Below are 64,382 nucleotides of genomic sequence, written 5' to 3'. Positions count from 1 at the left end.
AGTACAATCACCCAAAGTCATAAAGATACTTCAAAAATAGGTAATTTCTTTATTTAGGAAAGGAGACTGCAACACAGATTAATACTCACTTATCATTCATGCACACATCACATCCCACAAGAATCATCCCCACCAGACTCACATCACTCATCTGACATTAAACTGCCCACCTTACTGACTGGATGATGTCACAAGATGGTGGGCTGGCTCAAAATAATAGAAGGTTGAATATTAAATGAACAGTATATTAACTGATATAAACTTACAAACACCTGTATCAGAACTCAAATAGAATTATCCGAACTTAGGGGCCTTTTATACAGGTAAGCAGGTGTGTCTTTGGATAATGGCAAGTATTATGTATGACATCAGAATCAGAATCAGAAAGGGTTTTATTGCCAAATGTTGAGCAGGTTTACAACATTAGGAAATTGCTGCGGTGCTTCAGTGCAAACATACTGTCATAAATTGCGCTTAAATAGACATGAAAAAATAAAAGTAAGAATAAGAATTAAAAGTGCTACATAGAAAGATATATACATGATATATACATGAGTGCAGGTGGTGATCAGTGCCAAACATGGAATGATGCAGTGAACACAGCGTAGGGTCATGTGTTAGTGGTGGGAACAGTCGTACGTTTATTGTTCATGTGTCCAACAGCAGAGGGGAAGAAACTGTTCTTATGGCGAGAGGTTCTGGTGCGAATGGACCGGAGCCTCCTGCCTGAGGGGAGCAGGTCAAACAGACTGTGTCCAGGGTGAGAAGGGTCAGCTGAGATCCGAGCTGCACGCCGCAATGTCCTGGACGTGTACAGGTCCTGCAGAGATGGGAGTCTGCAGCCAATCACCTTCTCAGCAGAGCGCACAACACGCTGCAGTCTCTGTTTGTCCCTGATAGTGGCTCCAGCGTACCACACAGTGATGGAGGAGGTGAGGATGGACTCGATGATTGCAGTGTAGAATTGCATCATCGTCCGTGTTGGCAGGTTGAATTTCTTCAGCTGCCTCAGGAAGTACATCCTCTGCTGGGCTTTCGTGATGACGGAGGTGATGGTGGGCTCCCACTTCAGGTCCTGAGTGATGGTGGTACCCAGGAAGCGGAATGAGTCCACAGAGGTGATGGGGGTGTCAGACAGGATGATGGGGGGGGAGTGGGGCTGTGTGCTTCCTGAAGTCCACAATAATCTCCACTGTCTTCTGGGCATTCAGCACCAGGTTGTTGTGGCTGCACCAGGACACCAGACGTTCAACCTCCCTCCTGTAGGCAGACTCATCCCCGTCCGAGATGAGCCCAATAACGGTGGTGTCATCTGCAAACTTGATTAGCTTGACAGACTGGTGGGTGGAGGTGCAGCAGTTGGTGTACATGGAGAAGAGCAGAGGAGAAAGAACACAGCCCTGAGGGGAGCCGGTGCTGATGGTCCGGGAGTCCGAGACATTCTTTCCCAGCCTCACGTGCTGCTTCCTGTCCGTCAGGAAGTCAGTGATCCACCGGCAGATGGGATCAGGCACATTCATCTGGGAAAGCTTGCCTCGGAGATGGTCTGGAAGGATGGTGTTGAAGGCAGAGCTGAAGTCCACAAACAGGATCCTGGCGTAGGTTCCTGGGGAGTCCAGATGCTGCAGGATGAAGTGTAGGGCCATGTTGATGGCGTCATCTACAGATCTGTTGGCTCTGTATGCAAACTGCAGGGGGTCCAGGAGGGGGGCCGTGAGGGTCTTGAGATGGGAGAGAACCAGGCGCTCAAATGACTTCATGACCACAGATGTCAGAGCCACGGGTCTGTAGTCATTTAGTCCAGTGATCCTAGGTTTCTTGGGGACAGGGATTATGGTAGAGGACTTGAAGCAGGCAGGCACATGACATGCCTGCAGTGAGGAGTTGAAAATGCCAGAAAACACTGGGGCCAGCTCGTGTGCACAGTGTCTGAGGGTGGCAGGAGACACACCGTCTGGGCCGGGAGCTTTTCGAGCATTCAGACTCTTAAACTGCTTCCTCACATCTGCTTCATGAATATGAAGAGTTGTGGTGGGAGGAGGTGGTGTGAAATCCTCTTTTGTGTGGGGTGAGGAGGGGGGGTGTTGTAGGTGAACAGTTTGAAGGTGGTGATGGCTCTATGGAGGGGGGAGAGGTGGGGGAATTAGTGTCCAAAGTGCCTCTATTGTTGGGGCCGTTGGAGGTGTGAAGGCTGCCTGATGGCTCGTCAAAACGGCAGTAAAAGTCGTTGAGGGAGTTGGCCAAGAGCAAGTCATCAGTGGAGTGGGGGGTTTTAGGCTTGTAGTTTGTGATATTCCTAAAACCTTTCCACACAGAGGCCGAGTCATTCTCTGAAATCTGCTGCTGCGTCCACTTCTTTAGTGAACCTGTACTTGGCCTCTCTGTAGCAGTCCCTGTCTCCGCTTCTGAACGCCTTTCTCTTTTCCAGCCACAGCTTTTTGAGTTTAGGAGTAAACCAGGGTTTGTCATTGTTATAACTCACCCTGGTGCGTGATGGCACAATGCTGTCCTCACAGAAGTGGATATATGACATGTATCCTGAAATAAGATAAACTAACAAGAAAACTTCTGTTTACCTTTATTAGCCACTTGGCTTTGATAGTAAACAGTAGACAGACAGTAGACACTGGTGTGGCTTATTTAATGTTTTGTTCTGCGTTCAGCACAATATTAATTATTATTATAAATTGGAAGAGCTGTATTGTTGATTTTGTCTGCTATTCTCAATGTATGATGAATTATAATGACTGTTTGTTAGCAATTTGCATACTCTCTCTCTCACTATATAAAACATTTATCTGGTTAAATTCAGTATGGTTCCAACAACAGTTTTCACAATAAAATATGTTAATGTACAGGGCTTTGGAGTTGACGTCACGCCGCAATGCATTGTGGGAGCGCGGCACCATTTTCGGGGTCTACGAATCAAAACAAACACACTGTGTTGGAACGACGATTACAAGATGCTTAAAAGCAGCTCAAAAGAGAATGAACTGTATAGAGACCGATTGCGTCCAGAGGCGAAGCAGCTGTACTTGCAGAAAATAGCGTGCATTGGAAATGTGGACCCGTATGAAATACGGCCGTGGAGTAGAAACTCTGAAGACCAACCGCTATTGACGTAGCCTGACATATTCTCGTACCTTGTCTTTGGAGTCAGCGCGTACAAGTCGTCATTCAAACAAAGGTAAGTCAGCTCGAGTACTGCGAGTAAAATGCGTGTGATTTCCTTGCAAACATTCACATTAGTGCAGCATAAATTCATTCATGAGGGGAAATTACAGTGAGAACATGTGGAGGCTGTTAGGTTGATGTGACATTGTCCTGAAGGATTTAGTTATTCTTTATGGTTAAAGAAATTGCACTAATTTATTAATGTTTATTATAAATAATCCTAATTATACATCTTGCTTCCATGTTTGTATCTTGTGTCCCCAGATAGCAAGGAAACATTGAAACAATGTTGAGTCAATATCAGGCTGTGTCACTAAAAATACATTTTATTTTAATTTTATACATTGACCTGCAGAATCTCCTTATCATATTAAGTGATTCATAATTGTCACTTTATGCTTTCTCCATCTCTAAAGTGATTACATTACACATTACATACTTTGGATTCATTTTCTGCAGGCAGGTGTCTGACAGAGAACAGGCAGATTTACAGTATAACATGCAGCGTTGTATAGATGGACACATAAAGAAATGAAAAATTACATGTATGCGCTAACATTCTAAACACTTTGTTACATTTATGATAAAGTAGATAAAACACATTTGTGTCGGCCTTGGCTCATAGTTCTTGTCTTTAAATGAACTTTGTGTGTGTTTCAGGTCCTGCACTCTCAAAGACTGAATGAACCAGCATTGCAGCCATGGGTCACTGTGAGCATCACAGGGAAGGTTGAAGCCGCCCACTGCACCTGTATGGCCGGAGTCGCAGAGACCTGCACCCACGTCACTGCTCTTCTGTTTAATGTAGAAGCAACAGTGTTGATCCGTGGCACAAGGACTGTTACAGATGAACCTGCATACTGGGTTTTGCTGGGTAATATGACCAAGATACAGTCAGTGGTTGGCTATAAGATAGACTTCTCCTCTTCAGCTGCCCAAAAAAAGGCTCTTGATCAAAACATAAACAGACCATCTGTAGTGACAGGTAAAAGGAGCCGTCCTTAAAAAAGAAAAATCCCACCTGCTACTGTGGAGGAGTTGTCACTGCTATAATGCCATCATGTTTTATCTAGGGGTCTAGATTTATGCCTGTAGTGCACTGCTGTGTAAATAATTTGCATTTACTGAATATGTACTGACTGAGTACCACTGTTGAATAAAGAAACAAACTAATTTTTGCCTTTTTTTTTTATTTTTATTAAAACCACTTTATAGAACATCACATCAGTTACAGTGTAGAATCCATGTCATTTATAGTTTACAAATGACAAAATGTTTACATAAAATCATGACAGTGTTTACATGATATCACCCACTACTAACATTACTTTATTTACTGTATCTTTTGAAAAACATAACGGTATTTATACAGCAAAAGACTTAAGAATATTTAACAGGAGCAGGTTTCATTTTCCCTGGTTTTATTATCACACTGTTCACCAAACGCAGTAAACACCATCTTATCCAGGAGGGTCACCTCTTCACCCTCACATGGAAGAAGTAATCTGATTGGCATGCTGGTATGTTTGAAGCAGGTCCCTTGTGTAGCGCTGGAAACCAGTCACGATGTTTCATCCATTTCATCGGCTGGTTTGCTGCAATAATGCCAAATAATTAGCAACTCTATAAATAGAAGGTAGTTCTGCAAAATCACTCAGTAGGATGTTTGTTCTAATTTGCTATGAGCTCAGAGTGCATAGAAAATAAAACTAATAGGCTATAAAGAGTGATATGAACATATTTAGAATGTCTGGAGCACCAACAGATATTTGGAGATGGAAGAGAACTGGATATCAGCTCGTCTCACAGCTGCTATCCAGGCTAGACGCCTTCGTTTGCTAACATCGATACACGAGCTGCCTCATGTTGCTTCCACCCCCGTGACATCACGCTCCAGCTTCAAACATACCAACAAGTTTTGTGTGCGCGCGCGCGTGTCACCCACACACACACACACACCCAACTCGGGCTAGGAGTGCAGAGAATTTGCTCTCGGAGTTGACGTTAAGATAAAGATATAAAAAGAAAGAGGTCTCACTCTTCCAAACATCTTTGCCCGGCTGCAGAACTGTCGTACTCAATCTGTACTGAGAGAGAACAAAGGTGGTGGGGGGGGGGGGTCAAACTTTTATGCTCTCTTAAGTTTGAGACTTAATGCTTAATGACGAAATTGTCGCTACTCCGACCCGAGCGGACCCTGGCGGACTCACAGACTCAGAAAGTAACAGCTGGCTTGAGAGAGACATCTGACTGCAGTCAGACAGACGCTTCAGACGCTGCTGAAACTGTCCAATCAGAGAGTTAGAGAGAGAGAGAGCAAGCTGCGGAGCGAGTCACCAGTTCGTGAATTGCGCATCTTACTGTATGGACTTGTTAAAAAGATGGACATTCAGGAGTTTCTGTATTTCTGCCTTGTTCTTGTAACTGCGTCTGCGAAAGGACATGAAAACGGTAAGAAGACTCATGCTTAGTAACTGCATTCATTTAGCGATCGGAGAAATTTAAAATAAAAAAACACGGATACGATTTTCGGCAAAATTTATACAGTGGTGTAAATTTGAATGTTTTAAATGTGTCATTTTAATTCAGAATATAAAAGATCGTAGAGGAAAATGTGGTATCTGGATTACTCAAAAGACAGCTTTTGTTTGTTTGTTTTATTAGTCCTTTATTTATCTAGGTAAAAAACTAATTTTGAATAAAAATCTAATTTCCAAGAGGGCACATAAGTACATAACATAAGCCTATTGGGTCGGATTTTTGCATTGAGTCTTCTTTCCGACGTGTGTGAGTTCATCTCACACACACACCGGATGCAAAGCACTTCCCACAAGCAATGGACACCTATTGGGGGCGCTATTTCTCCTATTTCTCTTGACCAGAACTGAAGAAACTCTGTACTTCAAACATGATGATTAAACACACAACAGTCAAGCCCATAATTATTCATACCCATGGCAAATTTTTAGTTAAAGTTACTTTTATTCAACCAGCAAGTTTTGTTTTGACTGGAAATGACATAGGTGTCTGCCGAAAGAAAATAAGACAATGTACAAGACGTATTATTGTGGAAAAAAACATTTCTCAGCTCTCACTGAGGACCTGCAGCTGTGCATTGTGGCTGCTCACAAGTCAGGAAAGGGCTACAAGGCCATATCTAAATGTTTTCAAGTTCCAGTGGCTACAGTACAAAGTATTATTAAAAAATACAAGATGTTCCGCACCAGGGAAAATCTCAGACGATTTGGTTGGAAGCCAAAAGTGACACCTGTGCTGGCCAAAATAAAAATCATAAATTTTATTTTCAGCTAAATTTATACAGTGCTGTTAATCTATGTTACAAATGTGTAATTTTAAAATTTATAAATCCAGAATATAAAAGATACATACTGGATTACTCAGATTATTGGATACGACCTCTTTCTGGAGTGAAAGAGGAAGTTTTTGCCTTTCCAACCTACGGGTGGTGGTACTTCTGTGGACCAAAACGAAGTAAAGTCTGTACTACTTAAATTCACGGTTTAACATTTCTTTTCAACCACAATGAAAACTGTACGTCAGAAAAGGCAGCATAGGTAAGAACAAACTATAACAGCTAATCAACCACAACTTTAAATATGTTTGATTTTATAGTTTCCAACGTTTCTCAGCTCTCTTTAGTGTTTTAGGGAGAAAAGAGAGGACAGTGGTTCTTCTTCTTACTTTTATTATTATCACTATTATTATTATTATTATTATTATTATTATTATTAATAATAATAATATTATTATTAGTTGTTGTAGTATTTGTAGTAGTAATAACAAAAGTATATACAACCGGACAATTTAACTGTGAATTAATGAGTTTACTGTATCAGTCCTGTGTATTTCCACTATAGAAAAATACTTTCTGTCAGAGGAAGGATTAAACGCGTCCCTTCCCTTGGCCAGCGGAAACAAACAAACAAACAAACAAACAAACAAACAAACAAACAAACAAACAAACAAACAAACAAACAAACAAACAAACAAACAGACAAATAAACAAACAAACAAGCCCTCTGCACTCAAGTCTGCTGTGTCCTGAATGAGGGAGAACCACAGACACAAATGTCATATTGCAAATTTATACCACTGAGGCATGCTGGGTAACCAGGTGACTGAGAAAAAATAAAGTGAAATTACATCAAACTGAAAAACGCAAAAAGCATCTTTTTAAGGACTAACTCTGCTGCTCTTCAAGAGTAGATTTAATTTGTGATGACAAATTGAATCGTTTTTTTAAATATTGTTTTATGTTAAAACTGGGATTAACTTGGATCTACTTTTTTACTTTTGAAAAACGTCTTTTAGACATTGGAGGTTACGTACATGTGTTTTAGGACTTTTGACTTATTGAAACATAAGAATTAAAATATGCTTCATCCTTCAGGGCGGGGAGTTGTCACAGTTTTGGTCCCAGAAGGAAGAGATGCCATCTTACCCTGCTCCCTCAGCACCAAGCTGAGCCTTCAACATGAGGTCTTTGACTGGAAGAAAGATGGTCAGAAGGAGGTGTTCCTGTACTCTGCTGGCGACGAATACAATAACGGACGTCCGGGACAAGATGAGCAGTTCAAAGGTCGGGTCTCACATTTCTCAGAAGAGTTGAAGCTTGGTAACGCCTCCATAGTCATCAGAAACACCAAGCTGGTCGACAGTGGAGAATACTCCTGTATTATTCCACATCTTCAGCCAAAGCAACAACGTTTCAACATTAAACTCATCGTTGGTGAGTTTTTCATTTTTGAAAACATCCTGAAAACACAACTAAGATCGCTGCTTTACTCACTCCAATAATGTAATAACAGAGTTCTGCATTTATGCTGAGGTGGCTCTCACTGTTAGATTGTACAGATGTAACCACGAAGCAAACAGCAGGAGATAAGCTGATGATGCAGAGTGAAAACATGTTGTTGTTGCCTTTCAGAACGTGTCTTTAAGGACCGATCAGGTGACGTCACAGGTGAGTGATGATGTCATTAATATCCGCAACGTGTGCTGCAGCTCTGCAGGCCTGAGCATCATTTGAGAAATGTTGATACTGAACAGCATAAACAGTTCAGTAAATCAGAGTCTGTGATGCTCTGCATTTAAGTACAGATCAGGAGAAACAGTGTTGAACCCTGTTTTTGATCTATAACCCCAATGTGTGTAAAATGTGAATAAAAATAAAATACCACGACTTTCAGGTCTCATTAAATGATATTTCATTCAGAATAGAACATAGAAAATATATCAGATGTTTAAACTGACAAAAAATTATATTTTAGGAAAAGAAAAAGGGGTCTTTTTTAATTTGATGGCAGCAACATGTCTCCAAAATGGAAGTACAGCGTCAGGTTCACCTTGTGCAGCATTCTCTCTTCTTTTAACAGCGGTCCATAAACATCTGGGAGCTGAGGAGAGCATGTGCTGGACTTTGTGACAGGCATGATGGTGAAACATCTGCACCGCATGTTGCCAAGTTCAGTATTCAGACTCTGCCACTATGAAGCCATGTTTCTTTTAATAGATCCAGTGTGCAGTTTAGCATGATCTTGGGGAAGTACAGTATAAGAGGCCTGTGACTGGACAATATTGAAGTCCCTTGCCCACAGAGATTTCTTCAGATTTTCTGGAACTGCCATCAAATTCAAAATGATCAAATCTGGGTTCTGCTGGGAATGAAATATGGATTTGTGAGATCTGCAAATCAGAACAGCTCACAGTTAGCAGCAACATGAAGAATCTGAACAGGTTGTTGTGTGGCCTTGTCTCTCTGTGACACATGAATTTGAAGCTTTATTCAGAGTTCTGTGTGTAAATGAGTGAATGGTGCACAGCCTCTGGGTGCAGAGTTGTAGCACACAGTGCAGATGTAAACATCAGTGACATCGTCAGCCTGTTGATTTCTCCAGATCTGTCTTTAGTCTGAGACACTGTGGGTTACGGTCATGTGATAACACTCACCTGTAACAGTACTGTAACTGCAGTATACAGGGAGTGCAGAATTATTAGGCAAATGAGTATTTTGTCCACATCATCCTCTTCATGCATGTTGTCTTACTCCAAGCTGTATAGGCTCGAAAGCCTACTACCAATTAAGCATATTAGGTGATGTGCATCTCTGTAATGAGAAGGGGTGTGGTCTAATGACATCAACACCCTATATCAGGTGTGCATAATTATTAGGCAACGTCCTTTCCTTTGGCAAAATGGGTCAAAAGAAGGACTTGACAGGCTCTGAAAAGTCAAAAATAGTGAGATATCTTGCAGAGGGATGCAGCAGTCTCAAAATTGCAAAGCTTTGAAGCCTGATCATCGAACAATCAAGCGTTTCATTCAAAATAGTCAACAGGGTCGCAAGAAGCGTGTGGAAAAACCAAGGCACAAAATAACTGCCCATGAACTGAGAAAAGTCAAGCGTGCAGCTGCCAAGATGCCACTTGCCACCAGTTTGGCCATATTTCAGAGCTGCAACATCACTGGAGTGCCCAAAAGCACAAGGTGTGCAATACTCAGAGACATGGCCAAGGTAAGAAAGGCTGAAAGACGACCACCACTGAACAAGACACACAAGCTGAAACGTCAAGACTGGGCCAAGAAATATCTCAAGACTGGTTTTTCTAAGGTTTTATGGACTGATGAAATGAGAGTGAGTCTTGATGGGCCAGATGGATGGGCCCGTGGCTGGATTGGTAAAGGGCAGAGAGCTCCAGTCCGACTCAGACGCCAGCAAGGTGGAGGTGGAGTACTGGTTTGGGCTGGTATCATCAAAGATGAGCTTGTGGGGCCTTTTCGGGTTGAGGATGGAGTCAAGCTCAACTCCCAGTCCTACTGCCAATTTCTGGAAGACACCTTCTTCAAGCAGTGGTACAGGAAGAAGTCTGCATCCTTCAAGAAAAACATGATTTCCATGCAGGACAATGCTCCATCACACGCGTCCAAGTACTCCACAGCGTGGCTGGCAAGAAAGGGTATAAAAGAAGAAAAACTAATGACATGGCCACCTTGTTCACCTGATCTGAACCCCATTGAGAACCTGTGGTCCATCATCAAATGTGAGATTTACAAGGAGGGGAAACAGTACACCTCTCTGAACAGTGTCTGGGAGGCTGTGGTTGCTGCTGCACGCAATGTTGATGGTGAACAGATCAAAACACTGACAGAATCCATGGATGGCAGGCTTTTGAGTGTCCTTGCAAAGAAAGGTGGCTATATTGGTCGCTGATTTGTTTTTGTTTTGTTTTTGAATGTCAGAAATGTATATTTGTGAATGTGGAGATGTTATACTGGTTTCACTGGTAAAAATAAATAATTGAAATGGGTATATATTTGTTTTTTGTTAAGTTGCCTAATAATTATGCATAGTAATAATCACCTGCACACACAGATATCCCCCTAAAATAGCTAAAACTGAAAACTACTTCCAAAAACATTCAGCTTTGATATTAATGAGTGTTTTGGGTTCATTGAGAACATGGTTGTTGTTCAATAATAAAATTATTCCTCAAAAATACAACTTGCCTAATAATTCTGCACTCTCTGTACTGTAGTACTGTTGTTTAATTTACTTTGGATAGTTTTTTATGGTGATTAATTTAAGGAAAATGTCATTTTCAATAACAATAACATTACAGAGTATATAATATAACAGTATATTAGTCTCCGTGACCTTGTGCTGCAGCTGTAGCTTCATGCTGTGCTCACAGGTGCAGCTCCAAAGCCTTTTGTTGGGATCCTGAACATCACGGAGGACGGGGCGCTGCTGAAGTGTGAGGTTCCAGGTGCTTTTCCAAAGCCTTTGGTGGAGTGGAAGGACAGCGATGGAAACATCCTTCCCGCTGAGGAGCCGCAGGTGTCGTACAGAGGAGACCGCTACTACGTCACCCTCCTCATCGCTGTGACCAAGACAGACACCAACGTCTTCCGCTGTGTAGCCACACAGCAGGAGATCAGCCATGTGACTGATGATGAGATCTACGTGCCTCACTGTGGTAAGATTTCTTCTTCTGTTCTCATTCTTGGTGGAATTTTCAGGTTTTAAATAGACGCTGTTTAACAGTAGTTCTGTCTACTGTTCTGTGCTGTATTAACTTTTTGTTTAACGTGTTTCAGAGAAAACAGCTGAGCTGAAGTCCTGCTGTGGAGTGGCTGTGGTTGTAGCAGCATTTTGTGGTGGAGCTCTGAGTACTGCAGTTCTGTTTGTAGTTATAAAGTACATTAGAAGATGGCAGAGAGGTGAGAATAATGATGGATTTCATATTCAGCATTAATTTTGACATACAGTATGTGTGAGGTGTAAAATTCTCAGTATTTTATGGATGAATCTTTTGGTTTAATCATCATAATGCTCTGGATTGGCTGCAGTTCTTTTTTTTACAGCAGGTATTTCTAGGCATATTTATCTAATTTGTCAAGCTAAAAAGAGAAGGAGTGATTCTTAAAAAAAAACCCAAAAAACTCTGAGTTATCTATTTGCCGCAGAGGTACAAGAAGACATTTAAGGTGATGTTAGTGCTGAGCGATTGTCTCCACACTCTGACCATCTTATCGTCCTGCTGTATGATCACTAATGCTGTGTCCCATCAGCACCAGGGGCAGGTCAGTGGGTGGGTGATGGGCTTAACATGCAATTCAATTCAATTTTATTTATATAGCGCTGTTGGGGGAAAACTCTGTAAAAAACCCAGGAGAAATAAAGACACAATGAGACAAAGTTACTTTCTTTATCAAACGTGTACACGGGTGAGCTGCTAAGAACAACTCACACCATGCACAGTGGCTTGGTAATTTTTATAGGAAAGACAGTGAGAACAGGATAAGAAAATACAAAACAAATAAAATAAACAACTCCATATGTGGCGCTAGTCTCGTCAGCAGAGAGCTGGGAGAAGGCTGTGAGAGATAAAACAATCTAAAACAATATGTCCCAAAACAGTATGTCTTTGCTGAGAAAGTCTAAAAAGATAATTCTAAACTAATCTAACCATAGGCAAAGGGCAGACAAAAGGCATCTTTGTACATTTAAAAGAAGGTAAAGAAACATAGAATCATTTTTCCTGTAACATTCCCTCCTGTTTTAACTTATTTTAAATGTATACAACAATTGTCTGTGAAGGTTATTTATTAAGTATCTTAGGCAATATTTTAATTTCCAAAATTTTCAAAATGTCAGCATAGCAGAAATGGCAGTCATTCGGTCTAAAGAATAAAACAAAAGAAAATAATAAAAAGAAAAACATAGTAAATGAAAATCATAGTAAATGAAATAACAAGTGGAATAAACAAGAAAAAATAATAAAACTACAAAAAATAAAGGATAAAAACCTTATATTTTAAAACGAAAACTTACAAAAAATAAAAGGATGAAAAGTAAAATGAAAACTTTATATTTAAAAATGATGAAAACCTAATATGTAAAATGAAAACTTCAAAAAATACAAGGATGAAAACCTTATATTTAAAATGATGCAAACCTTAAATTGAAAACTTTATATTTAAAATAATGAAAACTTTATGTTTAAACTGAAGACTTCAAAAAAAAATAAGAGTATGAAAACGTTATAAAAATGAAAAACTTTGTTTAAAAGTCAAGACTTCAAAAAAAAATAAAAGCATGAAAACTTGCATAACCTACTAATGTTTTAATCAGTGCATGATCACTTGACAAGTCATTTTTAATCACCACGTCATTCATTAGCAGTTATTACAAGTTCTCCTCTAACAGAATTGCAACGGGATGTTGTTCTTCTTCAGGCACGGCAACATAAGCAGTCATTGTAGTTGTTATCATCTGTGAAATCATTACTCTTAGGCATGGCAACACACACAACACTAATATGAGCAGTGCCATCATGATGAGACCTAGAAGAAAAAATGGCTTTGCTACAGCAGCCAGCCATGAACCGCTGAACAGCCAGTCAAGCCAGCCTTGTGCTGTAGCTGCTCCAGGTGTGTGGTCAGTGACATATTTTTGCAGAGCGGTCAAATTCTGCGAAGCTTCATAAATGTCTCCTCCAGTTTCGTATCCATCAGGGATAAAAGTGCAACATGTTTCCCCGATCAGCTTGCAAACTCCTCCTTGTGATGCTGTTAGCAGGTCTAGTGTCAGTCTGTTCTGCAGCACCATCGTTCTGATGGCCTGCTGTTCTCCTGCTAAGGCAGTTCCCAGGGTCTTAGTCAAGTTGATGTGTCGTAGCAGAGCATATCGGTTGATTTCCACATGATCCCGCACCTCGGCAACTCCAATGCCGGGGATCAAGCTCTGTAAGAATTTCACTCCTCCTCCCCAGATGCGAAACTCTCCCGGCACTCCAGTGTCCACTGTAATGCCGAAAGAATTGGGGGAGGCGATGTCCACTTCACGTCTCTGCCGGCTGCTTGGGTGATGTGCAACACTTTGCATGAAGAAAACGTGATCTGATAATTCCACCAGGGCGCACAGACCTCCCCAACCTTCAGGGAGTGACAGATAAGCCTTGTTGCCACATAGGAAGTACCAGTCAGCCAAAACTCTGGTTCCTCTGCTGCTGGGTGCCGTCCGTGCACATCCTGTCTGGTACTGAGTCTTTGTTTGTAGTGGCATTCGGTAGCTGTAGTCGGAGCGACAGTTTAGGCCCATCAGTGTCGTGTTACTGGCACAGGTGGCGTTGATTGAACAGGCCATACACTTCCTCTCGTTCCTTGGTGGGCAGAAAGTGTATATGGACTTACATAGGTGAGTAGGCAGCTCCCCCACTGCCCGCGATCCATTGTTCATCACACATACTGGCAGTTGTGATGCGTTCAGTTTGTTCAGTAGAATTACATCAGGCAGTGGGTCTGAGACTTGGGGCCAGGTCAGTAGGTAGGTCTGTCCGGAACAGTTCACATTTGTGAGTGATGATGACCTCCAGGTTGCTTTTGCTGGGATGCTGTAGTTGGCTTTGGACCAAAGAGTACCGTAGCCTGGATGTGTTGCCAGGCCCAACAGACACCAACTGCGATCTTCAGGTATGCTGTACGGCCACAGGCCAGACGTCTGTGAGGATAGGGGCATATGGGTACATGCATAGCAGTCAGTTTTATTATTCCAGTGAGCTGTAGTGTTCATAAACTGCCACCAGAAGTTAGTGGCGTAGCCATGGGGAAACTTGGTGTACTTTCCTTTGTCATACAGTGTCTGCCTTTTCTCCATATAGCGTGACTTGTTGTCCCTCATGGAAGCAAAGGTGAGGAGCCCGGCCATGGTCAGGGCCGCTGCAGTTGATAAGAGCCACCACCTCATGACGACGGAACACACCCTCCTGTCGCGAGTAGACCCCCCGGCCAGGAAAGCTGACCCCTCCACCGGGCGAGATCACAACAAGCGGGCAAGCCTGCCGTCAGCTGTGTTTAGATGGCTTCACTGACTCGCCTGCAGTGACTCTGATGGATCCAGGATGGTCGTTCCGCAATTTTGCAAGCGGTCGGTGTAGTGAGGAGGACTTGGTATGGCCCCTCCCACCTGGGTGTGCTCCAGTTTTTCCTTTGGAGCACCTTGATCAGAACCCAGTCACCGGGCTTTAGTCTGCAAGACACTGGAGAAACATCATCAGGTTGTTGATTATGTACAATGATCTCTTTGTTTTCCAATAGCTTAGACATCCATTCTGCTAATGTGTTTTCTCTGATTGCTTTGTCTATTGGTTGACTGGTAATAGGCAGTGGAAACGGCCTGCCATGAATGATTTCAAATGGAGTTAGTTTATGGGAGCCTTGTGTTAAGCGCATCCACATCTTCACTAAACCCAAACATTCAGGCCACGGCCTTCCTGTTTCTGCCATGCATTTCCTGAGCCTTTGTTTTATAGTGCCGTTAGTTCTCTCTACAAGGCCTGCGCTCTGAGGGTGATAAGCACAGTGGTGTTTTATGCTGAAACCGAGTGCTTCAGAGACCTTAGTGATGACATCATTTACAAAATGAGTGCCGTTGTCTGACCGTATCAAAGCTGGGATGCCATATGTGGGTATGAAGTGATTGCACAGGCACTTTGCTACTGAAATTGCATCTGCCTTTTTCACTGGATAGATTTCCGGCCACTTTGAGAACACATCTATAACCACTAGGGCGTATTTTGACCCTTGACATTCGCTTAGTTCAATAAAATCCATATGAATTGTGTGAAAAGGATGAGGCGGAGTTGGAAAACGGCCTCTTTGTGGTCGCAGGTTACCCTGAGCATTATATTTTTGACACGTCATGCATGTTCTGACAAATTGTTTTGCTGAAGTTTCAAAATTTACAGTGTAAAAATGAGAGTTGACAATACAGGTCATTCCCCCCGATGACAAATGCGTACAGCCATGAGTCACTAATGCCGCCATCTTGTGGAGCGATTTTGGCAACACTGGCTTGCCATAACACATCATTAAATCGTTTGTCAGAACTGCACCGTGTTTTAGCCATTTTGCCTGCTCTGCTGTGCTTGCTGCTTTTTGTTCACTTTGCAACACATCCAGTGGAATCTGATGTGTGTTTACTGCCATCAATGTCATGTTTGTCTTTTGTGCCGCCTGTTTTGCGGCACTGTCAGCAAAATTGTTGCCTGTAGTAATAAAAGAGCTATCAGTTTTGTGTGCTGCACATTTACACAATGCGAGTTGTTGTGGTAAATTTATTACAGTCAGCAGGCGTTGTAAGAGGCTTGCATGCTGGACTGGTTTACCGGTTGATGTAATCATTCCTCTGTTTTGCCAGAGCTTTGCGAAATGATGCACAGCAGAGAAAACATACTGGCTGTCTGTATAAACGTTTATTGGTTTATCTTTGTGGATTTCACACGCGCGAATAACAGCTATCAGCTCAGCGCTCTGTGCAGAATATGAAGAAGAAAGTGGTTTTGCTTCTATTATTCTACTGTCTGTGGTTACTGCGTAACCTACACAATTACGGCCTGTGTTGTCTTTAGAGGCCGATCCGTCCACAAAGACATCAGTAAAACCAGCTTGTGGCTCAGCATGGATGTCAGGGCGGGGTTTGGTGTCTTTGTCTAATTCTGCATGGCAGTTGTGCACATCTCCATCAGCTGGTGTGCTCACTAGAGTCCCTGGATTCAGTGTGCCACATTTTTCCAGTGTGATGTGAGACTGTGATAGTAAAATGCCTACATACGATAGCTGTCTGGCATGAGTCAGGTAAGAGAGATTGGCTTGCAGCAGTATAGATGTGACAGCATGCGGGACCTTGACAACTAGTTTGTGCCCTAAGACAATGTCTGCTGACTTCTTTACTGCTTCTGTGGCCGCTGCACAGCTTTGGACGCAAGTCGGCAGGCCCGAAACTACAGCGTCTAACTTACACGAGTAGAATGCTAGAGGGCGCTGTTTGTCACCAAAAGCCTGTGTCAGAACTGCCTTCATGTAGCCGGCCCCCCCATCAACATGCAGCACGAAAAGCTTGTCATAATCAGGCAGGGCCAGGACTACATTTGTTTGTAAAGCCACCTTTAGGTTAGTAAATGCTGTGTCTGCCTCTACCGTCCACGTTATTGTGTCGCGCAAAGCGAGGTTTTTGCCATAAATCATGTCTTGGAGTGGCTGAACTGTTAGTGCATATTCTGGAATCCAAGCTCTACAGAAATTACACAAACCTAAAAAACTCATCATCTGTTGTTTTGTTTTAGGTTTGGGTGTGTTTTGCACTGCCAGCTTTCTGGTTCCCAGCAGTGTTTTGCCCTGGCCTGTGAGTGTGTGTCCGAGATATGTAACGTTATCACTCCACAGCTGCAGTTTGTGTTTTGAGACTTTGTGGCCCTGTTCAGCCAAATGCTGTAGCACAGCAAGTGTGTTGTCTTTGCACGCCTGCTGTGTGTGTCCGGTTATTAAAATGTCATCTACATACAGCAAGTATTGACCTAGCTGTGGGAGCTTACAGCTAGACATTGACTTCTTCAGTGCTTCTGCATAGAGGGTTGGGCTATTCTGGAAACCCTGGGGCAAACGAGTGTATGTGTACCTCTGACCCTCATAGGTGAAGCCAAACAATGGCTGTGAGTCTGGATGTAGTGGAACTGAGAAAAAGGCGTTTGAAAGGTCGATTACTGAGAACCACCGTTCGTTCGGTGTGACCTGATTTAAAATAGTGTGTGGATTAGCAACCACAGGTGAGATTTGTTCAGTCACTTCGTTTATAGCTCTCAGGTCATGTACTAGACGGTATGCACCCGCGGTAGCTTTTTTAACAGGAAAGATAGGAGTGTTACAGGTGGCTGTCTTTGTTTTTATTAAAATTCCTGCCTTCTCCATGTCTGCTATCACTGGGCGAATGCCATGTCTAGCCTCAGTAGTGAGTGGGTATTGAGATATCAGTGGTCTGTGTTTTGAGAGAGGTTTTACTCTTACTTCATCTGCATTTTTTATAAGGCCTACATCAGCAGGGCCTGTAGACCAGAGAGTTTCAGGCAGCTGAGCTAGTGCTGCCTGGTGTCATTCAGTTAATTGTGCATGTGTTTCAGCGGCATCGGCTAGGTGTACAGCGGGCCTGACTGCGACCAGCCAACCCAGTGTGTGTCGGAAACAACCCGTCCGGCGGCCTTGAAGCCAGCCTTCATGAGTGTCTTCCGTTTTTTCATAAGTGTCTGCTTCAACCCTGGCTAACACATTTCCTAAATCCTTCCAGTCTGAATGATAGTCATGCGCTACAGACACGTGTGGCTTAGGCATGCGGTTCAAAGCCTTCACGGCTGCTGATTGGATTACTGAGCACACTGCATTTCCCGACTTTGTGACATACAGGTGTTGTAAAGTCAAACTCTGTTGTCCTAGCTTCCACACTTGCTGATCGTAAAGTGGGTCTGGGCCTGGAGTTTGTTTAAATCTCAACGTGTTGTGATAGTCAGTGGGTTTCTGGAAATAGGATGTGGGGGGTGTATATTTGCGGGCCACATTGTGTAGCTTTGTGAGCTCGGGCAACTCAAGAGTCCAGTAATAATGTGGGACACCGTAGCCTTGAGAGAGACACACGTTGCTGCTGTGTGCCGTGTTAATGCTATCTGGCTCTGGTGTGTTGTCATTTAGCATGCATTCAGCAATCATGCCATTCTCTTCCGGTACCACGCCTATCTTGAGTTCTGTCAGAGCGTCTCTTCCTAGTAGGTTTACTGGGCATGACGGGTCATATATGCATTTAATGAAGCACCTGCGGCCACTTTCGGTATGCATTAATTCTAACGGGGCAGTTAGTTGTTGTACAGTGGTGTGGCCTGTGGCTGACTTCACAACTAATGTGTCTTTTGAGTACTGTAAGTTTTTAGGCGGCTGCCTTAGAACCGTTTTACATGCTCCGGTGTCACACAACATTTGGATTGGTTGCCCGTTCACATGAATTAGCAGCATTGGTTTGTATTCTGACCCTAATAGCAATTGTTCTATGTTAAAAACTTCCCCTTCCTCATCAATGTTCATGTCTTGTGTGTTTTCTAGTCACATGTCGCTGTTCTCCATAGATTCGCCACTGTTTTGCCTGTCATTGTTTCTCCTATTATTTTGTGTCTGTGGCTTGCTCCTGCAATCTCGTGCAAAATGACCTTCTCTCCCACAGTTAAAACAGGCATTGTCTTTGAAATATCTGCTGTTTCTGTTTGGGTGTTTGTGGCCTTGCTGCCGATTGCCTTGCTTCCCTCTCTGCCTCTGATAGCCTCCCGAAAATGCAAGGAAACCTGTCTCTGAATCTATGGTGAAGACGTCAGCCTTATTTTTCTGTTTGTGCACTTTTGTGGCGTGTTCAGCATGTAACAGGGCATCCGGCAGGTTGCCAGTGGTCATTGTGACCCAATGTTTCTCTACATGTGCTCTTATTGGTGGGAGCAGGCCATTTAGAAATGCATTTTTTAACTGCTGCTGGAATGGCGTTGCATCGCCATTGGCATAATCTAAACCTGAATGCTGCCTAAAAACTGGGCGCAGGCGGTCTAAAAAGTCTGATGCAGTTTCATTTTCTTTCTGTTTCACCTCTCCTATTTTATTGTAGTTTGGCTTGGGGGCCAGCTGTAATTTCACACGTTCATAGAAGTTATGTAGTTGGCCTTCTAAATCAGGGTCACCTGCACGCAGGGGTTGTGGTCCGTTGCCGACCACTAAAGAATCTAAAGGATTATTAATTGCCCCCCCCAGTGAAAGAGCCTTTCACTGAGCCAAACTTCAAACCTAAAAGATCTTGAAGTACCTGGTACATTTCATGACCGTTTAAATACCACTGAGTCCTAATTGCTTCAACTGCTCTCTTCCATATGTCAAAACCGTCATGCAGGGGCGGGACATCTTTAAGAACATTTTTGCGATCCTCATGTGACCATGGTCTAAACACAAGAATTGTGGGGTGTGCGTCTTGATGCCCCATAGGTCCAATTGGCTGACCATATCTGGGGTTAGGTGAACTTATTAATGGAAATACTCCTGGGGGGCTTGGGGGGTCAGGCCATATTTCCCTGCCTACATGATCTTCCCCTATATCTGCTTCAGGTGCATGTGTTAATGACATTTTAGCTAAATCTGCCTGCACTGAACCGTAAGGGTTATTCACAGCTGCATCTTTGTCTGTTTGCTTGGGAGTTGATGCAGAGGCAGTAACATAGGGGGGAGGGGCTGCAGCCGTTGCTTCAGGCACCTCACAGCTTTGCTTTAGTTTTTTATTCTGTCTCTTTTCTCTATTCTCAGCACGTCTCTGTTGCTCTTTTTTCCATGCATCTAGGAAAGTTAATTCATTTGTGCGTTTTCCTTTCTTTCTAAGATTTGTGGTTGCACTTATTTCCTTTAATAAGCTATCTTTGAGCTGTGTTAAAGCTGCGGGGCTGCACGTACCCTCCCACCCAGGACATGACGTCTTTTTAGGATTACGCCATCTCCTTGCGCTGATTTTTCCTGCACCTGGATATTTATTTTCTATCCACTGTTCGTCATTAATGAACTTTTGCGTATACTGCCCATTATTGGCAACAGGTTTAGAGGTTTTATTCCCCATTTTTTCAATTTTTTATTATTTAGTGTATCTTACTTATGTATTTATTTATTTATTTTTATTTATTTATTTATACACTGGCAATACAGCTGCTATCCACCTTCGCTGGTATGAGGAATGAGAGTGGTTGTTCACACGCCCTTCTACTTTCGGACTATTTCCAAAAGCGGTGTGAACTTTACGAGGCGGAACTCGACCGTTCTCCCAAGCCACCAGCACTTCAGCGAACAGCAGTGAAAGAAAAACACAGTAGGAGCGGCTCAGTCTCTTATTGGACCGTGAAAATTCAGCTTGCTCCATTAAAAACAATACACACACACATTCACATTCACAGCTTCGACGCGCGCGACCGGAACCCTTATAATAAGGGGAGCTCCCAGAGCTACTTACTCCCTAGACCCAGTCTAGACCCAGCTGGGGGAGCTACCCAGAGCTCCAAAGCTACCAGTCGACGAGCTCCCAGAGCTACCAGTCGACGAGCTACGCTACCAGTCGACGAGCTTCCAAAGCTACCAGTCGACGAGCTACTTCCGCTATTTTAAATTCCCTGAATTCAAAATGCGCTTTTACGCAAGATTGTGTCAGTGTGTCTGTATCTACCTGGTCAGTGTCGCCGGGTCTGGTCCACCTCGATCGGGCCCCACCACCGTGGGTCGCTTTCTAAGAACGTTGGCCAAGACTCGAATTTAACGCTCTTGGTCTTTTATCACACACCTGGTGTGTGGGCTGTCGACAGGCGAGCAACGTGGACTGGTCACGGAGATGGGACACGATGGAGGCGCTCCGGCTCCGAAGGACCAAGAAATGTTGGGGGAAAACTCTGTAAAAAACCCAGGAGAAATAAAGACACAATGAGACAAAGTTACTTTCTTTATCAAACGTGTACACGGGTGAGCTGCTAAGAACAACTCACACCATGCACAGTGGCTTGGTAATTTTTATAGGAAAGACAGTGAGAACAGGATAAGAAAATACAAAACAAATAAAATAAACAACTCCATATGTGGCGCTAGTCTCGTCAGCAGAGAGCTGGGAGAAGGCTGTGAGAGATAAAACAATCTAAAACAATATGTCCCAAAACAGTATGTCTTTGCTGAGAAAGTCTAAAAAGATAATTCTAAACTAATCTAACCATAGGCAAAGGGCAGACAAAAGGCATCTTTGTACATTTAAAAGAAGGTAAAGAAACATAGAATCATTTTTCCTGTAACAAGCGCCAAATCACAACAACAGTCGCCTCAAGGCGCTTTATATTGTACAGTAGATCCTACAATATGACCCCCTATGAGCAAGCACTTTGGCGACAGTGGGAAGGAAAAACTCTCTTTTAACAGGAAGAAACCTCCAGCAGAACCAGGCTGAGGGAGGGGCGGGGCCATCTGCTGCGACCGGTTGGGGTCAGTCAGTAAAGCAGCAATGGACACTCTCACAGTGAACTACTGTGGGTCTCACCTGGTTTGTGATCATCTCCAAGTGTTAAACTCCAAAAGCTCAGGGACTCAAACCACAGACAGAAAACAGTAAACCATGAGAGACTTTGGGCTGTGGATTCACCACACAGTGCCTTAAAATCAGCAGAACGTGAACCTGTAACACTCAAAGGCAGCTTATGAGTCTTCATCCAAGAGAACCAGACTGTACATAATTTAAAAAGCTTTAAAAGGTGGAGACAAAATCAGCTGCTTTTCGTTCTTACAGCTCAGCTGCTCAATTTGTATGAGCCAGAAGCCGCTCAAAGCTGTTAAACTGCTGTGATTGTATTTTAACTTGAACACATTCTTGATCAGATTCTCTTTTTATTTTTGCCTTACTTTGTTGTTGGTTTTTTTGTTGAGTAAGTTTGTTTGTGGAGAGTTTGTCTGTATTTGTAAACATGACTTTAAAAAGATTCCAAGCAATAAAAATGGTGACTTTCAGAATTATGTTGGTGCTGTTAAAGCTGATAATGCTAATGACCAGATTTGGGGAGTAACGTACTTTCCTGTTTAATATTGAGTCGGGTCAGGACTGTTTGGGTTTTGTTTGACAGCTATGCTCTGTTGGTCCAGGCGGTAGCATGGCAACCGTGGTTATGTGTTATGTGTCTGTGAGCGCGAGGAGGGAGAAAAAGGCGAGTGGAAAAGTAGAGTTGTCATTGAGCAGAAACGGGAGCTGGAAGCATGTAAATATAATAATAACCACTGCAGCCAAGAAGAGTGCCTGACGAGCCCAGTTGTAAGTAAGCTATTAAGACTCGACTGTACACCGTGTTCGTGTTTTCCTCCGAAACAATAAGTTCCGTTGGAGCAGCCTTTCAACGCCTCTCTCTGTCTCTCGCTAGCAAACTTGACCCAGACAACAAAGTAAAGCTATTTTTCAGCTACAGCCCTACACGGAACCCGACGTATTAGTCAGAGGTCCCTTTACTACGGTTCGGACCTTCAGTAACAGTAATAAATCACACAGCAATAGTACATTCACGTAGTTGTAAAAAGCATGATAATATATTAAGTAATCCAAAGTATTCAGAATACGTTACTGTCATTGAGTAACGTAACGGAATACGTTACAGAATACATTTTGGGGCATGTAATCTGTAATCTGTAGTGGAATACATTTTAAAAGTAACCTTCCCAACACTGCTAATGACATACTTATACTATGCTACTATACTACTTATACATACTTAATTGCAATGCTACAATCAAAATGCTGATTATATTTTACCATGTGTTTAATCATTATTATGTTTTGACTACTGAATTAATAGAAAAGATCAAATTCATGACATGAAAAATTTGTATCGCAGTTTTTAAATAAAAAGCACCCAAACATCCTACTTGTGTGGCTGTTATGTTTGTGTAGCTCAGATATTGATCATCACAGCAGATAAAGATGAAGGATTTGCTTCTGTCTGTTTTCTTTTTGTTCCACTGATGATTTTCTTGTTAAGGATGATTCTCCAGTAACAGCTTTACTTCTTGCATGTCACAGGCACTGGTCCATTTTAGTTCTTTTCAGCTAAGATGAGATATAAGTTCAGGATCAAAAACAAGTCAGAAAAGGAAGATTAACATCAACATTTTAAACCTCGTGGCTTTATTCCTTTGCGTCTTTCTTGTTAATCTAATTACAAGATGCAGTTACCACATAGTCCACCAGAGGGCGACCACCTGCATTCTGTGAACCAGCAGTGCAGTAGTTAAGGACTCATATTGAATTGTACTAAGCTGATCTAACAGCTGCTTTTGGAAACTTGAAGGATGCACAGATATGGCAAACAAAGTCAGTAATGAAAAAAAAATACACCTATTCATGTACGGAGAAGCACCTGGTAGCGTTCTGTTCCCTGCCCTGTGATTGGTGGAGGAATTCTGAAAGGAAGTTAGGTGTGTGGGGACAGAAGCTGAGAAGAAGAGCGGTATTACCTGATCCGTACAGATTAATAAAAAGCCTCTCATCTGCTTGACGACAGTGATTTATTCACACGTTCCTTAAAACCAGGTAATTGGGATGCTATATAACTATCAACAGCTCAGTAGCTTTAGGTCATGGAGCATGTCCGATATTTGAAATCAAAAAGGGGATAAGACAAGGATGTGCTGTTTGTCTGGGCTCATCTATGGTAAATTGTCTGGTTCTCATATAGCGCTTTTTGTTTTTTACTGTATCTGAGCACTCAAAGCACTTTATACAACTAACAAGTTATTTTGGTGTCATGGTGTTTTAAAGCTTAAATGGGTAAAGTCCTTTCCTTATAGCAAACAGTCATTCTGGTTCATTATGCCTCATGTAATATTTTTAAATTCTGGAGGAATAGACTTTTAAGTACGCTTTGACTTTGAATCTCATAGATTGCCAACCACTTTCTCTGACTTTCATCAACAGGTTTTTGTCTACTGGAAATTGATTTATAGGCACAATTTCACACCACATAATGCAGCAGTAACAAAATATTTGTATTGCGTCACTTCCCACCTCTGTACTTAAGAGAATCAAGTACAGAGCAGGCTCTTCTGTGTTTTCATGGCAGCATGGAAAACACTTATGCTTACTCCAAGCACCGCTGCGAGTTTGGCCGTCAGTGTCTGTTTTCAGATTCGCCTGCTGAGCTGCTGGTGGACATCCACCCGGACCCAAGCCTGGCCCTCAACTTCAGCCAGAAGAGCCACTGGGACCTGGCCACGCAGACAGGTGTGGAGATGTCAGAGCACGAGGTGAGCCTCACTCCCAAGAGATCATGGGATAATTATCAACTAAATGATCAAAATCAAATAATAAAATAATTATTACAGAAAACGTTAAAAACAAAATTGTATGAATCTGAAGGGTTTTGATGCATGCAGACTGAAATGACTTATGTCAGTCTGAAATTACCTGCCACTTAAGTAACTTATTACTTAAACTTCATTCCAAAAAGTTTGAATAGAGATACAAGACTAGAATATGTGACCGTGATCTGCCAGAACTTCCCAGTCCCAGTTTCTTATGTGGGCCCTTGGGAGAATTAATTGCCTGCCCCATCATAGACTGTGAGCCTGAGGAGCCATGCTGATGGTTTTCTTTCATTTTTACTGCAGCGTTTCTTTGTAGTTTGTAGAGATGGAGATGTTTTATTTTTCTGAAGACATCTCAGGCTATTGATGAGTTTTAGAAATTATTTATGAGTCGTGGACACTGTCAGATCAGCCGCCTTTACACAGAGAAATGTGGATACTCTAGAGTTATGGGCAAGGATAGCTCAGTAGGTACAGTGGTGGTCCTATGATTGGAAGGTTGGGGGTTCGAATCCACTGAACGGCTCCCCCGAGGTACCCCTGAGCAAGGTGCTGTCTCTACGCACTGCTCTTTGGGTGCCCAGTGGCTTCCCACTCCTTCTCTGAGTGAATGAGTTAAATGCAGAGAGGGATTTTCCCTCGGGGATCAATACATTATTCATTATTATTATCTTGGTCCCTCATTTATTGCAGCAGGGGTTCTCAGAATAACTAGCCCCTGGTCACGCACTTTATACACTTTTTTCCACACACACACACACATGAACATTGGTCACAGTTCTCACAATTGATTCTCAAAGTGCAAACCTTTGTAGATTGCAAAACGTAAAAGTATTATTACGCGGTTTGTCTTCATCTGCCTGCCACTTTCGTGCGCCTTTTTCCCTCGCGGTGCAGGTGTCTATTTCCGAATGAGGCTCATAGTTATGGGTGTTTTTGTGCTGTTTTTTCTATTGGACGTGATGGTTATCAAAACCAAACGTGATAAATTTGGCAAGCGCAGGAGACACGGCACGGAGCAGATTTGTCAATCAGGCTGCAGAATGCAATGCTGTACTGTGCAATAAAAAATCAGCGAAAAAGCAAAGCAGTGACGGATGAACAGCGGGACCACTGTGTGCTGTTTATTAATAAACAATAAAATATATTCCTAAATGACAACATGCATAAAAGCAGAACGGTATTTGTACGTCAGTGGGAAAATAGCGGTGGCTTGCTAGCTTTTGTGCGGCTTCCCCGGGTCAGTGAAAACTTTAGAGAAAACTTAAGAGAAATGAATGAACTTACCAGGTTGCCCGATCTCTTCACATATCTTCCTCCAAGCTCGGTCCTTTTTATTCCTGTCTCGGTACTGAAAGCAGCTGGTGTCGTACAGCTCCGAGTTGTTTGCTACGGCATTGATTAGCCTTCCCCTCCATTGAAGTATGAAAGGCTTTGGCTGGACCTGCCCCTTTGACCTAGGTAACAGCCACGTCACCAGGCTCCTGATTGGTTGTCGCGGTGCGATTTGACGCTGGAGTTCAGATTTTTCCAACTCGAGCAGTAGACGCGAAACGCGCGTATGCACAAAATGCAACACAAAAACTGACGCGCGTGGTTTTATTCGCGCGTCAAACGCGCCAGACGCGCTACACTGACGCGCGTTTCACGCGTTTTGGCGTTTTCGCGATGCAAATCTGCTTCCGAATTTTCGCGGGACCCGCAGTCGCGCGTCATCGCGCCTTTCCATTGACATTACATGTAAACCTGACGCTCTATTCGCGTCCATCGCGTTCGGTGTGAATACACCGTTGATCCGCAACTTGTAATACCACTCACTGATACTCACTTTTAGATGCATATGAATAAAAGAAGGAGTGATATAAAAGTGACATGCTGAATGCTGCCTGTCTAAATGAGAGCCGTTAACTTGCTGCTTGGTTTTTACAGTAAAAAGGGGCTCGTTTGTCTATTGTACAGGCCTGTCTCTTTACTACCTCAATTCTCAAAAGTTCTTGAAAAACTGTTTAAAAACAGACTGGAAAAATTTATAGATAAACATAAACTACTCACTGAGAGTCAGTACGGATTCAGATCAAGCAGATCAACATCATCGGCACTATTAGATTCAATAGAATACATCACAAATTCCATAGACAAAAAGCAATATGTGGCTGGGTTATTCATAGACTTGACAAAGGCATTTGACACTATAGATCATGATATATTAATAAGAAAACTGGAACGTTATGGTGTCAGAGAGGTAGCTTTAGATTGGGTCCGGAGTTATTTAAGTGACAGAAAGCAGTTTGTGAAAATAAATGGTGGTTGCTCCTTATGTATGGACATTGCTTGTGGTGTACCCCAAGGGTCAGTTTTGGGTCCAAAATTCTTCAACTTGTACATTAACGACATCTGTAAAGTGTCCAAAGTATTAAAAATGGTTCTCTTTGCTGACGATACAAACATTTTTTGCTCTGGTGATGATCTGCAGAATTTATTGGAGGATATGACTAATGAAATAAGTAAAGTGAAGTTCTGGCTTGATAAAAACAAATTATCATTAAATTTGAATAAATCTAAACTGATGTTATTTGGAAATAGTAGTTTAAATACAAATGCAAAGATTCAAATAAATGGTGTTGATATTGAAAGAGTCAGTGAAAATAAATTTCTGGGGGTAATAATAGATGAAAAACTTAACTGGAGAGCTCACGTAAGATATATTCATTCCAAAGTATCACGAAGCATTGCAGTACTAAACAAGGAAAAACAGGTATTTGACAGAACATCACTTCATATTCTCTACTGTTCACTGGTTTCACCATACTTAAGCTATTGTGCAGAGGTCTGGGGCAATAACTATAAAACCACATTACATTCACTTTTTACTCTTCAAAAAAAAAGCAATTCGAATCATCCACAATGCAGGTTATAGGGAACATACAAACTCACTATTTTTGCAGTCTGAAATATTGAAAATTGACGATATAGTGAAATTCCAAACAGCACAAATTCTATTCAAAGCAAAAAATAAAGAACTGCCAGGTAATATTCAGAGTATGTTTTTTTTGAAAGAAGGAAGTTATAATTTAAGGGGTTTTTGTAACTTCAAAACAATGAAGGTACGTACTACAAGAAAAGGCTTTTGTGTTTCTGTTCAAGGAGTGAAACTATGGAACAAACTGAATATGGAATTAAAGCAATGTCCAAACATAAAACTGTTCAAAAAGAGTTATAAAAATATGATCTTCTCGATCTATAAAGAAAAGGAAAATATTTAAATTAAGTGAATGTCTCTATTTAGAAACAAACAAACAAACAAAAAATTCATGATGTGATATTCTAGTATATAGTATATCAGAAATCTGTTCACTATTTTTATTACAAATTATATCAGTAAGGAAGCTGACTAAATATTCACTGATAATTTATGGCAAAGGGGTGGGATTAAATAAGTGTATACTTCTTCCCACTCCCTTTCAACATGTAAATTAATCAGAATGTTTTTTTGTATGTAATTTGTATAGTATTTTTTTTTCTCTCTTATTTCTTTTCTAAATGTACTTGTATATTGTTCACATGTTGAAATAAATTACCAATCAATCAATCAATCAATCAATCAATCAATCAATCAATCAATCAATCAATCAATCAATCAATCAATCAATCAATCAATCAATTTTCTTAACATTTAGTCTTGTTCAAATGATCTAAAGCTCATCTAAAATAAAAGCACCCTGCTCTAGCTTTTCTTTGAAGTGTGAGTCCTCAAAGCCACAGTTGCCCCTTGACGACAACTAGGCAGCTAGACTTCTTCACCTCCGCCCAATAGTTATGTGACCTACAAATACAAGCCGAGGAGGGTCACCGCACTGTCCATACATTTGTGTTTTATTCTGATGGTTAAAAACTACCAAATGAAAACACCTGAAAATTAAGATCTATCAATATTATAAAGTATGGATAAATATTATCTGTGATTTTGCTTTTTAAAACTACATTTCTTCACTTTCACTGATGACTTGACTTTTCATAGATGTCTGTAGAGTTTTAGCAGCAAATCAGATGATATTGCTTATGAAGGCATTGTGTGGTAGCATGTCTGTTTTGTGCTCAGGTGTGCTCTGTGTGGTCACACTTGTGCTTCTGAAATCACTTTCTTTTGTTCGTGAAATTGAACATGAACTGATGTTATTTCATAATGCCGATTCTCCTCTCATTAAACTTGATTTTGTTAAAGAAAACAGTGGAAATCATCTGCAGTTTTTTAATCACCAAGTTCAAAACTTTTTGATCTTTGCAATGTAAAGAGCAAAATTATAAAGATGGCATTGAGTCACTGCTTTGTGTTTCCTTTGTTAAAGTCTGCATGTAATATCCATCTTTAAATTCAACAGGAAAAACCCAAGTTACAAAATGTTATAGTGTCAGTCACTCCTTATTTCTTTGGAATTTTCTAGAAAAATTGGAAATGGATGCAGTTATTTACTGAAACAGCCAAACATACATTTGTGCTCAGAGCAATTAGTATACTGAATAATTAGATGCTCTGATATGTTATCATTGTATTGAAGTTTTGTAATGACATTTTTTGTACATGTATATGTGGGTTGATATGAAGTCACTTGATTTATAACTTGGTGAACCAAAGAGAATTGTCCATTGATAATAAATTGTGGATAATAAAGTTATTCTAAATAAAAACAAATGTGGGGTGGCTCAAGATTTTTGCACAGTACTGTAGGCTTCTGTTGGAATCTTGCATTTCTTCCTGTATTGTGCTACCAGTGTATCTGTTTATGTCTGTGTACAGGAAAATTATGCCTAAATCTCAAAATTAGGTCTTTCCTTGTGCAAGAGCTCCTTCATGAAAAGGTAGGACTACAACTGGATTTATTTATTTATTTTTAAGTGGGCTGTAAGAATACAGGAACATTAACTTGGCTCTTTTAATAAGCCAGGAGTCAAACAGACAAATACATTAGATCAAATCTACAAATACACTTATTTTAACCCTGTTTTCAAACATCAAAATGAATAAAGCAAGTAAAATGTGGCACCACTATTATATAAAACATCAACTTACTTACCTCATTTTAATGGACAAATTGTTGTCCATAAAGATATATGGACAAAAGAAGGTACACCTCCCCCTGGTGGGTGTATCTGGTATTGCAAGTGAAAAGTTTTGCATTTGTAATTCAGTTTAAAAATGCATTTAAAAAAAAGTAAGTAAAAAAGCTGTGACATTTAAAAATGATTAATTTTATGAGCCACTTGTGATCCTGAATTCTCAGCAGTTTTTTTTCTGTAATTTCTGTGTCACTGTTGGAGTAAATATTTTTTATACATAAATGATCTCCGTACATGAGGGACCTCTGATAAGATGAAAAAGATTGTGTAAGATTGTGTCATATGTTACATGAGCTATATTTCCACTATAATGTGCCCACTATATGACGCCCTAATAGTGACTTCATTACTGGACCACAGTTATTGTTGTTCATGTGTATGTGGGTGTATATAATGCATAATCATAATATGTTTGCTATAGATTATTAATCTGAAGTCGAGACACAGCCTGGCATTTTGAATTATTAAAAGTTCACTGATATAACTGAGGTCTTGATTTAATTTGCAAATCTTCACTTCCATAACTTTTAAAGCTACATGCTTGTGGAGGTTTGCGCCATTGTAGCGATTAAACACATACAAAATATTACATCAATATTTTATACTTAGAACATGCAAATGCAAAGTACCCATCCTCAAGTATCCAAATCTTTTTTTTATGATTACACACGAATCTTTGAAACCTTCAGCCTTTCAGTGATTTATTTTAACACGACAAACAGAATCAGAACTTCAGATGAAGACTGTTAAAGTCTAGAGTCTATTTGATTGAAAAAAACAACAACAAAAAAAAACCCCCACACAACTCCCCCTCCAACAACAACAAAAAAGCAAAACAAGACAGCAAGACAATCTGAAACACTTTATTTAAAACTGCACTATAACAGTGATGACTCTTTAAATTTAAACACTGCGCTTTAAATGAAACAAGCACATTAGAAATGACCGCTGGAATGACCTGACCCAGAAACAACCGGTCTTAATTTGGTTCTTTTAGAGTTGCAAGCTTTAGCGAGATATTTAAAAAAAGACAAAAACAAAAAAAACAACGCAACAGAAAATTTATATACTCAACACAGCCCCTCTTGGTGTATTATCATTTTTCCACTGTTTTTCTCCCCTATAATGGCAACTCAGGGTGATGGATGGGAAAATGACAGATTATTTTACATGAAGGCGACTCCAAAAAGATAATGTTGCTTCAAGGTTCTGACAGAAAAATCATAAGTCCAAAAATACAAGTAAGGGTTAGCCAGAACATCCTCTACATCCACAGTGGGTGCATTCAATGATCCTTCCCTGCAGGGAAAAAAGACACAGCAGAGGTCAGACAGGTATTTATAACTCCAAATTCTTGCTTATTAAAATACATAAACATCATCAAGTCTCCTGACATATCTTTTTTTATTTTAAAGATTTACATAAAGACTACACCTCACAAAAAAAGATGGAGTCAAGTAGGATATTTATCTGGGCTTTTATATTGGTTCAAACATCTTGCACAATATATTCCCATAACTTGTTTTTTGTGTAATTTTCTGTAAAACTAAGCAAAAACGTTTAATAGAAACAGATCATAAGCTACTTCTTTCTGTCACAAATGAAAGAAAAACGAGAGGATCATCCTTTCAGCATCTTTTCATACTGGCTATTTTATATACAGTGGCTTTCAAAAGTATTCGGCCCCCTTGAACTTTCCCACATTTTGTCACATTACAGCCACAAGCATGAATCAATTTTATTGGAATTCTATGTGAAATACCAACACAAAGTGGTGTACACGTGAGAAGTAGAACAAAAATCATACATGATTCCAAACATTTTTTACAAATAAATAACTGCAAAGTGGGGTGTGTGTAATTATTCAGCCCCCTGAGTCAATATTTTGTAGAACCACCTTTTGCTGCAATTACAGCTGCCAGTCTTTTAGGGTATGTCTCTACCAGCTTTGCACATCTAGAGACTGAAATCCTTGCCCATTCTTCTTTGCAAAATAGCTCCAGCTCAGTCAGATTAGATGGACAGCGTTTGTGAACAGCAGTTTTCAGATCTTGCCACAGATTCCCGATTGGATTTAGACACCAGACAGGTCAGGGATAAAGTTATTGAGAAATTTAAAGCAGGCTTAGGCTACAAAAAGATTTCCCAAGCCTTGAATATCCCACGGAGCACTGTTCAAGCGATCATTCAGAAATGGAAGGAGTATGGCACAACTGTAAACCTACCAAGACAAGGCCGTCCACCTAAACTCACAGGCCGAACAAGGAGAGCGCTGATCAGAAATGCAGCCAAGAGGCCCATGGTGACTCTGGACGAGCTGCAGAGATCTACAGCTCAGGTGGGGGAATCTGTCCATAGGACAACTATTAGTTGTGCATTGCACAAAGTTGGCCTTTATGGAAGAGTGGCAAGAAGAAAGCCATTGTTAACAGAAAACCATAAGAAGTCCCGTTTGCAGTTTGCCACAAGCCATGTGGGGGACACAGCAAACATGTGGAAGAAGGGGCTCTGGTCAGATGAGACCAAAATGGAACCTTTTGGCCAAAAAGCAAAACGCTAAGTGTGGCGGAAAACTAACACTGCACATCACTCTGAACACACCATCCCCACTGTCAAAGATGGTGGTGGCAGCATCATGCTCTGGGGGTGCTTCTCTTCAGCAGGGACAGGGAAGCTGGTCAGAGTTGATGGGAAGATGGATGGAGCCAAATACAGGGCAATCCTGGAAGAAAACCTCTTGGAGTCTGCAAAAGACTTGAGACTGGGGCAGAGGTTCACCTTCCAGCAGGACAACGACCCTAAACATAAAGCCAGGGCAGCAATGGAAAGGTTTAAAACAAAACATATCCATGTGTTAGAATGGCCCAGTCAAAGTCCAGATCTATTCTATTTCACATAGAATTCCAATAAAATTGATTCATGTTTGTGGCTGTAATGTGACAAAATGTGGAAAAGGTCAAGGGGCTGAATACTTTTGCAAGCTACTGTACATTGAACGTGTTTGCCTGATCAAGAAAATAAGCTCATATTTTCTTCAATTTGACAGTCACGTTTTCAGCTTTCTAGTCTCCTTTTCTGTTTCCTTTTTGTGTTTTCTTCATACAAACACACAAATTCTGTCTAAACAGAAACAAGCTCAATCTGTTGTTTCCTTGGAAACTGTTTGAAAAGATGATTCTAGCAAGAAATGCTAAAATACTGCCAGACTTACAACTTCCAGCTTGCTCTTGGGGACTCTGCAGATGCAGTTGGTTCCAAAGTTGGTGTCTCGTGTTTGGATGCAACGCAGGCAGCACAGGTTCTCATAGCCCTGCTTCTTCCACTTGGCAATGAGGTTCTTGTCTGCGTAGCCTTCCTTTATACAGTACTCGTATAGCTCTGCAAGGAAGAAACACAGTACAGGTTTGATATCTTGTACATTCCAGAACAGGAAATGTTAAGATAAGATACCTTTACCATCTCCCATAGAAGAAACTCGTCCTGGATCAGGAAACTGTTGCATCAATAATTAGACATCAACACAAATCAAGACAAACACCCTAAGCAGGCATACACACTTGAATGAATAAATGAATAACAATTAATAATTATCATTTGAAATATTCACCTCAAAAAACACTTCTCTGTCATGTTCATTAATCGGTTTAACTAACAGAAGAACAAATGAGTATAGTGGTTAGGCTTACATGAGGGAATCCTGTACCTCCTACCAGAGTTCGTCAATGTACAAATTACCTCGGGGAGAGAGGGTTATTGTTTCAGTGTTTTTTTCCCCCTAACGTTTTAATGTTATTTAAAAACATTTTCAGCTTTAGCCTTTACTGCATTTCAAAACAAGCTGCTGATGCCATGACATAAGAGTTTCTTCCCAGCCACCAATGCCACGAGTCTCCGGACCAAATGAAGACACTGATGGCTTTTCATAGATGCATTTTCCACATGTATAGTCCGAGTAAGTGCACTATGAATGCGTATACCTAGACCAGGGATCTCAAACTCACAGCCCAGGGGCCACTTTCAGCCTGTATATTGACGTGAAGAAATATAATGCAATTTGGCCCTTGAAATTCCTTTTTTGTTAGGGAGGATTTGTTTGTTGTTGAGTGCAATGTTAAAACAAGTTCTTTAAAAAGCAAAAAATTATTTAATACGAAGGCAAAATGAGCAGAGTATAAACATGTTGAGGGATTGGCTGTGAGTGTTTCAGTGAGAGAATTATTTGTAAAGAAAACCATTTTCACTAGCACTCAAAAACTATTGTGTACACTTATGTCTATATTTTATTGTGTTAAATACAAACAAAATATTAGCAGAAGTGCTGTCACGTGTCTGGCCAGAAAGAGTGCCAATTTTTTTATTTGGTAGTTTAATAAAAGGCTTCATTTGGAAGTTAGAAAAAAATTGTGTTTACTTGTGCAGTTTTGTTTTGTTATACAATATCTGAAATTTAAAAACAACAACAACAAAACTACATTTTTTTAAGTATTTTGTGGGCGTTTTCTTGTTTGTTTGTTAGGGTTTTTTTGTAATACTTGAAGACTAAAGTGGTCCTCCAAGGAGATGAAAGTGCTAGCAGTGGTCCATAGCTGCCCTAAACACAACCTGTGTAATGGAAACACTTCAGCTGGCTGTGCCCACCTCTACTGATGGCTTTCCTTTTGTAGAATAGGTCATAGATGTATCGACTCCGCTGATGATGCAGCCTGAAAATGGGCCAGAGGGACTCCACCTTTCGCTTCCCCTCGTGCGGCTCAGTTTCAGCTAGAACACAGAACAAGATTCAGGATGGTTAGCTTTGATACCAGGAGCATGACATCACAAGGACTACCTGCCTTGGGGAACTGATACAATGCAATGTATTAATGTGGTGAACCCGCACAGGATTTTGGCACCTGTAAGCAGAAATATGATGGGCCAGGTGAGCTTCCCATTTCTTCCCAGTTACCGGATGTAGCTGATGTGAACAGGAAATCCAGGAAAACCACTGCCCGCGCCCCCACCCCACCTCACCCCAATTTTTTTTACTGTGGGTACATCACATAACTCAGGTGAGAGCCAACTTGTGTTTCAAATATAAACATGTACTGAAACTGAATAACCCGAATCCATCAGTGTGGGGAGACCATGCTGCTTCACAGTGTCATACACAGGACTCACTTTGCGCATACAGCCCCACGGCCGATCACCCCGAGAAACTTCCCTGGCCTACCTTCTCTCATTTTCTGATCCAGCTCGTCCAAAGTGGGCTCAATGAGCTCCCAGCCGTCTGGGGGAGGCTTTCGACTCCTCTTTACTTTTGGCATTTTGTCTCTGTTTAGCTAAAAATGCAACAAAACGCTGTAAGTATTTTCCTGTTTGTCTTGCGAGCCCCTCTCAGGCGCGTATATATGACGTCACATGCGGGGGGTGATTAAAAGGCCTTCCGTCTCTCGAACGGCGTCATTGCGCGAAACTTAAGATAACCTCTTTATAAAGGCGTTAAGTAACTTCTTAAAACTTGTCTCAGCCTAATAAACTATGCAAGTTCCCCTAAAATACTTATTTCGTACGGTTAAGTATGTTTTACTGTCGGGCCTGGTCTATTGCATCACTTTAGCAGTCTTACAAATTGCCATACATTTAAGGGCATTATTTAGATTTCTACACTACGATAGCCAATGTTATTTGGAAAAATAACTAACACGTTTCTTGGAATATTTTATGTGTGGTTCATAGCGGTATACGGGCTTACCAAAAAAACCCCGTGTGTTCACTATTTATGAACCGGCATATCCTTGGACAACGCAAAATATACTGCTCCTTATTGCAACTGTGAGTTTAGCCAGCTGTCAGTTTGTGTCGCTGCCGTCACATTTATGTTTTCTGTCAGTGTTCACTGGTTAGGGACTTTATAGTAAAGACTTCGTTTGTTAAAATGCCAAAAGGAGGTAAGAGTGACTCTAAAAGTTGTTTGAATGGACTGAAATCATTTTTGTATGTTTGTTTGTCCGCTGTTAGCCACCCGATGGACATTTACCGCTCGGGCGGCATTCTAACTCGCATAACTACGCTCTGAATGATGTTTCAGCATTAAGCAGGCCTGTGCCAGCATGTCTATAAACTGCTCAGATTCATCTGATGCCTGTCTGTCCGCTCTTTCTTTCGTGCTCTGTACAAAATGCGATCACATCTGTGTTTTTCGTCGTCCTTCCAGGTAAGAAAGGTGGCCACAAGGGTCGGATGCGGACGTACACCAGCCCCGAAGAGATAGATGCCCAGATGAAGGCAGAAAAGGAGAGGAGAAAGGTTGGTGGAGTGTACACTCAGTCATGTCCCACACAAGTAGACCGGCTGGAGACTACACTTCCCACAATGCAACGCGAAAACAGCTGAAAAGAATAAAACATAGCCGGATACATTTTTGTTAGACACTCCTGATTGAAAGTTATCCTTGTTACGTCAGAGATGTCGAACATAAGGCAAGGGGGCTAGAATCGGTCCAGCAAAGAATCCAGTCCGACCCACTTTTTTCATAGGTTTTCTTATTGAAAAAGAAAAGCCAGTCCCCCCCCCCCCCCCCCCCCCCCCATAACAACTCATACTGAACCAAAGTGATTAAGTAACAGCTAAACAAGTAAATGACTGAAAAGTTACAGTTTTCACCATCTGCTATAGAACCTTTTTATTTAATGAGCTACCAAAAAAAGGGAGGGGGTTATGCCATTTTACAAAAATATATCATGTAGAGAAATTGAGATGTATTGTTGAAATTGCACTTCTTTTTCTTAAAGTATCTCAGCGATTAGATGATTAGTTAAACATCTTTATTATGTATTATGTAAAAAATAACAGTCATTTATGTATTGTAGCAAGAGCAAGAAGAGCAGGAGCAGGAAGGTGCAGCTCAGAATGACACAGCAGAGGAGAAGCTACCAGGTTCTGGATCAGAGGACAGCGATGATGAAGATTCCCAGGTACTGCCACAGCTTTTCCATCATGTACATAAAGGCCAATGTGTTATTTAATGTGCACACTTAAAGCACTTCTTATGATCTCAATATGTGGTTAGTGTTTGGCTTGCACTGTATGAGATGTTGGTGTTTGTCTGAAGAGGAGGAGAGCCGGTGTCGAGGGATTGATAGAAATTGAGAACCCCAACAGAGTGGCTCAGAAGTCCAAGAAGGTGACGCAGATTGAGCTGGAAGAGCCCCGGCAATTGTCAAGGAGAGAGAGGTGTGTGTCATCAGCCTGTCACCTTGTATTAGTACCAATAGGGGACTTTACTTGAAAGTATAGTATTAAATGAAACCTTTTCAATGAGCTTATGAGATTTGGACTATTGTGGATTATGAACCTGAAGCGCAAATTGTTAACAGTTTGAGAAAAAGCTGCTTGGTACACACAAATCTAATCTGAGGTGACTATGTGTCATAAAGGCTTTTTGTGTGTAGAACATTACAGGAAAACTGAACTCCTGTCATTCCTCTAACCTTGAAACATGTTCTTCTGCACAGAGAAGAGATCGAGAAGCAGAAGGCCAAGGAGCGTTACATGAAGATGCACCTGGCCGGCAAGACAGACCAGGCCAAAGCTGACCTCGCTCGCCTCGCCATCATTAGAAAACAGAGAGAGGATGCGGCAAGAAAGAAAGAAGAGGAGAAAAAAGGTAAGTACCTCAGCTGTGCAGGCATTTCATAAGTGGTTATTTAACAGCACAGACTGAATTAAACACCAGGTGGTAAATGTTGAGTTTCCTGTGAGGAAAACTGGCAATGAAAGTGAATTCTTTACATTTATTTTCAGAAAAACTGCACTGTTATTGGCACACCTTACACCCTATTACTTTTTTTAGTGTTCAGCATTCTTTTCGATGATATCTTAAGGGCAGCTGGAGGAGTGAAAATACATACTATTTTTAATAGTATACAGTATGTATTATATATTTATTATTGTAACAGGTTTAGTTTACAATATTACATATTAAAAGGTGCTTAGGGTTAGATAAAAGCACTAATTTATTGTGTGTGATTGTAGACGGCTGTTTAAAAATGGAAAGGTGCTATAGGAGTACCAGTCCACTTTCTGTTACCTCCGAACTTGTTTTATGATGTTTTTACTCATCTTATCTCCAGTTTTCAGTTAGTAATAAATAAGTTACTTTCCTCACTGACTTTCAGCAAGGAGAGGCTCTTACAATAAAGTGTTTTTTATGTTTACTAAATCAATTAAAATAATTTACCTAAAACCTTGTTTTTCTAATGCAATACTCAATGGCAGTCATACAACATAACAATATATGTCTTACAGTTTAAAGTGGTGATAAGACTTAGTTGAGGGACAAATCACTGTCCTGTTACACCGTACAAAACCTGAATTAGTGCCCCTGCTTTATTTTGCAAGTGCTAGATGTCCCACTTCTTTCCCATTAGCTCATATTTGTTTTTCTTGTGTCTTATACCAAGTGGAGGGCAAGCACGATTACTCTGCACTTTTCCTGAGGAGTTGCAGCAATGGTCAAAGTGTTATTATTGGTGTTACAAAGCCAGATTGTCACAGTTATGGCAGTATTGTAATTGATGTTTGCCATACTTGTATCTCCCGGCATTGATCTGTTACGCTTGTTTTCAGTTCCACTCCTTTAGAATAGCTTTGAATGATTCCCATTTCAAAAATAATCCATATTTCTCATACTAGTCTTTGGTTGAGCATTTTGGTATGTCCTTTGTCTGCAATAGGCTGTTTTAGTGTCTCCTCCTTTAAGACAAACCTTTCTCTTGATTGGCTGTCCCGCCCAACCAGCAGGCTTGAAACATCAGGTGGGCGAGGCTTCTGTGTTCACGCCAGAGCCATCTTCCTGAAATGACTATGTTCAGGATCTCTGCAGTAGAAAAAAAACACCTGTCTGACACTGAGTGTTTGGAGCAGTTTGAAGCCTGAACTTTTTTTTTTTGTACCGTTGACCTTGATAACATGAGTGTCCACAGTTGATACAAAAGTCAGAAAGAGCATATTAGGTGTACTTTAATAAACTTGTTAGTGTTGATAAATCTCTCTTGTCCTGTACAGTGTGTGCATGTATTTCTGTGTGAAAGAAGTCTCCTCTGAGTAAAAAAAACAACAAAAAAACCCAGCACTTGTTTACACTGGCAGAACACAAAACACAGTTGAAGCTTATTACATTTTGTCGCATCCTTGTGCTAACAATATACTCACTTATTGCTGTCAAACAGACCTTTGACAATAATACCCAGTTGTTGCCATGTGTAGATACATTTCTGATAGTCAGGTCAGGCTGTGACTTGAGTCTTGCACACTGAAGTTCAGAATTAAATTAAGAAAGCTGACAAAGTACTTAATCCTGCTTAGTCCACTCGAAAAAAATTGTGATTCATGTGACTAATTTCCTGCTCTGAGATGGTCTATTAAGCATGTAATGATGTCTAGTCTGATTCCAGAAATGTATTGACACAATCCCAGCATTTGCAGTAGTCGTGGATTAGTAGTTAATCAAGCCTACGTCCACTACAACAACTGGCTGTTTTCATCTTGAATTTTCTCTTTGCAGCAAAAGAAGCGGCGGCGGTGGCGGCAGCAGCAGCTAGAGGAATAAACTCCCTATCTCTCAAATGATGCACAGTATCCGAAGCGTTTTCACTTGCGCATGGACTGAGGCAATATATCTTTGACTATTTTTAAAGGAAGATCTATGAAGAGTATTTGATATTTACTGTAACGTGTGACCGTCGGAGGAGACACCAGTGAAGAGGGGTTATGTATATTTTGGCGTGGGAATAACGGCCTCGTTCCTTCCAGGAAGTAAAGCTACAATTGAAATCAAATTCACGTACATTGGGATGAACCCCTCGATATTGAACATGGTAAACTCATCATTGTACAATTTCAACTTTCCTAACTGAGCTTTGCCACTCTTTTTTTGTTTGGGTTTTTTTTTTTTGGGGGGGGGGGACTTACATTGTATATAACTGACTCATGAAAATATTTCAGATTAATAAGATGAACCAGTGAAATGTGTCTGTTCATTTATTTGCTTCTTTACCGGAATGTCCTGGTGTAGAGGAGACTTTTGTAACTTCAGGTGCAAGAGTCCACATCTGGGTCCGCTGATATGGAAGTCAGCTGATATTTACTTTATGGAGTCTGCCGATTCACTGCAGGTTTAGACAGCATTCGTTAGGTAGATTTAAAAAACCAAATAGTTATCAGTTAATGTAACTGATAAATTAAAATGAGTAAAATATGGCTTTGTGGTAGTCATTGGTATAATGCATGGAAGCATTACCTGCAACCCAATAATTAGGAGCATTTAAATCAAGATTTGACCGGTGTCCCAGATGCCACACTCATTCTATGACATGAAAAAGCTCATGGCACGATGGGTTCAGTGCATGTATTATAAATTAAAGTTTTACTCCAACACTTTGTTGCTATCAAATTATGTTTATTACAATAAATTAACTTGCACACAAATAGTCTCAGATAAAGAAACCATTCATCCTATCAACCTAAATTTGACTCACATGAAAAACTAAGTCCACCCTTACCCTCTTAATTCTGTTAGAAACAGTAAGTAGCGGCAAGTTCTGCTAATCAAATGAACTTGATAAACTGATCATCAGTCAGTGTGGCCACCTCCATAAAAACAGAGGTTTTGTCAGTTTGCTGGGCTGTGTGTATGTTAACACAAATAGGAAAGACCTCAGCACTGATCTCAGAGGAGGAATTGTTGTTGTACATTAATCTGGGAGCATTATAAGGTCATTTCTAAACAATTTGAAGTCTGTCATGCTGCAGTAAGAAAGGTCATTCACGAGTTAAGAAGTGGGCCCACACAAATTCCACCACAATGATGTGAGAGACTGATAAAGACGCACAAAAGTCAAATAACATTTTACAAGCTTCAGTCAAACCACAGATGCAAAACTGTAGAAAAATACAGAATTGCGTTTAAATACACATGAGAAGATGCATCAATGAAAATATAATTTATTTCTTTGGGAGTTATACATTTATAATGAACTGAAATGACTGAAGCTATTAATCACATTTATCTATCCTTTGATCTTAACTGTGGACGATTTCATATGCAATTAATGTGATTTCTGTTAGACGTGTGTTTGTGGTGGCACCAACAGTCCAAAGTTAGATATGAGAAGTGCTATTTTACAGCTGTTCTTCATCATGGTATGCATAGATATACTCTCACTGGCCACTTCATTGGGTACATCTTTTTAGGTGCTCATTAACTTCAACTATCTAATCAGCCAATCACTTGGCAGCAAATCAGTGCTTTTGGGAATGCACTGATTTGTTGATTTTGAATTACATCAAAATGGGATAGAAAGGTGACTTAAGTGACTCAATGTGGCATCATTGTTGGTGCCAAACATGCTGGCCTGAATATTTCAGAAACTGCTGATCTGCTGGGATTCTTCCACAGACACCGGTCTATGTGAGGGACTGAGGAGTAAGGCACAAGGACAAAAGTAATGTTTGTTTTAACTGAATATAAAATTGTACATTAAAAATCCAGAAAAGCAGCTACTAAACATGGCCAATGTGAGGTAAGTAAAAAAACAACAACAACCCACAACCCCTCCTATTATTAATGACTACATTTACAAGAAATAAAATTCTTTGCAAAGTTTTCCAATGCAATGTCTCCTGCTTTCAGTCCACTGTAAGATTCCTACGGTGGAAGGGGGTTAGCTGAACTGCTGCTCACTGGATATTTTCCCCTTTTCAGATCATTCTCTGTAAACTACATATGTTTGTGTGGGAATATCACAGCAAATCCTCAGAATAGACATTTAAATCACCTTTCTTCTCCGTGCTGATGGTTACTTTGAACCTGATCTAGAGATGGAGATGAGCTGTCATGTGATTGGCTGATTAGATTTTTTTTAGTTAATGAGCATGCTAATAAGTGTGCCTAATAATGTGTCCGGTGAGCTGATCTCCATTTTTCCTCACAGTCGTCTTCATGTCTGTGCCCGTAGCACAAGGTGGCAGTAAAGAATGTAGCACGCAGGATAAAAAGCAAACGAAGAAGAAGCGATGCGCTGATTGGTGGGAAGTTTGGCGGACTTTACCCTCCGCTGTGAAGCAGATATTACTGTTGGCGCTCAGGGGCTCGAACTTCAGCTCAGTGTACGGCTGACAGCGCGGGAGTCTCCACAGACGGTGAGCTGGTTAAAGTTTCACACACAGAGGACGGTAATGTTAATGCGAGCAGGGAGAAAATATGTGGAGAAGTAAATGTGTTTTGCACTTTAACCTTCGTTAAAGCAGATTAGCTCTGCAGGTAGAAGTTTTCACGTTTTGTGTTTTTTAAAGTTGATGATGTGTTCAGGGGTCCTCTCAGTTCAGGTTTAGCCAGCGTGTGCACTGAACAGCTGTTGCTGTCTTTCTGGGTCAGTCAGGAGATGTAATGAGAAGCATGCGCTGCACAGATGCATGACTGTCATGAGGAGAGACAGTCTGATAAAGATCTGGCAGCTGTGGATTTCATGGAGCAGTGAGCTTGTTATCTGGGTTACAAAATAACCAGTGATGCGGATTATGGTGTAGTTCAGTGACCTTTTTGGGCAGTGCTATGGTTCAAAGTTTAGCCTTATCACTATAATACTGTAGCAGGGGTGGTGTGCTGCTGCATATTCACTCTTTGTCTGACGCTTTGTGCTGCAATAATGGAGCATCTGTAGGGCCAGTTTGTCAGCAGCGCTGTCTGCATGCTGTGTCATCACACACAGATGTTCATTTCTTTCAAATTGATATTGTTTTTGTTTTTATGTCTGTGTAAAAGTCTCATCTTTTAGATTTCCACTTTGTGAGACCAAGAAAAAAACAGCAATCATGTCTTTATCTAACGCCCATCATATAAGCAAAGAAGAATGGGAATCGCACAACAAGATGCTGCTGGAGCCGCTGGCAGTCAACGACTCAGAGGTTTGTGTTTAGTGGAGGTAAAACATCAAATTACCTAATAAACGTGTACCTAATAATGGGCCTTTGAGAGTTCCCACCTAACGTGTGTGTGTGTGTGTGTGTGTGTGTGTGTGTGTGTGTGTGTGTGTGTGTGTGTGTGTGTGTGTGTGTGTGTGTGTTCAGGTGTTCTCCATTATTAAAAAAGAGAAGCACAGGCAGACGTACGGTTTGGAGCTGATAGCATCTGAGAACTTTGCCAGCAGAGCTGTTCTTGAAGCGCTGGGTTCCTGTATGAACAACAAATACTCCGAGGGCTATCCTGGCCAGAGGTACAATCTAGTTAAAATCCCAACTGGCTCAATCTCATTAGTGTGGCATTAACATTATGAACATTATTTGTAATGGTGAGCATGATTCATGTGTACAGGTACTACGGTGGTACGGAGCATATCGATGAGCTAGAAAGACTTTGTCAGAAGAGAGCACTGGAGGCCTACAGTCTGGACTTGGAGAAATGGGGTGTCAACGTTCAGCCATACTCGGGTATCAAATATGGATGCATTTAAATCTGAGTCTGACTACACCCGTTGGCATGCAACATCTGCCGTGCTCCTGTCACTTACTGTCATACCGTTTGTGCTTCTCTGTAAGGGTCACCTGCAAACTTCGCCGTCTACACGGCTGTTGTGGAGCCCCACGGCAGGATCATGGGGCTGGATCTTCCAGATGGAGGTCACCTGACACACGGCTTCATGACTGAGAAGAAAAAAATCTCGGCAACCTCAATCTTCTTTGAGTCCATGCCATACAAGGTATGTATGTGCACGTATGGTCGGGAACCAAAAGGCTCTGTCGGAGTTGGGAACAAATTTCTCAAAGATGCGATGTGCTCTGGTATTTCCTCACGACAGCTGGGACAAATCACAGAATCAAGGCGGTTATTTGAGTTACTGTTCCCTTCCTATCAGCTCAAAGCAGTTTGGCCATTCTTCTCTGACAGTGACAGAGCTTTTTCATCAGAGAACTGCCACTCACTCAGCAGTTTCTGAAACACTCAGACCAACAATCATACCACATTAAAAGTCACTTAAAACATCTTTTTGTCCCCATTCTAATGCTCAATATGAACTTCAGCATGTCGCGCTGATCATGTCTACATACTTAAATTCATTCAATTAAAGTCATAAGATCGGCTGACTAGATATTGCTGTTTAAGGTGGTGTATAAGGTCAAAGATAAGATTTTTGGAAACAAAAGTGAGCACTAGAAATCACCTCGTGGTGGGAGCACACCATCTGTAACACCAGTGAGTACTTCAGACTCAATGAACTACACATCTGTGAAGTTTGACTGAATCTCCCACGGGTTGTGATGCCATTCATGCTGAAAAAAAATATCGTCAGATTCATTAAAATTGACCAGTATCTGCTGTGGCTGTCTATGTTTGTAAATGTGGGCAAAATCAAAACAACTGATTTCACTTTGGTTCAAGTTTTATCCAAAGTCCAACTATGTGGTGTTGTCCTCATCTTGTGTATAGCAGGTGTTATATTTTGGTTTCAAATTCAAATTTTATTTGTCACACACAACCATACACAGTATGACATGGGGGTGAAATGCTTGTAGCTGTACAATGCCCGACCATTAAATGACAGAAGAAAGTTTTACAATATTTACAATTTACAGTTTCCTACAGAATTTACAAATTAACTTAGGAATTTACAGTAAAGAATGTGCAAATAGCAGAAGAGATTATAAAGATTATAAGGATTATAAATTATAGGATTATAGGAAATGTGTGGTGGTGCGTGTGGTGACGTGTGTGAGAGTCCAGTCTTATAGTGACGTGTGTGGGAGAGTCCAGTCCTACACCTGGTTCAGGCCCCGAATAGCCTGGGGGAAGAAGCTCCTCCTCATTCTCTCTGTTTTGGCCTTAAGGGAGCGGAAGCGCTTCCCAGACCTCAACAGTGAGAAGAGTCCATTGTTGCGATGGGAGAGGTCCATCATAATCTTCCTAGCTTTGGACTTGCACCGCTTGGTGTAGATGGACAGCAGGTCAGGGAGCTCTGATTGAATGATGCGTTCGGCCGAGCGCACCACCCTTTGCAGATCTCGTCTGTCCTGCTTGGTGCTGTTCCCAAACCAGGTGCAGATGTTTGCCGTCAGGACGCTCTCGATGGTGCAGGAGTAGAAGTTCTTGAGCACCTTCAGTGGCAGATGGAAGTCTCTAAGTCTTCTGAGGAAGAAGAGACGCTGACGGGCTTTCTTAACCAGGGTGTTGATGTGACAGGACCATGACAGGTCCTGAGTGATGTGGACACCCAGGTATCGGAAACTGTCCACTCTCTCCACTGGCGTGCCACTGATGATGAGGGGTTTGTAATTCCTCGCCTGCTTTGTAGTGAAGTCCACGATCAGCTCCTTAGTCTTGCTGATGTTTAGGAGGAGGTTATTCTCCTGGTTATGATGTGGTCTGCTGCTTCTCTGTCCAGGTCCATCCAGAGACTGGCTACATCGACTACGACAGGCTGCAGGAAAATGCACGACTCTTCCACCCTAAACTCATCATCGCAGGTAGTTCATCCCTCCTATGTTTTTATCTTTTTACTTTTATGCATCAGTGAGCAGTGACTGGGAACTTTAAATCTGAGGGTATTTGTCGGGGGAAGAAAAGAAAATCTCTACACTTTGTCTTTTTTTTGTCTTTCTCAGGAACAAGCTGCTATTCTCGCAACCTTGACTATGCCCGCTTGAAGCAGATTGCTAATGAGAACGGTGCCTATCTGATGGGAGACATGGCTCACATAAGTGGATTAGTGGCTGCCGGAGTGGTGCCCTCACCCTTTGAGCATTGTGACATTGTTACCACGACGACGCACAAAACACTGCGTGGCTGCCGTGCTGGGCTTATTTTCTACAGAAAAGGTATAAAACGGACCTGAAGCTTTTTCTCCCTTTGTCTTGTTGTAAATCTGCTCTTCCCCACACTGATATCTGTGAATTCACTATTTTTATTTGACCTTCTCCTCTTTCTCGTCTTCACTCCATCTCTTCAGGAGTGCGGAATGTGGATGCCAAAGGAAAAGAGACTCTGTACAACTTGGAGTCGTTGATTAACCAGGCCGTGTTTCCCGGACTGCAGGGAGGACCGCACAACCACGCCATCGCAGGTCATCATTTTCTTCCACTTTCGCTTTTTACTAATTTTCATGTCTCTCACTGGGCTCATGTTTTGTTTGTTTCTTTTCCTACAAATGGCAGGTGTTGCTGTAGCTCTGAAGCAAGCCATGACACCAGAGTTCAAGGCCTATCAATTGCAGGTTCTCGCTAACTGCAGGGCTCTATCCAGCGCTCTTATTGACCATGGCTACAAGATTGTCACCGGTAAGTACTGCAGAGCACCATAATAGACAAGTGGAAGAGAAAATTGCCATGACAGCCAGCTGAAAATACACTGAGTGGGAGAAGAGCAATCAACATGGATGCAAAAAGTATAACTAAGCCCCTTTACTTTTTATTTTTTCATTCTTCAGAGTAAAAGAGGCTTGAAGTTTCCAATCCCGCAATAACTTGACCATCCATCCCTGCTCAATCTTATTTGATTGATGTCCTATGTGAACATGAGACATGGTGCATGCGATGCTTTATAAAGCCTCCCTTATATATAGTTCAAAAGAGAGGGTTGTTTATAAATTTCAGAAGGCCAGCATGTTCATGTGTGTTTGCGTGGCAGTAAAGATCCTGTGAATGTTTCGGAGGATGCCGAGGACGGGGAACACCATGGATGCCCAAGAACGAGTGTTCGAAAACAAATCAAATGAAGGCGTCAGAATGATTGCAGCAATGTGTCCATCAACAAAGAGACTTAGGGAAATCTTTGCACAACATGAAGGACATTTAGGCAAAGTTTATCCCACGGTTGGGATAAACTCGTGAAACAAATTGAAGCAAATCCGGAGTATTTATATCTGGAGAAGGTTGGACATCACCTGGGTTGCCAAGGATGAAAGAATTCAAGTTCAAGGCTGTGTTAACGGTTTTCTTTGACATTAAGAGCATAATTATGGATTAGAGGACGGGGTTCTAGAGGAATTAACAAAAGGGATTGAACCAAAACTCTATTATAAATGGGTTCTTGAACATTTTTATCTAAGGGTGAAGAAAAAGAGGCTACAACTGTTGGAAAATGGTTCCCTCTTTCATCAGGACCCACACTGCTCTCTCTGAAAGGTTCTTTGGTCCACACCACACTCTGTATTTGCCTGATCTTGCACCATGTGACTTTCTTTTCCCTAAAATTGGATCTGCTCTCAAAAGAACTGATTTTGAGTCTTTTTCAGAAGAAGAAAACGATAGCTTTTGAAATGCCTAATGAAAGATCTGCTGCACTGCTTTGATTGGAAGACGAGAGTGCAGCAGCGTGTAGGTGAAAAGGGGGAAAATATCAATTCATTAAAATTGAATTACAGCATCAGCCTTATATGGTCATTGACTTAACTGATGATCCTGAGCCTGAGTGAGCCTGAATGATTGATCATCTCTCTGTGATGGAGTAGCCTGCCCAGTGTGTAGCGCTCCACTATCTCAGTGGGGTTAAAAAGGTGGATGGATGATTTGTAGCTTCATGCTCATCTAATGTTCCTTTTTGTAATCTCTTAATGTGCAGGCGGCTCTGACAACCATCTGATCCTGCTGGACCTGCGCAGCAAGGGAACCGATGGAGGACGAGCAGAGAAGGTCCTGGAAGCATGTGCCATTGCTTGTAATAAAAACACCTGTCCAGGTAGTTAGTGTGTGTGTGTGTGTGTGTGTGTGTGTGTGTGTGTGTGTGTGTGTAAGGCAAAGTAGTTTTCCATACACGAGTATGGCAAGTAAGGAACATTTCATATTTAAGATGGGATAAGAACTTTATTTATCCTGAGGGAAATTCTTTTGTCATAAACATGCTCAGAAGCAGAGGAATAAGGCAAGTTTATTTATATAGCACAATTCAACAAGAAGGTGATTCAAAGTGCTTTACACAGAAATTAAAAAACAAAAACAATAAAGCATGATTTAAAATTGATTAAAAAAAAAACAGTAGATAAACTCAGAACAGTAGATAAAATCAGTAGTTAAACTGTAAGTTAAGTGAAATTTAAAGATGTACAATAAGATTTTTTTTTTTTTTTAAGTAGATAGATCCCATTTTTGCTTGATTGGTGTCTCTGCAAAGTCCCATTCTTAGTTTTTCTCGTACATCTTTGTAGGAGATAAAAGTGCTTTGCGACCTAGCGGCCTGAGGTTCGGCTCGCCGGCTCTTACCTCCAGAGGCTTGGTGGAGAATGACTTCAGGAAAGTGGCTGAGTTCATCCACAGAGGTAATTTATTTCTTTAAAGGAGGAATTGGTGTAAAAAGATTTCTCACAAACAAAATGTAAATAACCCATGCTTTCCATTCTTCCGCAGGCATTGAACTGACTGTGGAGGTGCAGAAAAGTCTGGATCCCAAAGCCACTCTGAAGGCGTTTGTTCAGGCATTATCCCAGGGAGAGAAGTTCCAGCAGCGGGTAGCGGAGATCAGGGTTGAGGTGGAGGCTTTCGCCGGACAATTCCCAATGCCAGGTCTACCCGAGCTGTAGAGCGCAGTTCAGACTCTAAATGCAGCTGAACGGATGATTCAAGAAGATTAGTACGAAGGCATATGATGCTGGGTTTTTGTTTTTCCTTTATTTTGACTGTCGACTCACAGTTCGCATGGATAGACACGATTTCTGTTCAAACAGATTTAATAACCATCGAATTATTCTGTGTTGTTACTGAGCCTTTCCCATTTTTACGTGTTTTCCATTTAGCTTCATGGTCGGGTGTTACAATCATATTTAAGCTTTGAGCTCATCAGAAATCTCACTTTCATCTTTATTAAGATTACACTTCAGAGGTTTTGTAGCAAACTACCACATTTTCAGTATATAGTATCGTAAGTACAACTTTGAAAATAAAATAATTACATTCTGAATAAACTAAGAATGAACGAAACCTCAGCTGTTATGTTTTGTTTTGCTTTATTTTTTCCCCCAGTCTAAGTACATCAGTGCTCTGGACTCTGATTAAGTAAAGTAGATATTGGAAGCTTACAGTGGTTTAATAATCTTGATTTAGCAGCAATAGAAAAACAGCTGATGCTGGCTGGAATGTCATTACAAGAGCACTGGACAAATGAAAATTCTGGTAGAATAAAAGTTAAGGGGTCATTAAAATTCAAATCACCTTGATGAGAACGAGTCCACAGAGAGTCGAATATCCAGACCCTGTGTTCCTGTGAAACCTGGACGTTGGTTTCAAAGGGTGAAAATAAGTTTTCTCCAGTAGACATTTTTTCTTCCTAGTACAATTCTCAGTGAAGAGATATCCTGGACTTGGATTTTCACTCAAACTGGATACTGCTGTATGAATCTGTATATGCTATAACATAGTCTCTTTCAGGAAAAACGGTCAGTAATCCTGAAAGATCAGGTGATACAGGACATTAGAAAACACTGAAACAGCATAGCATGCTGCTGGCATCCAATTTAAAAAAAAGAATATCTAATTTTCTACCTTTCATATGTTGCTTTTGTACCAATTTTAAATTAAACAAACAACCTTATTTACATTTTACGTGGTGTCCCAATTTTATTGGAAACAAGAATCTGATATGTTTCTACTGAAAACTACAAATGTTGGTACAATCACTGGTTTGGGGGTTTTAAATTTTTCTTAATCTATACATTTGATTATTTTAGATTAGAATCTTGTTTGCAGTCGCACTTTTCTCCTCTCCTCATCTTCCCTGCTTAGCCTCTTGTGTCCTTGTCTTGTCTCGTGTGTATTACTTTCCCTGGAACACTCTCTCACAGTCTGTTCTCTAAAACCTAAAAGAGAATTATGGATTTGATCAACTGGTCTCTGAATGCTATTGACACCCTTTTCTCAAGGAGAAGTCTGGGCTCGGGTGAGCCCAAGTGCCCTGGAGGGACTGATAGACTGTTTACTTAGCCTGGTAGGGCGAAGGAAACTGTCTCAGCTGAACTATGGACACGGACACACATACACTTACACTGATAAGCACTCACACATCCCCCCTCCCCTTCCAATGCCTTCGATGCTTGTTGCCTCCTGGGAACACGAGGCGGGTCTGGACCCGCACTGGAGAGACGGCGAGGGGCAGGATGGCTGCTGTGTTGCCTGGGATTACTCCTTTCCCCTACCCAACCCTGTTGCTCGTCACGTGCTCTATAATGTTGTACTGTGGACATTTATGTGCTTTCTGTCCTGAGGAGTTTTTTTGTTTCCTGTTCTCATGCTGTCCTCCTATAGCCCAGTATGAGTAGAGGTCTCTTTTTTTCCTCTTGTACTTTCCCATTGTAGTGTATATTTCATTGTTTTTTCTGTAATGCAACCGTTCTCTGACTTGTATCCCTATGTGATGTCTGTGTTGTGTGTGTAAAGTCGGGGGGCAGGTTGCCCTGCACTGCATGTGGCGAATAAAAGTTGAACTTGAACTCCATCAACAGACAAGCTCGGTTTGAGAAGTGTTGATTAGTGTTTGGGTTCAAATGAGCCAAAATCAGGTTTTGCTCAACATGATGTGTATATGTGTGTATATACGTATGTATGGATAGATAGAAACATATATGTATATATATAAAAAAAAAATTACACATAACATATAATGTAATTGCAATGAGGTATTTCTGTAGTCTATTGATACTAGATAGTGGAAAAGGGGTGGGATTAAATAAGCTTATGCTTCTTCCTGCTCCTTTTTGAACATGAACGTTATTTGGAGTTGTGGTTGCTCGTTTTCCTTTTGTTTTGCTTTGTTCATTTGTCTCTTTTAATTCTATTTTGTTGTACTTTTTCAACATGTTCAAAATAAAGATTCAATCAATCAATCATTGAAGATCAAAATAACACATCCCAGTACCCTCAGCTTTCCCACTGAGAAGCTCTATAATAATCATAATAAATGCACGAAAGCAACAGCGATGGATTTTATAAAGAAAAAAAAAACACTTCAGTGAAGCTGAATAAAACCTTGTCGGGCCTCTGAACCACACAGACTGATATAAAATATGTTTTGTACCAATGGTGTCAGACATAAAGGGGCACCAGAATCCAAATGTAATCAGTTTTACATCTTTTCCTTCCAGCTCCCCCCTGGCTATTCATGCTACACTACAGTAATTTCTGATTTCAATGCTCTTACATTCAGATTACAAATGATCTACTATAGAAATTTCTGTTTTGGCTCCACGGTTTTTTCCTGTAATTTTTCTCATTTCTTACAGTTTAAGCCCAAAGAGAAATGCTGACAGATTTTACTAAAGCAGCATTTCTTCATCATGTGGAAAAACTGAAACTTACTGTTGAGTTGTGGATTTAACGAAGCGCTCTGCGATCGTTTAGTCTTGTCTGATTTTGTCAGGTCGGAGGTCAGCCTGCGCGCCTCCCATCATCCACACAGAACAAGGAGTAGTTCGGGGACATACAAACATTTACGGGCCGGTCGTGTCCATGGCTTGTCTTTAAAACCGACATTAGACCTACAAACTACGGCATCTGTTGTATTCTCGGTATCGGAGTTTGGTGCTAACTTATCAGTTAGCTTGGCTAGCCGCCTTAGCAGGCTGAGAGGGAACTTGGTAGCTAGTAGCTAGACTTCGAGCTAGCTTAACCGAAACGGACATTTATCTGATCGGAGGAGTGAATAGACTGCAGGGGACATGCAGGATTTACTGGCCAACGTGGACCACATCAAGTTTGACCTGGAGATTGCCGTGGAGCAGCAGCTGGGAGCCCAGCCGCTGCCTTTCCCCGGCATGGATAGTAAGTGCTGGGATGCTAGCTGGTACTAAGCCCGCTGCGGGTTAACCTTAAGCGGAATTAACGGTAAAAGTGACGAGGGGAGAGTTGACCGCCACTGACTACTTATGTTCATTGACCCTGTGATCGTGTGTGTCTCTGCAGAGTCCGGGTCTGCTGTGTGTGAGTTCTTCATGAGAGCTGCGTGTCAGAAAGGTAAAATCACAACATGGTCTCAACTCTGTGGTGATGTCACTGCAGCGTGAACGGCCCCAACAATGAACTCTTTAACTTCCGTAAAGTTAAAGTTTAGACACTTCACGCCACTCAAACGCACAGATCGGTGCTGGTTGACCTTTTTTTAAGCAAGCTCGACCTCTCATGTCTAAATACAGCCTTAGATATACTGGATTAATAAAGTTCTATCTTATCTGTTTACGCACTGCTACAGTAGCCTGCACCTCACTGATTTCCAAGAATAGCCCATTTTCATAATGTTGTGAATTATATTACTCCTCTAATAGCTTCAAGGGAAATGACCTTTCCCCCCCATCTTTATTAATCACTTTTGTAACCATTTCAATCCCTGCCATTAGGCCAGTCTCTGCTGATCTCAAAATGTCCAAATTTAAAGTACTAAATTGTGTTTTAAGTGATCAGCATGACACTGAGAGCCATGTGTGTCTTAATGAGGAGAAGGTCACAAAGCGCACTGTGTCTCACAGGTGGGATGTGTCCGTTCCGTCACATCAGTGGAGAGAAGACAGTGGTGTGTAAGCACTGGCTCAGAGGTCTGTGTAAGAAGGGAGACCAGTGCGAGTTTCTCCACGAATACGACATGACCAAGATGCCTGAATGCTACTTCTACTCAAAGTTCGGTGAGTTGACATCATGAGTGCATTTATTTGGTTAAACTTTGCACAGATCTTGTCAGATGAATGCCGTACTGATTAATGTTTTGTTCTGCGACCCTCACAGGTGAATGCAGCAACAAGGAGTGTCCTTTCCTACACATAGATCCAGAGTCCAAGATCAAAGACTGTCCCTGGTATGACCGAGGCTTCTGCAAACACGGTAAGGTCAAATTCTGGTACTAATACCACAAACCCACTGCTTATAGACGTAGCCTGTCTGTTCTGTGGTTTAAATGGAGAAAAACATAATACGTCTTATTATTTGTCCTCATCTGTGTCTCCGTCTTCTTACCTCAGGTCCTGACTGCCGACACCGACATACCAGAAGGGTGATCTGTGTGAACTACTTGGTGGGCTTCTGTCCAGAAGGAAAGTCCTGTAAATTTATGCAGTAAGTAGTCCTTTTACATTTACTTCCTACACAACAGGTATGATTCCTGATAGGACCGCTGCTCCACATTAAGTTGGTTAAATCTGCCAAGCAATTGTGCAGGAATTTCATTACATTACACTCCAGTATAAATGGTCTTTGTTTGATTTTATAATGATGGATAGCTGGATTAAAAGTTTTTTGAGACTTCACCCTGCAGTAACGTAAATTATACGTTGATGTTCCTCCACAGCCCCCGATTTGAGCTGCCTATGGGCGCTTCTGAACAGCCTCCTCTCCCACAGCAAAACCAGAACCAGGCAAAGGTAAGAATGCACACAAACACTCGAATGATGCATCCCGATGCCGGCGTGGATCCATCTCACAGGATGAATCAGCATGACTCTCGGTGCTTCTATTTAACTGTTCGTTCCTGTTGCTGAGGTGCACAGTGAAAACAGTCTCTCTGCTTGCCTCCTGCCGCAGCCCGTGCCTACCATTGGTCGCTCGTCGCTCTCCTTAATCCAGCTCACCAACTCCATCCCAGCCCAGCGGCAGCAGAACAACACGACTACTGTGTCTCAGCAGAACAATCTAAATGCCAACAGAGGGCCTCGTCCGCTGGACCAAGTCACCTGCTACAAGGTGAGTCGGCTGTACATCTGTGTGATTAAAGCTATGCCAGTCTCTCGCTTTGGTCGTAATTGCAATCATTAATCAAACTGTGGTTGGTTATATTGCCAAAGCATGCACCGGCCATACATTTAGATCATTAAAACCAGACTTTTCTCAAGTTTAGATGCACTTGTAAGGTTTTACCTATAATACTGGTTTCCTCTGCGTGGTTGCAGTGAGCCTTGAATAAGATGGATCACTGGTGCTCTTGTGAATTTATCCAGCTTCTTAAAGGGGAACAATTTTCTGAATTTCTTGGCTCTCCACAGTGTAGTACTTTACACATTTGCCTAAAAGCAAAAGGCGGTGACACAAATCTCTTTGGGATGAAAAATGTGCACAAGAGTCTGGCTCCTCAGTTCAAACACAATCTGGAATCATCAGTTTTAAGTTTGCTTCCCACTTTTTTCTGATTGGCTGTCTCTTGCAAATTGTATGCTGAACATGTATGAATGTGGGTGGAGCAGCTGTTCCAACAGCCTGGGGTTTTGGGTTATAGGATTTACTTGGACATTCACTGATATCATTATTTAAACTTTGTACACTTTTAACAGAGCCACCAATCTCACAGCACATATGACTGTAAATAATGAAGGGAAAACACCCTTAAAACAATCTCCTTTAAAATTAGAGGATTTTTTTTTTTTTTTTTCTCTCGCTACTGGGAACAACTGGAACATGCAGTAAATGTCGTTAATTGCTTCATTTCCGTCTTCCTCTTGTCTGCAGTGTGGCGAGAAGGGCCACTATGCCAACAAATGCACTAAAGGCCATCTCGCCTTCCTGAGTGGTCAGTAACCTTCAGCCGAACACCTCAGTGCTGTAGCGCACCACCCCTGATGTGAGCAGAAGAGAGAATGGGGAAGACTGCTCTACATGCTGGTGTTTCTTAAAGACTAACTGCTGCCCGACAGACACGGACAGTGGGAGGGGGGCCTGTGGACACATGAAAGTGACAAGAAAAAAGGTCATCCGGCCTGATTTGCTGGGTTTGTACAGTACAGGTGACTTTGAAGAGTCACTCCCAGGGTCCAGACTGCTGCAAACACCAATACAGGTGCTGTTGTTCCTCAGGTCATGTGACTGCAACTGCCACTGCTATGTTCCAAGTCTGACCGTGGAAAAAAAAAAAATTGAACAAATGTGATAAACATCTTAGGAATGTAATTTAGCTTGTACTCAGTGCCCAAATCCACACTAGCTACAACGGTCTCATTCTGGACATTTCAGCCTCTGTTTAGCAGCCGTGTGTGGCAGGTACGGTAGTGCAGAGCAGCTGGAAGAGACGCTTTGTTGACAGTCTGAACATATTCTGTCTGTACAAATAAATGTTCTTGTTTCAGATTTTATTAATTTTTTTTACCCCTCACTTCTGATCTTCTCATAGCCACTTCTGAGATTTACACAGTACACTCACAACAGTAAATCCTTATCCTTATTTTTTTATTGGTCACAACAATCACATATGAACAGAGCCGAGGATAGAAAGAGCTGACGCGTTCCTGAAGGGGCTCAGTGGTACTTCCTCCAGCGATCGTGTTCTACAAGAAAAGAAGCAGAAGTCGTTTAACATATTAGCTTTTTTTTTTTAACCAGTGAGGTTAACTGTGACAGGAGTGCAAAGAAAGAAAAGAGGCTCTGTAAGAGAGTGTGTTTCTTACTGATGTGGTCGTATTCCCATAAGTAGCTGATGGCCACGTAGCCCACGAGCAGCATAGCTACACCACCGATGCCCCCCTTCTTCACATTGATGTACTTGTTGTAGTATCTGTCATGGCCTAGAAGAGAAAACAGCATGGTCAAGTGTCCTGTTTAGTATTCAATACATGCAAGAGGAGCACTCATTCTGTGACCTTAATTACTACTGAGGCCAGATTCTCAAATTAGTGTCCCAAGTATAAGTAAAGCTACTAGCACAGGGGTCAGCAACCTTTACTGTCAAGAGACATTTTTCAGCAATTTGTGATTCAAAAAAATAAAAGACCACAAAGCACGAGCCTCATGTAAAGAAGGATACTAAGATTAAGTGTAAAGTAGCCTAAATGAGTAGATTCTTACTCTCCAGTGGGCCATTTCTGATTATTTTGTACTTCAATTCTGGATTTTCACTTTATTTTATACTTATTACTAACAAAAGAGAAGTGGAGTTAAACTAGCATTTTTAAATCCACTTTGAGACAGAGCAGGTATAATTTTCAACCCAGGTTTCTGTGCAAATCAATCTTAAGGGGCCCCAATCAGACAATATATCAAAGTGAAATCTAAAAACTTTAAAACAGTCAATTTTCAACATAATTTTAACTAAAGTCCAGCTTTAGATTAAAAATACTTGGTGGTGAAAGTGAAGAAATCATTCCATTTTCCCCTCACACTTTTTTGTTTTTAGATCTGGAATCCATACCAACTGGGAGTTAAAACTACACAGCCATGCTGACCATTTTTACTGAGGTTCAGCAAAAATCAAGGCGATAAACATGAGCTATGATGCACATCGTAAAATATTTTTTTAAGAATCTGTGTTTAAGGACACAATTGTACTGCTGGTAAATGTAAAGAGTGTTTTAGATCAGGGGTGTCGAACTCCATGCCGGTGTCCTGCTGAGTTTAGATAACACCCTGGGTCAACACCACTGAATGAAATGATTAGTTCATTGGCAGGCCTCTTGAGAGCTTCAAGACATGTTGAGGAGGTAATTTAGCCTCACTGGCCCCCCCGAGGCCTGGAGTTGGACATCTGATCAATGCCAAAACCTGAAATATTCACACACAAAGCCATTGTTTATTTTTATATACATATCCATTTTCTGATAAAGTCACTGGAGAGGTTCAGGACCCCTGTACTAAGGAAGCGCCTAGCCAAAGGCAGAGCTGAGCCCTCATAAATAACATTCCTTACATAACAGATGCGTTACAGGTGAAACCATAAAGATGCAATAAGCTGAAGTAGTTAATGTGGATGGGTTTAAATATGTGGGGGTCAAAGATCCAAAGCAACCGACAGTGCATAAGAGAGGTGAGGAAGAGAGTGCAAGCTGAAAAAAATGTATATAAATAATCAGTCAGTGTTTAAAAACCAAGTTCCAGTAGATAAAAAAAAAGAAAAGAAAAACGTTTTTCCTGCCCACCAGAAGTAGTCGGAGCAAGATGTACTCACCCCTGCGAATGGCTGAGAGGATGCCATTGGGAGTAAAGTCTCGACCTCCAAGCCAGGCTCCCAGCTCGTTGAGTTTCACGTCCATCAGCCGCTTCTCAGCTAAGGAAACTAAAAACACGTAAAAAGAGCGTCATCACTGAAAATGCACACTGTCAACAAAGAATAAAAACATGCCACTGAATTACAAACATTAGCAATCTAAAAACACGTTTAAACCGCTTGTCTAAGAAGACAAAAAGTGGCAACATCGTGTACCGAGGATACAAAATTGTAATTTCCCTACATATTTTCTGACTTTTTTTTTTAAAATATCCAATAAACTATTAACCTTTCAAATAATTATCAGGCTAAGAGTTACGGAGACTAATTAAAAACCGAAGCTCTTAATTCTGCAAAATAATTAACAACTTGTTAACATGTTTTCAGTCGTCGCAGTAATTCAATTACACTCAAAACACAGCAGCCGACTCGCTAGGAGCTAGTTTGAAATTTACCAGGTGTGTGTAGCCGATTGTGATGACATAATGAATGAAAGTTTGCTGGACCGCTTTTCAAAAACACCATAAAGCACACAACAAGGCACCCAAGCACCCAAGTTCTTCTTTATGTTTTTTTACAATTAAAGTTGGTCAAAGAGACCATCCTAGTTTGTGCTAATCGCACCGTGTTTGCGTGCTACCGAGCAAGCTAGCTAAAGAAACCGTTATATAATCGACACGTTTATCAACAGCACGATTATTAGAGCTTCATCCAAGCTGTAGGTCACTCTGAAAGGTGCAGTTAAATGTAAAAAAGCGGCCTGCAGATTTATTTTCACAGTAAATCCGCCAATGACACGCAAAGTCCTTGACGTGACTCAAAGGGTTTAGCGAGGCCTTCAGTCCGAAAAAGACCTTCAAGTGACGAATTCACGGCTTGTCTGATAGAAAACACCCCTCAGTCCCCAAAAGCCTCGTTATATGCCAAGATGATGACATATAAAACAAAAACAGGACAATATTTTTTTGGGAGAAGGCACATTACGGTACCTGCTCTGTCCGCCATCTTGACCGGTGCAGAAGGTTTGCTGCAAGGAATGATGGGAATAAAAGGAGAAAGTGCATTATGGGAGGTCATGTAGTTTTAAAGTGAATCCACTAGAGAGCGGCAAAAGCAATAAAACCAAACAACAAACATTATTATTATTATTATTATTATTATTATTATTATTATTATTATTATTATTATTATTATTATTATTATTTCCTAAATAAATTAATTTCTTCTATTTTATCGTAATCTGCTCTGAATAATACGTTCATGTTTATTAACATCTTAATTTTTTATTTATTTTGGTGTAAATTTGTATCTGTTCACCCTCCCTCACTTTTAAAAATCTAGAATGAATCATTATTCAGATATTTTTAATGTTACTTCCGGTTGTCTGTTTACGTCTCTACATGTGTTAAAAAATAGGAACAAACTTGTCAGGCACACCATAATTGAATCAACACTTTTGTTAAATGGTGTGCACAAATTTAATTAGAGTGAGATCTGCCCTTTATAACTTATTGATTGAGTAAAGACTTAAAAGATTAACTTGCACACTTGCAGAAGCCTACTTTTGTTGCCAGCTTTCCTTCCTGACTTTGGCTACAGCACCTGTGCTGCTAGTACCTTGTTAGGATTACAGTTTTGCCCCACATGTGTGAAATTGGCACTGCAGATGCAAATAGTTGTATGCGCCTCCTGGAGGTACTGATTTGTGCTCAGTGGCCTGGTCACAGCTCTGGATGGGAGTTCTTAGCTTGGCCGCTGTTGTGAGTTAATTTTTCAAGTGTGCATCACCTCAGGGAAACCTGGTCTGCTTTGTATATCAGATAAAGATTTTGTCTGCCTCAAAGAGAGGAAATGCCGCATTTGATAGAACACCTGCACACTGGAGTTGGATTTCCACCATCTGTGTAACTAATGGAAGCTGTGTTTCAAACAAATAGTAGGAGAAGCACAAGAGGCAGGACACGGAAGGACCGTAGCAACTGTCAAAGTGGCCATTTGTGTTTTGGACTAAGACAGAGCATGACCTAATGTCTCAGTTTCATGCCAGCAAAGGTGCATTGAGCCCCATGCAGGGTCCTTCCCCTGAGCTGTCTTTTCCGAGTGTATGTGGAGACTGAAGATGGGTCAGAGGCTTCCCCCATTAACTTTAGAACACAAGTGCCTTACTCATGCCTGGCGGTTCTGTTGCATAGTTTGTCCATGTGGTGATCAAAAAGATGCCTCACCTCACAGATGAAGGGCTGATATGACAGAAGAGGTCAGTCCAGTGAGTTTGGAAACCATTGGAGGGAAAAACAGCACACGTCTCAAACAGTCTCCTCGGCAATGAAGCACCTCTTATCTGTTCTGAAAGGCTCATTCAGATGGACACCACTGGAGCAGTGTTTATATCATTGATCAAGCCACTTGAAGGTCACTGGAGTCCCTGAAAGAAACCTGAAGGCTGCTGATGTGAGCTTATAACTGTTTTTCATCCTTTAGGTCAATGCAGCTCACAGAGTATTTCTCAAGGCACCTTAAACATTTTCTAAGGTTAATTGCTCAGCGTGGCCTCTGGGTCTGTGCTAGCTCTGGATGTTCTGTCATTAGCCAGTACAAGGTGATCAGCGAGTGGGAATTGTGTTTTTGTAAGATCGTTGGCTGGGATGAGTCATCAACCTTGTTAAGTTGCGAGGGAACAAAACAGCCGCACTGGTCTCTGTGAATCTTTCAGGGCATAAGGATTTTGAGAGGCCGGTTGTAGGCTACCACGTGGGATTTTGTTGTCCCGTTTGTGAAAGATCTGTGATTCACAGAAGCAGAGTTACCTTTGTAACGTACAGTTTAGGGTGAGCTCACAGCTTTCCCCCTGCAGCAGATGAAAGAGCAGGACTTCCATCAGTGCTGCACAGCGACGCTCAAGCATCCACATGGAGCAACACAAAGAGCTGAACTGAGCGGGACTTCCATTATAAAAGAGCCTCTTACTTATTTAAAAGGACTTCATAATACATTTTAAAATGTCAGGACTACAAACCCTGATTTTCCACAGCACACATGGCAAGGTGAAGTAAATAAGGCCCATTCTTCTTACACTGAAATGCTGTGCTGGGAAACCTTGGGTCACTGTGTTGCCTGCCTAAACTGGGGAAGTGGGAAAGTAACCTAAAAGGCAAAATAATCCAAGTAAAGGGTTTTATTAATAATAAAAATGTAAAAGATGCGAATTCTGCTACGACCTTGAAAAAAAGAGAGAAACAAAGATAACAGAGTCCAGAAGTTGGCCACCAAACAAAAGAGTAAGTTACGAAGGGTAAATCACCAGAAGACACACAGCTCATAAAGTGCAAATCAAAACGGCTCTCTGGCACCAGCGTGCTCCTCTCTCTGGCATTAAGTACTCTGGCTTTATTGCTGAGTCAAGTCAGACGTACAAAAGGGAAGCAGCTACACCTGGAGAAAGAACAGAACACACCCACCGGGTCAAATCACAGCAGGCCCTGCTGGAGTCAGAGCACAGACCATGTTGTGGCTGATCAGTAGTGCTATTGTAACCTGTGCAGAATTTGAATGGGAAATCTGCAGACTTATTTATCCAGGATAACCTGTGTATGGTTCTTGTGCTGGCTGCTCTCCACGTTTTCTCACATTTTCTTTCTCTCTTTTTTAAAGGATCGGTGCTCATGAATTCTGAAATACTGACCTGAAGGGTTTACTATTGATGTGTCCCGACACGCTATCAGACAGGTCCTTTTTATTTTGGTTTCAGAAAAGGAGGCGATCGATGAGCAGCACAACAACAGCTTGTAGCACTTATACATAATGTACCTGAAGATACAGTCTCATTCAGAGAGGGGTTTGTGTTAGTGGGGGAGGAGGTGCTGTGGTGCTTCAGGTCCCTGTTAAACACACCCACCAATCAATACACCCCTGTGTATCAACCCCACCCCTATGCACACACACATACCACTAACTAAATTATGTCTCTGGCCTTCATCCAAGACTCAAGACTCAGCACCAACCTCTTTCCTTTATTAGACTGATTTTCCTGCTTCTCTCTAATGACTTTTATTAGATGGACGACTCGCAGGCATGTCCAGCACCCACTATCCTTAGCATCCCACAGCATCAAATTCCTTATGATGATCCTCCATGATGGAGTGGTTAGCACCTTCACCTTACATGAAAAAGATTTCCAGTTTGAGACCTAGGGGCAGACGCAACCCCAGTCCAAGGAGTTATGAACTAATGCACGCCTCGTGCAGGCTTCAAAGTCCCCATAAAGAAGGTTGCTTCAGGAAGGGCATTAAGTATAAAATCTGCACCAAATTAAACATGAGGGACCAGCTGCTGTGGTACCTTTGGAAGTAGGGGAGCAGCTGAAAGTACCTTATACAATTCTTCATAATGAAATTTTAAAGAGCTCCCTGCATTACCTGGGCACAGAAATAACAGAGGAGCACTAAACCATGCTCGCCTCATGACCAAAACACAGTTACATTGTGAGTATTGCAATTATTTACCGAACCCACACACCACTTTAACACTACACTTTTATCATACTATTGCTCTGTATTCACTGGATTGCTCAGTATGCTGACTAATGATGATGCTGAGTACGTACTGTGTTCACGGCTCACGTCTGGTGCTTGGACTTTATTATTTTCATTATGAAGACTTCATATGAATGTGGAGGTGTGTGCCAACGAGCACCTAAAATTACCAGTAACAAGAAGCACTCAGTGAATGCAAACCTCCGCCAAGCCAGCTCACTCTCTGGACAGGATTTAAAACAAAGGCATTGTGGTTTGTATCCAGGTTCTTTTTAAACATCTATTAAGTAGTTTGAAGTAAAAGTGAAAGTACAATGTACAAAGTACAACACGTCGCCTCAGTGAAGGTTAGTGATGTGCCAGCTGCACAGTACCCAAAGAGTGAGGTACTTGTGTCCCATTCCAAGGCAAAACAAAAGTGTTTTTTCTGTTTTAAGCCTGACCATTTAATTGCAAATTGTGAGGCCTACAAACAGAAACAGTCGGTCTCAAGGGCTAGGAGTGTGCCAGCTAACAATGCTAATGCAGGCATGGTTTCAAGATCCAGAGCAAAGCTCTGTTTCTTCTGCCACAAACCTGGCCACCTGATTGCTCACTGTTCAAAAGACAACTCAAAGCAAAATCGATCTGCTTTCAAAAGAGTGAACTGTGATTCACAAACGGACAAAGTTGCCAGTCCTAGGCGACAGTTGGAGCATAATTGCTCGGTGGTGTCATTTGGTCACTGTCAGAGATCGACTAATTGTGGTCCGCCACCTGTTGACCGTCTTTTAGGTCCAGAAGACCTGCAGTGTGACACATTGTGTACGACACAAACATTCAAACCTGCACCTCTGGCTAACCAGCATACCTGTCGCCATGACCTAGCGAAGAAGCGTCTGAAAAGTGTTTCGGAAAGGCCTTCTAGCTATTCGCTGGGTTCTCCATATGTGATGGCTCAAAAAACATCTGGCTGTCACTTGGGACACTATGTTGAGGGACTTGAGCCAACCCCGTGCAGTGTTTTCAACCCATCAAAAAGGTCTTGGCAGATTTGGCAGGGTATGCCTAACCGTTATTATGGTGCGTGGTAGGTGATATGTTTAAAAGTTGGGTAGGACGTTCTGTGACAAACCACTGGTTTGTATTTATGGGAGGGGGTGTTACAGCCCTAGCTGGGCCTCCTGATACTGCCCCTGTGTGGGCGTGGTGTTTTTCTCCTCCTCCTCCTCTCTTGCTCCACCCCTCTGTCTCTCTCTTGCTCTTCTCTCTCCCCAGGACACAGCTGCTGCTCATTGGCCTCGTTTACCACCTGGGCCCAGTCAGCAATCACCTCTCTGAGGTTATATAACCTGGGGATGGGCTGGATGTGGGAGGGTGGCTTTCTCTGGTGTAGCCGCTTTGAGCGATTGGCCTGCGATTGGCCTGCGATTGGCCTGCGATTGGCCTGCGATTGGCCTGCGATTGGCCTGCGATTGGCCTGCGATTGGCCTGCGATTGGCCTGCGATTGGCCTGCGATTGGCCTGCGATTGGCTCACATCGCAGATTGGCCTGCGATGTGAGCAGTGGAAGAGGCTTCTGGTGGAGTTCCTCTGTGCTGGTCAGTGTGTGAGTCTGGTCTAGGTGTGGAAAAGGCCTGCTGTGTGTGTGACCAGCCCCACCGTGCGTGGCTCTTTGTGAGTAGCTCTTAACTGAGCAGTGGTTTTGCTTAAGTGACGGCGGCCTCCATTATTTGGTTTGGCCTGCCTGGTTATTGCTAAAAGCAGCGTTGCTGTCTTTTTCTGTTGAAGCCTTAATGTTGTTTTCTTTGTTGAAGTGGTCACCATCTTTTTGGGTGGGCCTGTCTGATTTATCATTAAAGTAGCGTTGCTGTCTCTTTTTGTTGTTACTGTGTATATGAATATTGAGTTAATTGATTATAATAAAGATATATTTTGTGTTAAATATCTCTGCCTGGCGTTCTTTTCATTTCAACCTGGATCCAACTGTTACTGTCCCCCACACTCTTCGCCTAGCTTTCATGTGGGGACGTAACATACAAAGTGGAGCCTTTTGTTATTTACCCTGTTGAACCAATTTTAATATACTTAACATAATTTTGAGTACAATCACTTTAAAACAATTGTGTGGATTTAGTACATGTGTAGCACTGATTTCTTTGTTTATTAAAATTTAAATGTGTAGAAATAAATATCAAGTGTAAAGAGTTTTTGAGATCACTTCATATTTTGTATAAAAAAGTATTCATGAACATTGTGCATGTATTTAAACAGTTATAACCTGTTACTATTCTGTACAAAAAAAAGTCTTAATAAAATAAATGATGTCAGGACAAAAAGGCAGCAGAAATTGATGCATTGTTTTAAAGATAAAAGACTTTTTTTGAGATTTTGACCTTATCTGAGCTTGAAGAAGAGGTTAGAGTAACTTACATCCCTATTTATTGTTCCCTGTATGCCTATATGTTGTCGATACAAACAACTGAAGTAAGAAAGATTTAAATAGCTCTGTGTAGAATTATCATCAATGACCTTCAGATTGGTCTGTTGATCTTGAAAGAGAAGTCGGTGTTCAAAAGTGGGATGATATTTTAAATCTTTATATGCTACTTTCAATATGTTGACAATACACACCGCACATATGAGAATCATAGTTTCTCAGTCACGAGGTTTTTGCTTATTGTTAACCTGACCCCACTCCACACCTCTACAAAGTTTCATCACAATTGATTCATAAAGTTTTGAGCTATTGTGTTTATAGACAGAATGATGACACATGCACACGCTGCCAAAAACGCTGCCACCGTCTTGGTGGAGGTAGTCAGTAACGGAAATATGCTGTCTCCTGAATCCAAACTGGGAGCTGGTTCCACAGGAGAGTGGCCTGAGAGCTGAAGGCTCCCATACGACCTGTAGAAACTTTATAGAAAGTCTAGGAATGACAAATAAGTCAGAAAGATATGATGAGGCCTGATCGTTCAGGCCTTTGAGTCAATAAAGACAAGCTAAAACAGGAGCAATATGATGGATTTTTCTAGTCCCAAGTCCCTGTGAGCTTTTGGAACTAGACAGTGGATTAATGTGACAGTTAAAGGACATTGTTTTGGTAAAGTTTCTACAATTTGGGTTATTGTAGGCTCTTTGTCTTACAATATAAATGCCGCTGTTTTGATCTATTGCTATATAAATAAAATAGAATTGAGCGTCTACTTTAATTAAATGTGTCTACTATACTACACAAAAAGTCAATTACCTGTGATGTAAGCCTGCAGAAAACGGCTCAGTCTATCCACGTTGCTCTTCTCTTCTCCGAATGAAGGTCAGATTCAGTCACACACTCTGTGGAACCAACACCTGTGTGCGTTTCACACACAGTGTGGGCCAGAACCTCTAATCCAATGTCATCCTTTGACACCGAGAAGCCGGCACCAACCTCCAGAGTGGCA

General features: G+C 41.5%; 7 protein-coding genes across 7 annotated transcripts; 4 read left to right on the top strand and 3 right to left on the bottom strand.

The window, feature by feature from the left end:
- Positions 1-5,516: 5,516 nt before the first annotated feature.
- LOC147332260 (butyrophilin-like protein 10) lies at positions 5,517-11,753 on the top strand. Its single transcript, XM_086288718.1, has 4 exons — positions 5,517-5,625; positions 7,586-7,924; positions 10,887-11,171; positions 11,293-11,753. Exons 1-4 carry the CDS (start codon positions 5,556-5,558, stop codon positions 11,448-11,450), a joined length of 852 nt encoding a protein of 283 aa, XP_086144844.1. The 5' UTR covers positions 5,517-5,555; the 3' UTR covers positions 11,451-11,753.
- A 90-nt stretch (positions 11,754-11,843) lies between these two features.
- Positions 11,844-21,358, bottom strand: LOC147332259 (uncharacterized). The gene is made up of 2 exons (XM_086288717.1): positions 20,753-21,358; positions 11,844-14,735 (listed from the first exon to the last, which is right to left on the bottom strand). The coding sequence occupies exon 2, from the start codon at positions 14,441-14,443 to the stop codon at positions 12,884-12,886; it is 1,560 nt and encodes a 519-aa protein (XP_086144843.1). The 5' UTR covers positions 14,444-14,735; positions 20,753-21,358; the 3' UTR covers positions 11,844-12,883.
- Positions 21,359-30,369: 9,011 nt separating this feature from the next.
- On the bottom strand, positions 30,370-35,087 carry bud31 (BUD31 spliceosome associated protein). Its single transcript, XM_086288716.1, has 4 exons — positions 34,733-35,087; positions 34,162-34,284; positions 32,735-32,901; positions 30,370-30,822 (listed from the first exon to the last, which is right to left on the bottom strand). Exons 1-4 carry the CDS (start codon positions 34,824-34,826, stop codon positions 30,772-30,774), a joined length of 435 nt encoding a protein of 144 aa, XP_086144842.1. The 5' UTR covers positions 34,827-35,087; the 3' UTR covers positions 30,370-30,771.
- Positions 35,088-35,297: 210 nt separating this feature from the next.
- pdap1b (pdgfa associated protein 1b) lies at positions 35,298-39,932 on the top strand. Its single transcript, XM_086288714.1, has 6 exons — positions 35,298-35,450; positions 35,717-35,808; positions 36,372-36,476; positions 36,614-36,735; positions 37,017-37,168; positions 39,068-39,932. The coding sequence occupies exons 1-6, from the start codon at positions 35,438-35,440 to the stop codon at positions 39,130-39,132; spliced, it is 549 nt and encodes a 182-aa protein (XP_086144840.1). The 5' UTR covers positions 35,298-35,437; the 3' UTR covers positions 39,133-39,932.
- A 1,618-nt stretch (positions 39,933-41,550) lies between these two features.
- Positions 41,551-48,681, top strand: shmt1 (serine hydroxymethyltransferase 1 (soluble)). The gene is made up of 12 exons (XM_086288713.1): positions 41,551-41,703; positions 42,326-42,468; positions 42,631-42,776; positions 42,875-42,990; positions 43,099-43,259; positions 44,940-45,021; positions 45,160-45,372; positions 45,504-45,617; positions 45,709-45,831; positions 47,114-47,230; positions 47,697-47,807; positions 47,896-48,681. The coding sequence occupies exons 2-12, from the start codon at positions 42,376-42,378 to the stop codon at positions 48,066-48,068; spliced, it is 1,449 nt and encodes a 482-aa protein (XP_086144839.1). The 5' UTR covers positions 41,551-41,703; positions 42,326-42,375; the 3' UTR covers positions 48,069-48,681.
- Positions 48,682-50,876: 2,195 nt separating this feature from the next.
- On the top strand, positions 50,877-56,686 carry cpsf4 (cleavage and polyadenylation specific factor 4). Its single transcript, XM_086288711.1, has 8 exons — positions 50,877-51,297; positions 51,439-51,489; positions 51,999-52,151; positions 52,252-52,347; positions 52,485-52,578; positions 52,811-52,883; positions 53,044-53,202; positions 53,962-56,686. The coding sequence occupies exons 1-8, from the start codon at positions 51,195-51,197 to the stop codon at positions 54,028-54,030; spliced, it is 798 nt and encodes a 265-aa protein (XP_086144837.1). The 5' UTR covers positions 50,877-51,194; the 3' UTR covers positions 54,031-56,686.
- atp5mf (ATP synthase membrane subunit f) lies at positions 54,659-57,532 on the bottom strand. Its single transcript, XM_086288712.1, has 4 exons — positions 57,415-57,532; positions 56,387-56,494; positions 54,894-55,010; positions 54,659-54,773 (listed from the first exon to the last, which is right to left on the bottom strand). The coding sequence occupies exons 1-4, from the start codon at positions 57,500-57,502 to the stop codon at positions 54,745-54,747; spliced, it is 342 nt and encodes a 113-aa protein (XP_086144838.1). The 5' UTR covers positions 57,503-57,532; the 3' UTR covers positions 54,659-54,744.
- Positions 57,533-64,382: the final 6,850 nt, after the last annotated feature.

The sequence above is a fragment of the Aulonocara sp. 'chitande type north' Nkhata Bay genome, linkage group LG4 (genome assembly GCF_057382095.1).
Source record: "Aulonocara sp. 'chitande type north' Nkhata Bay isolate Kocher_YH1m ecotype deep benthic linkage group LG4, A_spYH_male_GT1.1, whole genome shotgun sequence".
In the NCBI taxonomy this organism is placed as follows: Eukaryota; Metazoa; Chordata; class Actinopteri; order Cichliformes; family Cichlidae; genus Aulonocara; species Aulonocara sp. 'chitande type north' Nkhata Bay.
Note: the sequence above shows the minus strand (reverse complement) of the source record. Positions and strands in the feature narration are given on the sequence as shown.

Coding starts and splice junctions, on each gene's coding strand:
- atp5mf (XM_086288712.1), bottom strand. CDS start 57,502: ATGACCTCCCATAATGCACTTTCTCCTTTTATTCCCATCATTCCTTGC. Junction 56,495..57,414: donor CAAGATGGCGGACAGAGCAG/GTACCGTAATGT, acceptor ACGTGTTTTTAG/TTTCCTTAGCTGAGAAGCGG. Junction 55,011..56,386: donor CCTCTCAGCCATTCGCAGGG/GTGAGTACATCT, acceptor TTTCTCTTCTAG/GCCATGACAGATACTACAAC.
- bud31 (XM_086288716.1), bottom strand. CDS start 34,826: ATGCCAAAAGTAAAGAGGAGTCGAAAGCCTCCCCCAGACGGCTGGGAG. Junction 32,902..34,161: donor AAGGAAAGCCATCAGTAGAG/GTGGGCACAGCC, acceptor TCTTCCTTGCAG/AGCTATACGAGTACTGTATA. Junction 30,823..32,734: donor CCAAGAGCAAGCTGGAAGTT/GTAAGTCTGGCA, acceptor TTTTCCCTGCAG/GGAAGGATCATTGAATGCAC.
- shmt1 (XM_086288713.1), top strand. CDS start 42,376: ATGTCTTTATCTAACGCCCATCATATAAGCAAAGAAGAATGGGAATCG. Junction 43,260..44,939: donor TTGAGTCCATGCCATACAAG/GTATGTATGTGC, acceptor TTCTCTGTCCAG/GTCCATCCAGAGACTGGCTA. Junction 45,618..45,708: donor GCACAACCACGCCATCGCAG/GTCATCATTTTC, acceptor TACAAATGGCAG/GTGTTGCTGTAGCTCTGAAG.
- LOC147332259 (XM_086288717.1), bottom strand. CDS start 14,443: ATGAGGTGGTGGCTCTTATCAACTGCAGCGGCCCTGACCATGGCCGGG.
- cpsf4 (XM_086288711.1), top strand. CDS start 51,195: ATGCAGGATTTACTGGCCAACGTGGACCACATCAAGTTTGACCTGGAG. Junction 51,490..51,998: donor GAGAGCTGCGTGTCAGAAAG/GTAAAATCACAA, acceptor TGTGTCTCACAG/GTGGGATGTGTCCGTTCCGT. Junction 52,348..52,484: donor CCGAGGCTTCTGCAAACACG/GTAAGGTCAAAT, acceptor TTCTTACCTCAG/GTCCTGACTGCCGACACCGA.
- pdap1b (XM_086288714.1), top strand. Junction 35,809..36,371: donor CAGAAAAGGAGAGGAGAAAG/GTTGGTGGAGTG, acceptor TATGTATTGTAG/CAAGAGCAAGAAGAGCAGGA. Junction 36,477..36,613: donor GCGATGATGAAGATTCCCAG/GTACTGCCACAG, acceptor GTTTGTCTGAAG/AGGAGGAGAGCCGGTGTCGA.
- LOC147332260 (XM_086288718.1), top strand. CDS start 5,556: ATGGACATTCAGGAGTTTCTGTATTTCTGCCTTGTTCTTGTAACTGCG. Junction 7,925..10,886: donor CAACATTAAACTCATCGTTG/GTGAGTTTTTCA, acceptor CTGTGCTCACAG/GTGCAGCTCCAAAGCCTTTT. Junction 11,172..11,292: donor GATCTACGTGCCTCACTGTG/GTAAGATTTCTT, acceptor AACGTGTTTCAG/AGAAAACAGCTGAGCTGAAG.